Source organism: Pinus tabuliformis, chromosome 8 (genome assembly GCF_031772625.1).
Source record: "Pinus tabuliformis cultivar Carrire ecotype Pingquan chromosome 8, CPIR1, whole genome shotgun sequence".
NCBI classification, from domain to species: domain Eukaryota; kingdom Viridiplantae; phylum Streptophyta; class Pinopsida; order Pinales; family Pinaceae; genus Pinus; species Pinus tabuliformis.
In genome coordinates, this window is record NC_142294.1 from 717542107 (window position 1) to 717614195 (window position 72089).

The 72089-nt window shown below is 33.9% G+C and overlaps 2 protein-coding genes across 2 annotated transcripts; one reads left to right on the forward strand and one right to left on the reverse strand.

The window, feature by feature from the left end:
• The first annotated feature begins 28607 nt into the window (after positions 1–28607).
• Positions 28608–30956, forward strand: LOC149237603 (uncharacterized). The gene is made up of 2 exons (XM_089369331.1): positions 28608–28673; positions 30036–30956. The coding sequence occupies exons 1-2, from the start codon at positions 28608–28610 to the stop codon at positions 30954–30956; spliced, it is 987 nt and encodes a 328-aa protein (XP_089225457.1).
• Positions 30957–45213: 14257 nt separating this feature from the next.
• LOC149237604 (uncharacterized) lies at positions 45214–45981 on the reverse strand. Its single transcript, XM_089369332.1, has one exon. It carries the CDS (start codon positions 45979–45981, stop codon positions 45214–45216), a length of 768 nt encoding a protein of 255 aa, XP_089225458.1.
• Between the last annotated feature and the right edge of the window lie 26108 nt (positions 45982–72089).

Here is a 72089-nt window from a genome sequence, read left to right on the forward strand (position 1 = left end):
CTACTTTCTCCGATACAAATGTTTCTATCAAAGAGTTCCTATTATTCTTCTTGAATGTTTCTAGAAAATATTCTTGATATACTTCACCAATGATGGATGAATCATTGCTACTCGTTGACTACTTTGTCTCTTTACTTTACTACTTCTATTGATGCTCATTTATGTTTTTCGTACTTTACTTTTGTTGATAATAAACATAGTTGTGTTATTTGTCAATTTGTCATTTCTTCTACTACTATTTTTATTTTCTGAAGATATGTATAGTCTATATTTTATATACCATTAACGAAAAATGTTGACTAACTTGACTAATATAGATTAAGTTTTTTCCACTGTCAATATTTTTATATCATTTTTTGACTCAATATTTGACTGCTGTCAGAAAATAATTGATCTCATAAACTAGAAATTGACTTTGTTACAAATATGGAAAGGATCACTTGCCTTTATAGGCTCATATTTTACCCCCTTCCAAATTTAACTCAACTTGACATAATATGATTGAATGAGTCAGTCAAAAACTACTTTATTCTTTACATCCTTCATGTGACTCTCTTGTTATACAAGATTTCATTACATAGTGATCCATTTATAAAACATTAATTATGAAATCAACTAATATTGTTGAAAAAATAATAACAAGTATGACGCATTTAGAATGAAAAGGTCATTGTTAATTGGAAGTCAAATCTATCGACTTTCTTGTTTAGCCAAAGTTGAGTAGAAATTCATAGACGAATTTGTGATAGAAAATAGTCAATTCCTCTTTCTTCTCCATCAATGTTTCATTAATCAAGTAGAAGTCAACTCCACAAATTAGTGGATGTTTATCTGACCAGATTCCATCCAAGTTGATTAAATTAGCTATCCCATTCATGCATGACAAACAATGTTTTTCTATTTTTCTTCTTGTTGTATGCATATTAAATTAGTGAAGTTTCCCATTCTACTAGGGAAAAATTTCTAGGTCATCATGATGACAAGAAATATCATTAATTGGCCAATCATCCCCATAAAAACTTGCACTTTTCTAAAGTTATCTTCTTATCGATCCAATTGATTATCTTGGCATTAATTTTGTTGCTACTCATTTTTCAATACTCATGGAGGAGAAATATGGATTATATTCGAGGGAATTGTTTCATCCTTAGAGCTCTCATTCTCAAGTTGCTAGTATCCATTAAGTACAATAGAGTACCTTGTTAATTATATTTTCAATTGGATTAAAACAAGTGAAAAACATATGAAGCATGTAGTTATCCCTAGCTAATGTGCCATGAAATCCCACATAGCTATTGACTTCACACCATCTAGCAAAATCTTTCTAATGATGATCTTCTTTGGTATTACTGGTAAGAAACCACATATGGTTGACTTACCATCTCATTAGTTGAAAAAGCACATTGTATTATTTGATATAGTCCTTGTTATGTTTTTATAGTTAGCTATTGAGGCTTGGTTGATGAGCCCATATTGTACTACCATATATAAGGAAAATTAAATAAATGAACAACTCATTCAAATGGGTCCATTTTATTCGAATAGGAGGACTAGTCGAGAAGGTTGACCACAGGTCCATGTGACCAACCAACAAGTTAGTATATTCAACTAACTTGTAAATCAATCGATATTTTTTGCTTTCACAAATCACCACATCTATCACAAATCCATAAAGTAGCTTTGTTATGGTAATGGTTGTGGTGCATCATATTTTTCATTAAAACATTTCCCAAAAGACATCCAACTTCCTTCGTGATAAGTATTTTTTGCAACATTGTGTGTCCATTTCCTTAATATTTTTGCTTATGGACATTAATGTCAACATGACAATCTATTATTTTGTGGGATAAAGAAGCTTCTCACTCACAAAGATGCATGTTCAATGTGCAAATTATATTACATTCCAGAGGAGGACTCGCTCGTTAGGGGAATTTTGAGGTCTAAACTGGGTGTCCTAAGGAAAATAATAAAATAATAATTAAAATATTAAAATAAGAATACATTTTTTAAAATAAAAAGAAAAGAAACTACATTTTTTTTAATTGTATATGGGTCTCATCTCCTTATAGATTTACTCAAATGTAAAGCATAGACACTCATTAAATGCAAAACTAAATTTCACACTTAATGATTATCCACTCTCCATAATTCTGACCATACCCACATCGATAAAACATGAAAAACACATGTTTAGAAAATTCCAAAAAAACAATTTTTACTCTATTCCCTGTATTCTTAAATATTTGACTATTAGTTTAAGTATTCTTAAACATTTGACATCAGAATATCTTACACTTTACTTTTACTTTTTCTATTCTAAAGTAAAATTGAAAAGAAAATTCCTTATTTTATCCGAGATACATTTCAATACATTAACCATAAATAACCAAGAGATAAAATGCTTTATGGTACTCATTTATTCAAGCTAATACATGAAACCTGCGATTGTAATTTTGTTAATTAATCGAACCTTATAGTCATTATTCTTTAAGAGGAAACATGAATACCATAACTCTTTTCTCAAAAAGTGTTAAGCCTGACTATGTCCTTAATGCTGTTATTCACTAATAAAATATTGTGAAATGTATATTATTTTTAAATAATCTTAGTAATTTCAAATCTAAAAACTAGGATGAAAATCTTTAATTTTGGGAAGAGAAGATCTCTCTTTTATTCCATACTTTCAGAAATTTAAATATCTGAAAACGAATAGATCAATGTAAACGTTGGCCTTCTAAGTATGCACTTATATATGAAAAGTGAGGCTCTTTATGTATTTATATATATAATGATTGAGAAAACAACCTAAATCAAAACTTAGATAATAATAATCATTCCAATAAGCATGGTGAATAATGTGAATAATATTCCATAGGACTTTTTAATGATATAATTTATAAAAAATAATATTAATTCATAAAAATATATTACAAATAATAATAATTCACAAAAATACATTAAAAAACATTAATAATATAAATACTAAATATTTCATGGTATGTCGTAATAATAAAGCAGTTTAAAAATGAAAATATATTTGCAGAGCAATATATGACTCAAAATTCAAATAAATATAAAATAACTATGGCCAATTGAGTTTTTTAATGGAGTAATTGATTTATCAAAATCTAAAAATTACGTAAATTTATTTATCTTTTTTAATATAGGTTAATAAAATTAATAAAGATTCATAATTTTGGTCATTTATATTTATACTTTTTTAAATACAGGTTAATAAAATTAATAAAGGTTCATAATTTTGGTGATCTATAAAGTTTGAAAAGTTAATAATATTTTTATTGGTGTATTTTTACAAAATTTTAACAAAAATGTGTTTAGTTTTATTTTTTTTTCGGTATAATAAAGATAACATTTTTTTTTGTGTGAACTTAGGCATTACTTTCTTATATATTACGAAAACAAAATTTCTTACGGAAAGCGTCTGTTTCAAGTGGCTAGCCTGCCCACAGGAAACCAAGCCACCACCTATTAGCATTATACCCAGACCAAAATTTAAAAATGTTGTTCTCCTTGATACTGTCATATCTATTCTTTTGAATACTACTAACTATTCTATCTATGAGTCTATAACAAAACAAACAGAACAACCAGGAACAGTTCATATCCTTAAAAGTTTAAAAAACTATCCAAGAACCCAGCATCATCAATCCTCGTCTGAAGAATTAACGAGGCGGGTGCGATGGTACTTGACCCTGGGGTCACATTTTTCTACTCCAGAACCCATTTCATTTCCTGCATCATTTGTTCCAATTTTCCTAGCATCAGATTGTTGCTCGCTGCTTGTATCTGGACCACTGCAATTTCTTTCAGAAATATGGACTTTAAATTGTCCAATTCCTCCTGTGTCTGGCTCCTTAGCTGCTCCTCTCTCTACTTTCTTTCCTCTTCTTCTTCCTCCCAAACTGCCTGGTTCATTTCCATAGCACAGGCTACCACGTGCTTCATAATCCAATAATGTTGGATCGACTTGTTAAACAGTGAATTGTGACTCCTGGTATTTCTTGGGTCTGGAACCAAATCCTCCCACTCCCCCCGAGGAATCTCCTTGTTCGAGCTAATGGATCTCAGCTCCCGTTCCCACCCATTAATTTGTTCTCGAATTTCAGGGGAATTCTCGGCCATATACACATTGATCATGTACATTCTTTTCTCTGACTCTGGTTGCCTTCCTCGCCTCTTCGGGTTGCTGCTCGATCCTTCTTCCCGGGTCCGAACTTGTTTTTCTTTCTTCGGAGCCATCGTGTGTTTTACTTGGAACATTTTCCTGATTGTGTCTTTCCTACCACCTTTCCTCGCTAGAACCGGAGCTATGGGCTGATCGCTGTGCCTTGCTGCCACCTTTCGTCGTTCCTTCTTGCTTCGTGCTATGCTGCATGTAAACTCCTGCTGCCACCTCAGGCCCTTGTTTGTATAATCCCCTTCGTCCTTCCGTCCTTACCTCCACCTGTCCTTTTGATTTCCCTGCTCTCATCCCCACGTCCCTTCCTCAGGATTTCCTGCTACCTGTCTAACCTCCTTTACTCATCATAACTACTACATTCTCCTGGCTGCTCCTACCGTACCCTTTCTGTACCGCTGATGCTACTTGCCATACCTACGCGACCTCTTGTCCCGACTCCCCACACTCCCTCCAATTCCTTTCTTAATGACACCTCGATTCTCTCTTCTTCCCCATCAAGTGACCCTATCCTTCCCTGCCCCGTCAGCTGCCCTGCTCCATCACTTGTACCATCCCTATCCGTTCTCATGATTATACTGTCCATCCACACCTGCTGTGATATTTCCTCGCATCTACCACATACTAGCGTTTCCTGGCCATTCTCCTCGAAGTTTCCATGGCCACCCTTATCGACGTTGAGTAGATGTTGTAATTGTTTGCGCTCCTCTGGGAGTAACAGTTCCATTCCTTCACTGTTTATCAACTTTCCCCTGTTTTGACTGCCCCAGTTCACTAACCAGTCTACCGGTTGGTTGCCCGAGCATCTTACATGGGTGGGGATTAGATAATCGATTTTGGTAAGTAGCTTCCCTATTTCACCGATAAGCCACGTTGTTCTCCAACTCTTACTTATTTTTTCCACAGATTTTTTCTGTTGCAGCTACCTTACCATATCCACCACCAATTTTGAGTCGCCTTCAATTTGGAGGCTCTTAACCTTATCCTGAATCGCAATTTCAAGGCCGTGCTTCAGCACATGAAGTTCTGCTTCGTTATTGGTCGCCTCCCTGCAGTCCATCACGAAGATTCTTAAGGTTTTTCCTCTGTCATTCCTAAAGACCCCCCCCCCCCCCCCCCCCCCCCCGATTCTTGCTTCTCCCTGGTTGTTTTTGGCCGCCCCATTGAAATTTAATTTCACAAATCCCTGTGGGGGTGCCTGTACTGTTTAATTTCTTCCACCTCTCTGACTTGGTATTTTCTTCGGTCACTGCATATCATGCTCTGGGTTAATTCTAGCCTCTGCAAGATCTTCGCCTCTATTTGTAAAACCTTCCAGTCCTCTTCCTTCCAACGTTCCATTAAAATTGTTTCTCTCATGTTCATGATTGTTTGGTCCAATATGTCTGTCGGGTGTGGTTTTCTTCTTTGAAGATCACAATGTTCCGAGACTTCCATATGTTCCAGAGCAAGAACCCAACGGATAGCAGCCAAGCACAATTTACCACTGGGTTTTGGTAAGGTTTCCTCGGCTAGTTTTCTAAGGTATTATTTATGTTTTGGTAATTTCTATGATGACGCTCAAACATCTTATAATGGTTGTCCCACAGGGTATTGCTGATAATGCATCTGTTAATAAGATGTTCCATCGACTCCTCTTGTGCATTGCAGAGCGCACATCATGATGGTCCCTGCCTCCCTTTCCTTTGTAATTGATCCCAGGTAAGCGCCCTACCATGTAACAGAATCCATAAAAATAAAGTGACTTTCGGCCAATGCTTTATTTTCCATAAGTTTTTCCATTTCTTCGTCTCTGTCTGTTGATTATGTTTAGCTTTTAAGTAATACCCTTCTGCTATAGAAAAGGTTCCTTGTATTCGGGTTCCCCATCTTAGGATGTCTTGCCCTGTTTTTCTTGCCACTTTACGGGATGCCATTTCTTTGTGGTAATCATCCCATCTGGCAGAGTCAGGGGCCGCTTCCCAATCCTCCTTCTGTTTCCAATTACGCCAATAGTCTCCTATACCTGGTTTCCAAAATTTGTCAACGACTTCCCCCTCTACCTGGGAGGTGAAAGCTTGGATGACTTGAAGGCCTTCCTTATGGATGAGCCTTTCTCATTGTTGCCAGGATTCCTCCCAAAACTTAGCTTTGTCCCCTGCTCTTATCTCCCAAAAGCTATATTCTCTTATCAGTTCTTTGTTGCTCCTCGCCAAGTTCCAAATTGCGGAGCCTTTTACCTCTGTCTGACTTCTCATCCTGTCTTCTGGTCTCTCCACTACCTCATATTTCCTTTCCCAGATTGCCTTCCATAGGTCTTGGTTGCCCTGAGTCCATCTCCACCAAAGCTTCGCCCCCATCACTTGGTTGAGGACGTAGGGGTCCCTCAATCCTAAGCCTCCGTCTTTGGTTGGCTTGCTTAGCCACTCCCAAGATAGTAAGGCCCATTTTCTGGTTTTGTTGGTTCCCTGCCATAGAAATTTCTTGAACATTGCTACTAGATTTTGACTAATGGACTTGGGGACAGCTTGGCTCGATATCTGATAAATTGGGGTAGCTTGCAAAACTATTTTTAGGAGAATTAGCCGACTGGGAGTGTTCAATGACCGGAAGGTCCAATTGTCCATATTTTTCCTAATTTTATTTATTAGAGGTCCCCAGTTAGCGACCCTGTATTGGTGCTCATTAAGCATGATACCCAGGTACTTTGTTGGAAAGGTTCCAATTCTGAAACCCATTGTTCGCGCCAGAAATCTTTGGGCCGCTAGCTGTGTGTTGAAGAAAAATATTTCTGATTTTTCCTTATTGATCTCAGTCCCGGATGCTTGATTGAACTTAGATAAGGTTTTAACAATCTATTGGGCTTCCTTAAGCGTGGCCTGACCATAAATCATTACATCGTCTACGAATTGCTGGTGAGTAACAGGGAGGTCATTCCCACAGATTCTTAGCCCCTTTATCTGGTCCCTGGCTACTTGATCTTTTACCAACCTACCCAGTCCTTCTGCTGCTAGGATGAAGAGAAACGGAGACAGGGGATCCCCTTGTCTTAGCCCTCTCGAGGGGTTGAAAGCTTCGGTGGGGGTTCCATTCAACAGGACTGACATTACCGGTGAACTCACCATTGACAGGATCCATTTCACCCATCTCACATCAAAACCGTGGGCTTTGAGGATGCCTTCCAGGTACGCCCAACTCAGGCGGTCATAAGCCTTAGCCAGGTCTAGTTTGATTAGCATGCCTGTATTGCGAGAGTTTTTCAGGGAGTGGATTACTTCCTGGGCAACTATAATTCCGTCTATTATCTGTCGGCCTTTTACAAAACCTGTTTGTTCCTGAGCTATGAGATCAGGCAGAATTGGCTTGAGTCTATTCACCATAATAGTTGCTAAGATTTTGTACACTACATTACAGAGGGATATTGGTCTGAAACCCTGCGGTTCGTCTGAGTTTCCATTCTTTGGAATCAAAGCCAAGAAGGTAGCATTCAGACCCTGATGCATGCGCTTTGTACACCTTGATTCCTCCACTAGGTCCAACAGGTCGTTACCCATGAAACTCCAGGTTGCTTGGTAAAATTCAATGGTAAATCCATTAGGTCCCGGGGCCTTATTCTTTTCCATTCTGTTAACCACTTCCTCTACTTCTTCCTTTGTGATTACCCTGAGGAGAGCCAGGTTTTGTTCTCTAGTTACTTTTTTAGGGATGTGTTGACAGACTCTGTCGATTTCCTCCTTCCTGTTAATGTTTGGTTCTGTTAGGATCCCTTTGAAATAGTCCACCAGGAGCTGCTCCATTTCTTCCTATTGCAGCACTCTGTTTCCTTGACTATCTTTCAGTGAAAAAATTCTATTGTGATGTCTGTGGTTCAGCATCGCTTTATGGAAGAATTTGGAGTTCTTTTCCCCGTCTTTCAACCATTGGACACGTGATTTCTGTTTCCACAGAATTTCTTCCTGCTTTCGTCTTTCCTCCAATTGATTGATTATCCTGCCTTCCTCCTCTACCAACTCCTCGCTTCTTCCTTCCTCGATGATTTGTTGTTGTATTCCTTCCATTCTGGTCTGTAGTTTTCCTCTCTCCTGCTGTATGTTGCCAAATTCCTCCCTGTTCCATTTTTTAATTTTTCCCTTCATGTCTTTGAGTCTAAGTTGGAACGTGTGCATTTTGTTCCGACCTTCTGTTCCCATCTTGCTTTCCTGCCACCAATTTTTTACTTTGTCTAAGAATTCTGGATCTCTTAGCCAAAAGGACTCAAAACGAAAAGGTCTCTTTTTATTCTGATTATTCATAGCTATTTCCAGTTTGATTGGCCAATGATCTGACCCTATAGAGGGGAGGATAGAGGCTTCGTAGAAAATTTCCATTCCTATTATTTGTTCAGAGACTAGGAATCTATCTAATCTTGACGCTATTTGTTTGTTCCCTCCTCTCCTATTATTCTAGGTGAATTTCCCATTGATTGTTGGTATATCTACCATCCTTAAGTCTGTTTGGACATCTCTGAATCTTTCCATCTCCGGGTCTTCCCTGCTGATTCCTCCTTTCTTCTCTTCTTTAGAGGTTATCATGTTGAAGTCTCCTGCGATAATCCACCTTTGCTCCTGGTGCATATTTTTTATTTTTTCCAAATGACTAAGAAATAGGCCTCGATCTGCCGGGGTATGGGGCCCATATACTGCTGACACAGCCACCCATTCACTTTGCCCTATGAGTCTGAATCTGCTGGTCAGGATTCTGGGCATTCCTATCCACCAGTCTGATAGGACTTCTGTTGGATTCCAAATTACTGCTATCCCTCCCACACTTCCTTTAGCGTCTATGGTTACTTGCTCATATCTTGGGTTTATTTTATTGAGTATTTCCTCCATCTTCTGGCCGGAAATTTTAGTTTCCTGAATAAGCATTATCTGTGGTTTGTCTTTCCTCAGTCTTGCCGCTAAATGTCTCTACTTCCCTTTGTTGTTTAGGCCTCTAATATTCCATGATGTCAAAATCATTGAGGGGTTTGAGATAGGTTTTGAAACACCGCTGATAGCGGAACCACTCTCCCTATGTTCACCAGCATTTCTCCCATTAGTTGGATGGAATCTTTAAGATTTTTCCTTCCTCGTTTTTTTTCCCTCCCTTGCCTTGTCCTTGTTGATCTATTCTGCTTTCCTTCTGGCTCTCTTGATATTCTTCAGGCGTTGCTTTACCTTTTTCCTTCTTAGCTTTATACTGCTGAAAGGTTTCCGCATACAACCTCTTCTGGTCTTCTAAGATAAATCTCTCGTCCAAATTCCTCCATTCATTTAAAAATTTTCTTAGAACTTCTTCCTCTTTACTAAGGTCATCCCTTATTGTCTCCATGTCTGTCTCCATCTGTGCTGCCAGTTCTTCCTATTCTTTACCTTTGTCCGTGAACTCACTCGGGGCTTTCCTCTTTATGTGAGCTCTTTCACTACTGGAACTATTGTCTGACTCTTTGTCTTCTTGATTTTCCATGGTTTGATCCTCCTCTTCTCCCTCTTCCTGTAATATTTCAAAGCTATTTGATTTCCTTGGGAATGGTTGTTTTTCCTTTTTGTCTTCCTTGGAGTTTTCTTTGGTTGTTCTTCATTTACTTTTTACCTCTTGGAATCCTTCCTGGTCTATTGGCCCTCTCTTCTGCAGTTTACTTCTCCTTTCTTCCTCTTCCATTGTTATGGGGCATTCCTTAACCAGATGTCCATGTTCATGGCATCTACGACATCTAAATGGAATATGCTCATAGTCTAAGTTTTGCTGCCAGACTTCTTCATGATATTCTAGTTCCACAGAATCTGGGATAGGGTTCGCTAAGTTCATATACACGCATATCCTGGCATACGATGTATACCTTCCTTTCTTCATAGTTTCTGCTATTTTCACAAAGCTTCCTATTGTGTTTCCTATCCCTTCCAATATTTCCGGGTCCCAAAAGTCTGTAGGTAACCCAAATAATCGAACCCAAACTGGAGCTGCTAGAAATTTTTCCTTATCGGGGTTATAGCATTCTTCCCAATATCTCATAAAAAGACCAGCATTATAATAAAAATAAGGGCCATTTTCAAACACTTTTTCCTTATCTTGCAGGTTAGAGAAGATTACCGTAAAGAAGCCTTTCGCTCCCAACTTTAGCTCAATGTGTCCTTGGGGCTACCATTTTTGCTGAATCCACTTGGTAAGGTCTCTTTCAGACGGCCATACACTGAAAAACTTGCAGATAAGGGCATGATATTTCATGTAGCTTCTGTACCTTTCCAGTTTATTTGATGGAATCACAAACCTAGGTTTCTCCTCCGCACATGGCAGGCATCTTCCCCTTCTGCCCACCTGCCATGTCACTCCCAGAACTGGACCTGCGTTTTGTTTCTCCTTTTCCGACTGACTGTTCTGACCTTCACCTACCGCTGTGTCCTGATAGGAGGGGATCTCTCCCCTCCTGACTTCTTCTGTCATGACTCTGTCTCTCAGATATCTGCCTTGTCTGCTGTTGTAGCTCACTGTTGTCTGCACCCTAGCCTTTCTTGGTTCCTCCCCATTGAATTTACCACATGGCCGCCATTAGGTTTTCTATGATAAACCTTTTAAACAGATTATCCTTTTCTTAATTCGATAAGTGCAAGGGAAAGGTGTCACACTCTGAAAAATGACATAAGATAACAAATCTCAATATCTTGTGAGAATTTTTTAATCTCCAATTTCACCAAAAAGTTAAAGTCAGTTGTTTCATATTTTAGGGAAAGTTGATTTTCTTATGTATATTAGCCAAAACAAAAAAAAATTACTTTAGATTTTCTAGATAAAGATGGACCATTTTTTTTGTACTATTTTATCTTCCTTTTTTATTCAAACTCTTCGTTGCATAAAAAACTTTATTTAAAAATACATCTAATAATACTTCCAATATTGTAAGTGTATTGCAAGGTGACATCTTCATATATTCCCCAAATATTTAGTTATATCTTGGCATCTTTCTCAATCTTCGCTTAAGAAGCCACTGGATATAATTTGAGTTGAAAATATTTTTGTGAGAATTGTTTAATCTCCACTTTCACTAAAAAGTTGAAGGGAGTTGGTTCATATTTTAGGAAAGTTGATTTTCTTATTTATGTTGTTTATAAAAAAAAAAGCTAATTATAGTTTCAATTTTCTACCTGCTTGTAGTGTTTTATCCTCCTTTGATTTTCTAAATCTTTATTGCACCAAAAAATTTCTTTTAAAAACTCAATTTTATGAAAATAATACTATAAAATATATTTCTTTTAATATATCTCAAAAGATGATAATAAAAATAAATGTAATAACTAAATATTTTAGCATAACCATACAGTCAATTAAAAAAATTCAATTTATAAAATAATACTATAAAATATATTTCTTTTAATATATCTTAAACATTTATAATAAAAGTAAATTTAACGACCAACAATCTTATGATATTTATACTATAATCAAATATTTTAAAAGTTGTGTCTTCTCTCAACATTATATTAACAATAATAAGAGTAAACTTTTTTTAAATAAATTAATATTTAGAATATTAGTTTTTTAAAATACTAACAAATAATTAATTACATATATTTTTATCAATTTTTTAAATAATTTAATATTGCATTATTTAAAATCATTCATCCTTTTAAATAAATTAATATTGATTTTTTTTTAAATACTAAAAAATAATTAATTAAATATATTTTATCGACCTTTTAAAATAAAGTAATATTTGAATATTATATTTTTAAAATATTAAAAATAATTAATTAAATATATTTTGTTTTTCTTATGGTAAGAAATAATGATGCAATTTTTTTCATTAGTTTTATATATTTAATGTTTTTATAGATAGCGTGATTTAAGATGGAAAATTAATTTCAATTTTTATAATAATGATTATATTTTTCATAAATTTAGTTTTTTTTTAAATTATGATAATTTTTAACAAAATAATATAATTATTTATTTATATTAAGAATAGTTGTTTTGGTTTTGTTATTGTTGTTTTTTAAATTTGGGGATTACATTATTATGGTCTAATATTGGAGAATTGAATGTGTTACTTGACATCAAGAAATGGAAAAAAAATAGTAATATTTTATAATTATTTTTAAAAATTAGTTTTAATATTAACTTTTAAATAAAATAATATTTAGAATATTACATTTTTTAATGCTAATAAATAAATAATTAAATATATTTTATAAATTTTTTTAAATAAATTAATATTTAAATATTAGATTTTAAAAATATTTAAAAAATTAATTAAAATATTTTTTGCTTTTTACTCTTAAGTATATCTTTTAAAAAATTATTCTCTTGTAAAAAAAAAATTAATAAAATGATACAATTAAAAATTTATATTAAGAATAGTGATGTTTTTTTTTGTATGTTTGGTGGGATTACATTATTATCATGTCCAATATATTAGGGCAATATATAAGAAAAAGTGAACTCGTGCAGGGAATTGAACCTATGCCTTCACATCAAGGAGTGCCTTAACATAGCACGTGGCTTCACATCAAGGAGTGTCTTACATGAAGGAGTGGTGCCTTACATCAAGAAGTGTATTAACAGATTGGCCACATCAGTAATTTCACATCAAAAAATACCTTAACAAAGCATTATATATCCAAAACACTATAAACAAAAATAATGATGTTTTATAATTATTTTTTAATTTATATTTTAATAATATTTTAAATTTATTTATAATAATAATTTTAATAATATCTATATCTTTTATATACTATATTTTTTTAAACTAAAAAAATACTCATTTTTATATTAATATTTTGGATAAATTTTTACTGCAATTAGAAAAATATTTAAAAACTTCTTATCTTATAAGTCAATTGTAAAACTTGCCAATTGGTATATATAGATGAGTAAGGAAAGTTGTCAATTCGTATATATAGATGAGTAAGGAAAGTTGTCTAATAGGAAGTAAATTCATAATAACTCACCATCACAACGTGGATGAAAACAAAAAAATGATGTTCGAAATTTCCATAGGAATCTAAACTCTCAAATGACTTTAAAAATGAATTTTTATAGAAGTTGTTTTTATTGTGATTTTTTGGACTTTTCAGTGTGGCCAACAGAAAAATATGAGGTGAAATCTTGATTTGGATTATTTAAACTGGTATTTTTTACCTATCAAACTTGTGATTTCATAAATTTTTGGCAAATTTTGCAGAAATTAAACCAGAAAAATCCACCAAAAAACTTCCAAAAAATCACACTAAAAACAACTCACTTTTTATAACCCTAACTGCACATTACCCACATTGAAAGCAAGCTCACTCAAACAAGAATCTCATATTTAATGGCTTTTATATCTTGCTTGAGGACATTGCTTGTCGTTTAGTGCTTTATCTAGAAAAATTCAACATAAATCGTAAAAAGCCCTAAGAATTGAAAAATTTAATCTTATCCAAAAAAAACAGATTTTTTAATTAATATATAATATTTATCTACTTCAAATAAATAAATTTCATTACAAATATTAAATAATTTTTTTTACTCGAATGCATAGACTTTGATATTCATACAAACAATTAATTTTGCATTAATGGATTCACTCACACCAGCTACGGGATTCACTCACATAGATAAATCATTGTAATGTTGTTGAAGATGTACATATTTTAGTATGATTGCATATCACTTAAAAAGTTATTTTCCATATTATTTTATTTTTTTGTGAAATTCAGTAGGTACATCTTCTAGTATGATTGCATGTGACTTGAAAAGTTAATTTCCAGTTTATGTTTTCCGAAATTTAATAAAGTTTTGCTTTATATTTAATTTGACTATTTAGCCGCCCACGGGGCTTTGGATTGACGGTGAATGGGTGCGTTGTTAAGACACTCCTTGCGATAGGTCACTGGTTCAATTCCCCGTGGGTACTTAGTTTAGTCTTAGCCTAGAAAAAAAAAAATTGACTATTTAGCCTACGACTAGCATTGTTTTTGTTTTTTACTTGGGTGAGTTCCACAACTTTTTCATCTTCAATGGCCTTTTTTTTCTTTGAAGTGCTTTAGTTGTTGTAATATAATATTTGAAAGAATCAATACTATTACTTGAGAGTCTCAACAGAAATGTGATGACTTTAGTATATGATATCTATTTAATTGAAATTTTCTTTGTGCGATTTTTATCCTTCTTTATTATAATGGAATTTCACTAATGATGTTGAAGATTTGCATATCTTAGTATGTTTGCGTGACTTAAAAAAATCAATTTCTAACTTACTATTTTGTGAAATTGAAAAAAGCTTTTCTTTCTTTTTTGATTGTTCATAAAGTGGCATTGTTTTCAACTTGGTGAGTCCTATATGTTCTTGAACTTGAATGGCCTTTCTCTATTTGAAATGATTTGTTACCACTATGATCAATATGCTTTAAATGACTATTTCGATGTCACATTAATAATAGAAAATTGTTTGCATAATTTCATATTTGAAGTGTAGGTCTTCTAACTAAAGTAATTGGTACAATGATGATGTTTTTGTCACTTGAATGCATGTAGATATCTATGGACACGGTGTGTTTGGTCTGTATAAATTTAACCCTATGACCCTTTGCATCACTTTTTTAACAACTTTTTGGTTAATCTTAATGTTGAATGCAATCTAAATTCAATCAATGCTAAAATTACAAAAACTACTTCAGTTTTGTCGGATTCACTCACATAAGCAGGTCAAAAACGCGTTCACAATGCATGCATTTCTTGGGTGGAGGTTAATCTCTTGAATCCAGCTTTGGTTGCTACTCTGTGTTCACCAACACCCATTGAGACTTCAAACAGATGGTTGCTCCATGTTCAATGAGAGTTTGCATGGATGATAGACTATCCTTTCATATCCCAAGAACTCTCTGTTCCAATTCGACACCCACACTCGTGTTAAATAGAGAGAAAGGAATCACATACAGTTGCTAGGCTATGAAAAAATATCTGGAATTGATGCTTAGCCTTTCTCGACATCGATATCATTATTATATTAGTGAAAAGATAGGTTACAAAAATGTAGTTTTCATTCACCTAACTATATGAATCTGAAGGTTGTAGAAGAATAACTAGTTATGACAGTTTAAATGGTTTAAGAGGGACCTGATGGTGGAATAACTCTCAATCCTCTAATAATAAATATGACAGTAGTACAAAGTAACAATGGAGAGAATTTTTTCTAAAAAATAACACTTAGCGCAATTAAAATTAAAATTTTTATTCAATTTTTTCAATTAAGAAAAACCAATTTAAATATTTATAACCATTAAATTTAAAAAAAAACCTAAAAGAATAACTCTTTAATTAAAAAAATTATAATTAAAGTATATTTTAGTATTATGAAATATGTTTTGGGTACCTTATTTTTCAAATTACCTACTTTTATAATCTTGATAATTATCACCTCAAAATTTTGTTGGTGATTTAATTTTATAATTTTTTTAAAGTTGACTATGAACATTATAAATATTTTCATTAAACTTTCATATTTATATATAAATGTGTATTAACATATTTTATTAAATAAATTTACAAATTTTATATAAAAATATCATTAAATATTTCACTAATCATTCAAATTATTTTTAAAATTCATATCTTCAATAAAAATAAGAAACAACATAGATTAAAATATTAAAAAAAACAATAATTTGAAAATACATGTAAATGATAAAAAAAATAAAATATAAAATATTACTTCATACAAATTAAAATATAAAATATTATTTCATACCAGTTATAATAATGAAATTTGATATTTTTAATATTTATAAATATTTTTTTAAATATGAAAATTAAAAAATTACATGCTAGTAATTTTAAAATTGAAAATATCTTTTAATGTTAGATCTAAAACTTTTGTAATCTATAATGTAAATAAATGTCTTTCAAATTAATCACATTATCAGGATTTGGTGGACACTTCGAACTAACTAGTGTGGTCCATCCTAAGAACTAACTAGTGTGGTCCGTCCTAAGGACAAGGTGAAGGATCAATCGACCTTCAGGAATAAATAGTATGGATACATCATTGCCCAGAATTAGCTTTTGAAAACTAGTCATTGATAAATTAGTTAATAAAGTAGGTAAAATATTATTAATTATTAAAGGAGATGAGTTATTTATTAGATTTTAGTTACTATCTTGTTTCCCCTCTTAACATTCATTTTTATGAATTTTTTATAAAATTTGAGTATTCCTCTAAATCTCTTTGTCATTTTTGTATCTTTTAAAATTTTAAATTTATAAAACTATTTCTTTAGCTTGAATTCTACTCCTTGATTATAGATATACATTTTATATTTTTAGATTAAATTAGCTCTGTGATGAATTTTTATGAATTGATAATATCTAATTATTTATTGTAACATTTAATAGAATATTTACTCAAATATAAATTTAAAGACTTTGACATAATATTTCACTTGTTTTAATGAATATTGAATAAAATATTTTGTGACAGTTATTTTTAAATAAATATATATTATTTTAACACCTTAATTAATTATTAGAATTACTATAATATGTATTTATTCCTAGGTGCTAGTTTCCAAATAAATATATAATATTTTAATTATTTTATATTTAATTTTTATATTTTATATTCATGTCTATTCCCAAGAGCTAGTTTTTAACCTAATAAATAACTCAAATCCTCTAATAATCAATAATATTTTACTTACTTTATTAACTAATTTAACTAATTTGCCAATGGCTTATTTTGAACAGTGAATTTTTGACAATAATGCATCCATACTATTTATTTTTTAAGCTCTTTTGATTCTTCACCTTAACCTAAGAATGGACCACATTAATTATTGGAAAAATTGGCCAAATCTTAATAATATGATTAATCTAAATATCTTTATATATATATATATATATATATATATATATATATATATATATATATATATATATATATATATATATATATAAAAAATATGTATAATTAATAATTTAAACCAAATATTTTATAAATATATAATTTCAATTATAATAAAATTATATATATATAAAATAAAAATATAGAAAAAAAACATCCAAAATAAACTTGCTATTATGAATAAAAAATAAATCTTTCAACAATATTAACAATCATTTTAAAATAAAATAAAAATGATAATAATCACTTTCCAAAACCACCCAAAATAATTCTTATTAAATAAATATTACAATTTATCTATAAGAATTAAATAAATATTACAATTTACCTATTAAAAATATAACTAATAAATCAATTATAAAAAGTTGAACAAAATAATATTTAAATTTTCGATAAAAATAAAATCTTTCTACTTTAGAAATGTATTAAAAAAATTAATAATAATAGTATTGAGCAAACATCACTTATAATAATAGAGAACGATAATCGATATCCACGTGAAATTATAAAGAAAAAAAGAAATAAAAACAAAAATATTATTCTATTAACATAGAAGAACATCTAACAACTCAATGAAGCGCGTAATGTAAACTTTATATATTGTAAAGGCTCTTTGCAATTTCCCACACTAGTTTCTTTACAAAATTTAAACATCAAAATTCATACGTATTTATATGACAGACCATAATTAGTTAGTACAATTAAGTGGTTTAACTCATTTTTATTAAAAATAAAAGTTTAATTATTATTATTATTTTATTTAAAAGTTAAGTTAGACATTAAATTGGTATATGAGATTTTTTTGTTTGTGGGGTTAAGGATTTGTATGAGATTGCTTTGTTTGTGAGATTAGGGACTTATCTTTACATAGTGATTTGACTATTAAATTTATGAAAATATATATATTCTACCTTTGGTTTTGAACATATGAATTCTACCCATAATTTTAAACATATGACTTATACTGATAATTTTAAACCTATGACTTAAACAAAATACATATTCTTAATCCTTAAACCCACTCAAATTTACATTATTATTATTGAGGTCCAAATCCTTTCCAACTTTAAGATTTAAAGAATAAAAAATAAATTTCAATTCGCACTAACCCAATTTCATATCTAAATTCAATTGCACTTATTCCTCTACGACCAGGTATCGCGTTTATGTGGGTGCGCAGAAGACTGTTTAATACCACTTCTTCAATAAATTCCAACTCGACTGTATAGAATTTGATATTCATGCAAACAATTAATTTTACATTAATGGATTCACTCACACCAACGATTACCATAATGCTACCTGATTGACTCACATAGATAAACCATTGTAATGTTGTTGAAGGTGTACATATTTTAGTATGATTGCATATGACTTAAATGGTTATTTTTTATATTTTTTTATTTTTTGTGAAATTCAGTAGGCACATCTTCAAGTATGATTGCATGTGACTTAAAAAGTTAATTTTCAGCTTATTGTTTTCTGAAATTCAATAAAGTTTTTCTTTATATTTAATTTGACTATTTAGCCTACGACTAGCATTGTTTTTCAGGTGAGTCCCACAACTTTTTGATCTTCAATGGCCTTTCTCTCTTTGAAATGCTTTGTTAGCAACTTCAATGGCCTTTCTCTCTTTGAAATGCTTTGTTAGCAACTTCAATGGCCTTTCTCTCTTTGAAATGCTTTGTTAGCAACTTCAATGGCCTTTCTCTCTTTGAAATGCTTTGTTACCACGAGTTGCTGTAATATAATATTTGAAAGAATCAATACTATTACTCGAGAGTCTCAACAGAAAAGTGGTGACTTTAGTGTGCGATTTTTATCACTTTCTTCACTATAATGGAATTTCATTTGTTACCTCGAGTTGTTGTAATATAATATTTGAAAGACTCAATACTATTACTAGAGAGTCTCAATAGAAAAGTGATGACTTTAGTGTATGACATCTATTCAATTGAAGTTTTTTTTTTCGATTTTTATCCCTTTCTTTATTATAATGGAATTTCACTAATGATTTTGAAGATTTACATATTTTAGTATGTTTGCGTCACTTAAAAAAATCAATTTCTAGCTTACTGTTTTGTGAAATTGAACAAAGCTTTTCCTTCTTTTTTATTTGACTGTTCATAAAGTGGCATTATTTTCAACTTGGTGAGTCCTATATGTTCTTGAACTTGAATGGCCTTTCTCTGTTTGAAATGATTTGTTACCACTATGATCGATATGCTTTAAATGACTATTTCGATGTCACATTAATAATAGAAAATTGTTTGCATAATTTCATATTTGAGTGTAGGTCTTGTAATTAAAGTAATGGGTACAATGATAATATTTTTGTCACTTGAATGCATGTAGAAATATGTGGACATGGTGTGTGGTATGTATAAAGTTAACTCTATGACCCTTTGCATCACGTTTTTAACAACTTTTTGGTTAATCTTAATGTTGAATGCAATCTAAATTCAATCGATGCTAAAATTACAAAAACTACTTTAGTTTTGTCGGATTCACTCACATAGGCAGGTCAAAAACGCGTTCACAATGCATGCATTTCTTGGGTGGAGGTTAATCTCTTGAATCCAGCTTTGGTTGCTACTCTGCCTTCACCAACACCCATTGAGACTTCAAACAGATGGTTGCTCCATGTTCAATGAGAGTTTGCATGGATGATAGACTATCTTTTTTTATCCCAAGAACTCTCTGTTCCAATTTGGCACCCATACTCATGTTAAACATAGATAAAGGAATCACATAGAGTTGCTAGGACCACAAATATCCATATCTATGAAAAAATATCTGGAACTGATGCTTAGACTTTCTTGACATCGATATCACTATTATATTAGTGAAAATATAGGTTACAACAATGTAATTGTCATTCACCTAACTATATGAATCTGAAGGTTATAGAAGAATAACTAGTTATGATAGTTAAAATAGTTTAAGAGGGATCTGATAGTGGAAGAACTCTCAATCGTCTAACAATAAATATAACAGTACAAAAGAGTGAAAAGTAACAATTGAGAAAGTTTTTCTAAAAAATAACACTCACTATAATTAGAATTCCTATTCAATTTTTTCAATTAATAAAAACTAATTTAAATATTTATAGCTATTAAATTTAAGAAAAAACTAAAAAAATAACTCTTTAATTAAAAAAATTATAATTAATTTATATTTTAATATTATAATATTATACCAATAACTATATGCAAACTACACAAATGATTATGAAATATGTCTTATGTACCTTATTTTTCAAATTATCTATTTTTATAATCTTGTTAATTATCACCTCGAAGTTTTTCTTGTGATTTAATTTTATAATTATTCTAAAGTTGACTCTCAACATTATAAGGATTTTCATTAAACTTTAATATTTATATATACATGTTTATTTATATAACATATTTTATTAAATAAATTTACAAAGTTAATATAAAAATACCATTAAATATTTGATTAATCAATCAAATTATTTTTTAAATTTATATCTTCATTTAAGAAACACCATCAATTGAAATATTAAAAAAAAAAAAAATTGAAAATACATGTAAATGATAAAAAAATAAAAAATACAATATTACTTCATACAAATTCAAATATAAAATATTACATTATACGAGTTATAATAATACAATTTCAAATTCTTAATATTTATAAATTAAAAAATTACATGTTAAAAATTTCAATATTGAAAATATTTTTTAATGTAAGATCTAAGACTTTTGTGATCTATAATGTAAATAGATGTCTTTGAGATTAATCACATTATCAGGATTTGGTTGACATTTCGAGCTAACTAGTGTGGTCCATCCTCAGAACAAGGTGAAGAATTAATTGAAGCAACTTGGTCCATCGTCATGACAAGGTGAAGAATCAATCGACCTTAAGGAATAAATAGTATGGTTGCATCATTGCCCAGAATTAGTTGTTGAAAAAAACAAGCTGGTAGTCCCGGTTTTGGGATCCGCGGGAAAATCTCTGTGTATATGTGTTTTATGTGTTATCCTCTCGCATTGTTTATTTTTCTGTGATTTAGAATTCGTATGCAGGTAATTTCTATACGGGGTTGAAACCTACACTAGTCTCATTTACCGGCATCCTCCAGAAGGGAGTTCCAACCCCATAATTTGATTTACTAGCTACAACTGGAAGGAAGATTCAACTCCCTCATTGAGGCTCCAACCCTCAACACCTCCATGCACACGTTTTATAAATTTTCATACTGGATCCACCTGCTACAAAACATCATAACTTGTAGGCCATGTTTCGTGAAATTTTCAGACTGGACCCACTACCAACATTTAAGCCCAAAACCAAATATGAAAGCTAAAACTGATTACCGCAACAAACCACTCAATCATCATCTAAAACAACCAATCTCTGACTCGATTGAATCAACTATCAACTCAAACCAAATCACTAAGTCAACTGAATCAACTAATAAATTGAAACCCAAAATTAATGAACTCATTCTCAACCAATTAGAACAGTTAGATCACTATAACCAGAGCACTGAGACTGAACCCAACCACTGCATAAACTCACATAACCAACTGAAAACCCTTTACAATAAATATAAGAATATATAAACACTACATTACAGTAGCAAACTCACATTTGTACACGCTTTCCATGAGGCATACCCATGTACAGATATTAAACCACTGAATCCTGAAAATTGAACTACTATCACTCTGAAATATATATTGAATCATACACAGATCCACTGCATCATTCTGAAATAATCACAGAACCTTCTATGAACTTCAATCACAAACAACAAGTATCTTCATCATTCTTCAATCAATCAATTCATATTTTAAACATTATTGTTAAGCCCAAATCATCAAGAAGACTTGATTGACAGATAGAAGAAACATAACAAGACTGATTAAATTGATCAGATATCCTTTTCATCGAAACCCTAGTTTATGTACGTTCTTTCCTAAAAAAAAACCAGCATGCATACGTGCTTTTCTGGAAATAAACTCATGTACAAATCATAATATATATGTGACTTACCATTATCAAACCCACATTTGTATGCACCTTTCATGCAATAAAACCTGTGTATATATCTAAAATTACTGGCACAAAAACTTTGTTGCATCAGAAAACTTCAGACATACCCAGATCTCGACATACATAGAAAAATCACGCATCAAGACATTATCAACACTAATCATATCAACTCATAATCAAGATTGTCATATTAGATCTATTTTATCTTATCCATCATCAAATTTTTGGGTGCATACTTAGTTTTATATCAAGCAAAACATTAACATACCATTACATGCATATTTTCTTTAAATGTAATTATTCATAAAATATTCATCACTTCCACACCTACCACTTTTATATTCATCTCCTTATATAACTTAACCCTTATCTAATACCACAGGTCAAACCATACTCCAACTGATGGTTTTCTTAGACTAGATCAAAACATCTGTTGTTGGGCTCAGTACAAGAGGGAAATACCATGGTAAGGACCCTTGGTATTTAGAATACCATGGTACAGAAATTGTACACCTCTTCTTCTTCTCATAAAAAGACCAGCACTATAATAAAAATAAGGGCCATTTTCAAACACTTTTTCCTTATTTTGTAGGTTAGAGAAGATTACCGTAAAGAAGCCTTTCGCTCCCAACTTTAGCTCAATGTGTCCTTGGGGCTACCATTTTCGCTGAATCCACTTGGTAAGATCTCTTTCAAACGGCCATACACTGAAAAACTTGCAGATAAGGGCATGATATTTCATGTAGCTTCTGTACCTTTCCATTTTATTTGATGGAATCACAAACCTAGGTTTCTCCTCCGCACATGGCAGGCATCTTCCCCTTCTGCCCACCTGCCATGTCACTCCCAGAACTCGACCTGCGTTTTGTTTCTCCTTTTCCGACTGACTGTTCTGACCTTCACCTACCACTGTGTCCTGATAGGAGGGGATCTCTCCCCTCCTGACTTCTTGTGTCATGACTGTCTCTCATATATCTACCTTGTCTGCTGCTGTAGCTCACTGTTGTCTGCACCCTAGCCTTTCTTGGTTCCTCCCCATTGAATTTACCGCATGGCCTCCATTAGGTTTTCTATGATAAACCTTTTAAATAGATTATCCTTTTCTTAATTCGATAAGTGCAAGGGAAAGGTGTCATACTCTGAAAAATGACATAAGATAACAAATCTCAATATCTTGTGAGAATTTTTTAATCTCCAATTTCACCAAAAAGTTAAAGTTAGTAGTTTCATATTTTAGGGAAAGTTGATTTTCTTATGTATATTAGCCAAAACAAAAAAAATTACTTTAGATTTTCTAGATAAAGATGGACCATTTTTTTTGTACTATTTTATCTTCTTTTTTATTCAAACTCTTCGTTGCATAAAAAACTTTATTTAAAAATACATCTAATAATACTTCCAATATTGTAAGTGTATTGCAGGGTGACATCTTCATATATTCCCCAAATATTTAGTTATATCTTGGCATCTTTCTCAATCTTCGCTTAAGAAGCCACTGGTTATAATTTGAGTTGAAAATATTTTTGTGAGAATTGTTTAATCTCCACTTTCGCTAAAAAGTTGAAGGGAGTTGGTTCATATTTTAGGAAAGTTGATTTTCTTATTTATGCTGGTTATAACAAAAAAAAGCTAATTATAGTTTCAATTTTCTACCATTTGCTTGTAGTGTTTTATCCTCCTTTAATTTTCTAAATCTTTATTGCACCAAAAAAATTCTTTTAAAAACTCAATTTTATAAAAATAATACTATAAAATATATTTCTTTTAATATATCTCAAAAAGTTATAATAAAAATAAATGTAATAACTAAATATTTTAGCATAACCATACAGTCAATTAAAAAAATTCAATTTATAAAATAATACTATAAAATATATTTCTTTTAATATATTTTAAACATTTATAATAAAAGTAAATTTAACGACCAACAATCTTATGATATTTATACTATAATCAAATATTTTAAAAGTTGTGTCTTCTCTCAACATTATATTAACAATTAACAATAATAAGAGTAAACTTTTTTAAATAAATTAATATTTAGAATATTAGTTTTTTAAAATACTAACAAATAATTAATTACATATATTTTATCAATTTTTTAAATAATTTAATATTGCATTATAGTAACAATTTAAGCCCAATTTAATATTGCATTATTTAAAATCATTCATCCTTTTAAATAAATTAATATTGATTTTTTTTAAATACTTAAAAATAATTAATTGAATATATTTTATCAACTCTTTTAAAATAAAGTAATATTTGAATATTATATTTTTAAAATATTAAAAATAATTAATTAAATATATTTTGTTTTTCTTATGTAAGAAATAATGAAGATGTAATTTTTTTCATTAGTTTTATATATTTAATGTTTTTATAGATAGCGTGATTTAAGATGGAAAATTAATTTCAATTTTTATAATAATGATGATTATATTTTTTATAAATTTAGTTTTTTTTTTTTTATATTATGATAATTTTAACAAAATAATATAATTAATTATTTATATTAAGAATAGTTGTTTTGGTTTTGTTGTTGTTGTTTTTTAAATTTGGGGATTACATTATTATGGTCTAATATTGGAGAATTGAATGTGTTACTTGACATCAAGAAATGGAAAAAAAAATAGTAATATTTTATAATTATTTTTAAAAATTAGTTTTAATATTAACTTTTAAATAAAATAATATTTAGAATATTATTTTTTTTAATGCTAATAAATAAATAATTAAATATATTTTATCAATTTTTTTAAATAAATTAATATTTAAATATTAGATTTTAAAAATATTAAAAAAATTAATTAAAATATTTTTTGCTTTTTACTCTTAAGTATATTTTTTAAAAAATTATTCTCTTGTTAAAAAAAATTAATAAAATGATACAATTAATAATTTATATTAAGAATAGTGATGTTTTTTTTATGTTTGGTGGGATTACATTATCATCATGTCCAATATATTAGGGCAATATATAAGAAAAAGTGAACTCGTGCAGGGAATCGAATCTATGCCTTCACATCAAGGAGTGCCTTAACATAGCACGTGGCTTCACATCAAGGAGTGTCTTACATGAAGGAGTGGTGCCTTACATCAAGAAGTGTATTAGCAGATCGGCCACATCAGTAATTTCACATCAAAAAATACCTTAACAAAGCATTGTATATCCAAAACACTGTAGACAAAAATAATGATGTTTTATAATTATTTTTAAATTTATATTTTAATAATATTTTAAATTTATTTATAATATCCCAGATGCGGGTGTTTAATAGGCCGCACAGCCCACAGCTGGTGTGTCACATGGGCATGTGTCAGCCCGGACGTGCCACGCAGCACCCTGCAGCCTGCCTCATAAGGGCGCATGCAGATGATCATATGCGGGAGTTAATACCAGTCCTGTCTGCCTTTATTGTCCTCCTGCAACTCTCAGCGATGGCGCTTCATATCTGAGGAGCCTCTGTCACATTCTCGCATTCATTCGAAGCTGTTGGGCACTCCGCTGCAGCGTTGGAACATTCTCTGGTCAGGTGGGGGATTGCGCAGGGACATTCTTGTTCTGTGGCAAACTCAGCAATGCAGAGGGAGCGCCTCAGGATGAGCAGCCGTCGAGGAGGCTCTCCGGGTCGGGCTTCAGCTCGGAGGACCGCAATTTCTCCTTCTTCCTCTGTCGAGGTAACATCTGAACAGCATGGCTTTCATGGTAGAGCAACGGGGCGTGGCAGCGCGCCTTGGAGAGGAGATATACCAGAATGCGGACATGCAGCGCATCCCACAGTCAGGTATAGAATACCTTGCACACTGGCAAACTCCACATTCATTATATCTGTTTCTGTCGAGCATTGTGGCGCTCTCAGAGGTCAAGCTGAAGCAACTCAAGGCAACCCTCCACCGGCTCAAGGGACTGTGCCCATAATTGATATGCAGGTGCCCGCAATTGATATGCAACGCCCTACCAGGGAAAGTTCCTCTCCGGCTACTCAAGCGGCCATTGCAGGCCCAAGCGAACCAGCTCAGAGGATCCTTACCAGACCGGTGGTCCCTCTCTCGGACTTGGATGACTCACAGCAATTTAGGGGAAAGGTGGAGGACGAGCCATATACCACAGACGAGGATTAATTCAGCCACTTAGTTCGCCCTCAGCAGCCTGGAAAGGAGAGCCACGCACTGTTTTCGTACCTTGTTATCTGTATGTGTTCGGTTTCCGTCTATGTGTCGGCTACAAGGGTTCATATGTTTATCATTCTTAGATTAAGTAATGTCATGTGTCGTTATGTTAGTCTGTCACAGCATGTCCATGCTCAGCATCCAATTTTTGTACCTGTTCAATTTTGGGTATGTATAATTTGGGCAAACTGTCAATCTTTCGGCAGAAGTTACAGGGCCATGGCCCTGTTGTAACACTTATGTAATTTTTGACTTTTTGTATTACTAATAGAATAGCTTGATTCAAAAAAAAAAAAAATTTAATAATAATTTTAATAATATCTATATCTTTTATATATACTATATTTTTTTTAAACTAAAAAAATACTCATTGTTATATTAATATTTTGAATCAATTTTTACTACAATTAGAAAAATATTTAAAAACTTCTTATCTTATAAGTCAATTATAAAACTTGCCAATTGGTATATATAGATGAGTAAGGAAAGTTGTCAATTCATATATATAGATGAGTAAGGAAAGTTATCTAATAGGAAGTAAATTCATAATAACTCACCATCACAACGTGGATGAAAACAAAAAAATGATGTTCGAAATTTCCATAGGAATCTAAACTCTCAAATGACTTTAAAAATGAATTTTTATAGAAGTTGTTTTTATTGTGATTTTTTGGACTTTTCAGTGTGGCCAACAGAAAAATATGAGGTGAAATCTTGATTTGGGTTATTTAAACTGATTTTTTTACCTATCAAACTTGTGATTTCATAATTTTTTGGCAAATTTTGTAGAAATTAAACCAGAAAAATCCACCAAAAAACTTCCAAAAAATCACACTAAAAACAACTCACTTTTTATAACCCTACCTGCACATTACCCACATTGAAAGCAAGCTCACTCAAACAAGAATCTCATATTTAATGGCTTTTATATCTTGCTTGAGGACATTGCTTGTCGTTTAGTGCTTTATCTAGAAAAATTCAACATAGATCGTAAAAAGCCCTAAGAATTGAGAAATTTAATCTTATCCAAAAAACAGATTTTTGTAACTAATATATAATATTTATCTACTTCAAATAAATAAATTTCATTACAAATATTAAATAATTTTTTTTACTCGAATGCATAGACTTCGATATTCATACAAACAATTAATTTTGCATTAATGGATTCACTCACACACCAGCTACAGGATTCACTCACATAGATAAATCATTGTAATGTTGTTGAAGATGTACATATTTTAGTATGATTGCATATCACTTAAAAAGTTATTTTCCATATTATTTTATTTTTTTGTGAAATTCAGTAGGTACATCTTCTAGTATGATTGCATGTGACTTGAAAAGTTAATTTCCAGTTTATGTTTTCTGAAATTTAATAAAGTTTTGCTTTATATTTAATTTGACTATTTAGCCTACGACTAGCATTGTTTTTGTTTTTTACTTGGGTGAGTTCCACAACTTTTTCATCTTCAATGGCCTTTTTTTCTTTGAAGTGCTTTAGTTGTTGTAATATAATATTTGAAAGAACCAATACTATTACTTGAGAGTCTCAACAGAAAAGTGATGACTTTAGTGTATGATATCTATTCAATTGAAATTTTCTTTGTGCGATTTTTATCCTTCTTTATTATAATGGAATTTCACTAATGATGTTGAAGATTTGCATATTTTAGTATGTTTGCGTGACTTAAAAAAATCAATTTCTAACTTACTATTTTGTGAAATTGTACAAAGCTTTTCCTTCTTTTTTGACTGTTCATAAAGTGGTATTGTTTTCAACTTGGTGAGTCCTATATGTTCTTGAACTTGAATGGCCTTTCTCTATTTGAAATGATTTGTTACCACTATGATCAATATGCTTTAAATGACTATTTCGATGTCACATTAATAATAGAAAATTGTTTGCATTTTGAGCACGCGGGAATGGCTGCCCGCGATCTCTGATCGCCCCTCTGCTTTTCTGCCTCCGCCCCCAGGCTAAGCCTGGCTGGGCCGCTGCCTGCCCCCTCCGCCCTGCGTGGATCCCTCCTGCGGGGTTCTGTCCACCCGTTGGCCTTGGCCTTCTGCTGTGCTCTGCACGCCTGCAATGGCAGGTTCCGCCTCCCCCCTCCCTGCCTCTGACCCCGAGTCTGTCTTCGCCTCCCTCCTGTCAGAGATCTCAGACGCCAGACCTCGCCCCTCCTTCTCAAAGTTCATTAGAAAGTTGGATGAAATCCCTGAGGTGATTCTACCTCCTTCTCTCCCTCGGAAATCGGCAATAGCTCTATCAAAAAGAGGTCTTGTTGGTCAGTTCACAGGCCTCTGGCCTTCTCCTCGAACTGTCCAAAAATGGGTGGAGCGCAACTGGAGCTCTATGATCCAGGGAAAGATCGCCATCAGATTCTGCGGGCGAGGGTACTTTACCTTTCTGTTCGAGACCAAAGAAGACAAGCATCTCATCTTCCGTAATGGACCCTACTTCATGGACACAAGAGGCCTTTACCTGAACAAATGGACACCGGATTTTGATTTGGAAATGGACATCCCCAACGCGGTCCCGGTTTGGGTGCGCCTCCCTCACCTGCCTCTGCATTGCTGGGGAGATGAATCAGTAAAATCAATCGGCAATGCAGTTGGAAAATACATAGACAGATCAGAACCGAGGGAGAACATGCATGCATGTGCAAGGATCTGTGTCGAAGTTGATCTTGGGAAAGGACTGCCAGAAGCCATCAAGATAAAGGTGGACCAATGGATGCACATCCAGCAGCTGGACTACGAACAGCTGCCCTTCAAATGCAAGGTATGTCATGAGTATGGTCATTTTGCCAATAGATGTAGCAAGTTAAAAGTTAATGAAGCAGAACAAAACGAGGAAAATGCAGAAGCACCATGGGAAGCAGTAAAAAGGAAAAAGTCATCCTCTAATCTGGGTACTAGCTCCGCAACCCCTCCGGTATCAAATCTCCCAACCCCTCCTCCCCCTCTCTCTTCAGCGTTTCCCTCCTCCTCCAACCCCTTCGAATCTCTAGCTGAAGAAGTCCCACCTTCCCCTCCTCAATCCCCCCGCCCAACCCCTCTGTGCTCTAACCCTCCTCCCTCCCCCCCTTCTACCATCGAAAGAATTCTCACTAGAAACAAAGCCAAAGAAGCCAACCAGCCCTCAGAACCTCTGAGAAAACCTGGACGAAAATCGAATAAAGAGCTAAGGGATGAAACAGCAGCCAAAGAGATGGCAACTGGCACCCAACAACCCTTGGATTCATTCCTAGGCAAGCCAAAAGGAAGTGGCGAAAAGGCCAAGGAGAAATCAGGATCCCACCCCACAACCGGTAAATAATGAAATTGGTCTCTTGGAACTGTAGGGGGATCGGCTCTTCTTTAAAGATGAAAGCAATCAAAGATCTAATAACTCAGGAACAGCCAGACATTCTCCTAATCCAGGAGACCAAAACTACCGAGCAGGAATTTCTACTTGAAACCCAAAGATTCAAAAATTTCTCAGGTATCTCAAAAGGTTCAGACGGGGCTTCAGGATGAATAGGAACACTATGGAACAAAAATAAGTGGGAAATCACCAACTCCTTGCTATGCAACTAGTGGATCATAACAGATCTAAGGAACAAAAGTAATCAAGAAGCTTACCACATCTACAATATATACGCCCCTAACCATTACAGAGATAAAGTCAGCTGTTGGAACTCGATAGAAGCAGATCTCTCCTCCATCCACAGCAGCAATTTAATTTTGGGGGGAGATCTGAATCTTATTAGATAGGTGGAGGAAAAATATGGCGGGAACTTCCATGCAGACCCATCGAGAGACAAGCTAGAAGCCATCATTCAGCTCTTCAACTTGATCGACACCCCACTGTCAAACGGCAAATATACATGGACTAATAAGAGAACAGGATCGCATAACATAAAAGAAAGGCTAGACAGGATCCTAATCCAGGAAGGGGTAGCTGAACATTTCCAAGCAATCAGGAGCTACATTATTCACGGCACAGCATCGGACCACAAGGCAGTGGTTCTCACCTTGGATAAAGGAATCAACTTCGGCCCTCTCCCGTTCAAATACAACAAAGCTTGGGACTCCAATGAGGAATTCCGCTCCCTGGTAAGAACACAGTGGGCAATCGAAGTTATAGGCTCACCCCATTTTGTATGGGAAACAAAGGTAAAACATCTCAGGACTGCAATAAAGCAATGGGCACGGGAGAAAGCAATCCAGGACAGAAAAAAGAAAACAGAACTGATAGCAGAAATGGATAGATGGCATAAAGAAAAAGAGCAGATGCAACATACAGCAGAAGATCTAGAGAAGGAGAAGAACATGTATCAAGAGCTTTACAGGCAAAATCGTATAGAAGAGGAGGAACAAAGGATGAAGTCTCGCTGCTTATGGCTGAAAGCAGGGGACAAAAACACCTCATTCTTCCACAATAATGTTAAAATTAGAAGGGCAAGCAATCAGATAGATAAAATAGAAGTCGAAGGGAGGGAGCTGAAGGAGCAAGAAGACATAAAAAACGCAGCACATCATCACTTCAAGGCTCTTCTCTCGGCAAATCCCCAACAACATAGCAGCGATGCATTCTTAAGTGTAATAGAGAGTAAAATCACAGAGGAGCACAACCGCAAGTTGGAGCAAGAGCCTACAGTAGAAGAAATCAAAGAAGCCACCTTCAACATGTAGCAAGATAAGGCCCCAGGGCCGGATGGCTTTACAGTGGCATTTTATAGGCAGCATTGGGAAACCATAAGGAAAGATTTTGTGAGAATGGTAAAAAATGTATTCAAAAAACATAAGTTGGGGGACAACACAAAATCTTCGCATATAGCACTGATTCCCAAGGAGGCAAATCCCAAATCATTCGATAGGTTCCGGCCTATCTCGCTTTGCAATGTTTCATACAAAATTATTACAAAAATAATTGCTAATAGGCTGAAGAACTTCCTTCCTCTTCTGATTTCAGAGAACCAGGGGGGCTTTGTTCCTAAGAGGCAGATTATAGATAATGTCATTTTAATTCAGGAAGCCATTCACAGCAGCTACAATAGAGGAGAACGTGGAATGATCATCAAACTGGACATGGCTAACGCATTCGACCGAGTGGACCACTCTTTCTTACATGCAGTCCTAAAAAAATTTGGCTTCTCCTCCAACTTTATTAGCACCATCAGCGGATGCATCTCCAACCCATGGACTGCCCCGCTGATCAATGGCCGCCCTAGCAATTTCTTCAGAAGCTCCAGGGGCTTGAGGCAAGGCTGCCCCCTCTCTCCCTTCCTTTACATCATCATGGCGGAAGATCTGAGTATTCATCTAGAGAACCTTCGCAATAAAAAAGAAATCACAGGAATCCGCATTGAAAGAGGAATCAAGGAGATCAACCATTCGCTATTTGCGGATGACACTCTACTAATCGGGGGAGGATCTAGTCTGATGGCTAGGAGGTTTAAAAGAGTTCTGGATGCTTTCCTTCAAGCTTCTGGAGGCAAACTGAACAACAGAAAATGTAAATTGTACACTTGGAATGTGCCCGACCAGATACAGCAGAGGATAGCCCAAATTCTAGACATACCTCTCCAAAAAAATTGGAGCTCTTTTCCCTACTTGGGCCTGCCCCTGGCCAAGGAACACATTAAAGCAGAGGTTTGGACAAACCACATGGAAAATATGAAAGGCCTCCTCTTGAGCTGGGGCGCCTCTTGGCTAAACTTAGCCGGCAAAACCATCCTCATAAAGTCTATTCTTTCAGGTCTCCCAATTTACCAATATGCGATCATTATGGCTCCAGCTAGCATCCACAAACATATGGAACTCATCATGAGAAGTTTCCTCTGGCAGGGAGGTAAACAGGACACGAAGAAATTCAGCCTCGTCAAATGGGAACAAGTCACTCTTCCTTATGAAAAAGGAGGTCTATCCATAAAAATCCCAAGTCTATCCAATCAGGCTTTAGGGCTCAAATTGATCTGGAGGATCCTCACAGGAAACGGCTTGTGGTGAGTGGAGACAATCAAAAGGAAATATCTCAGAGGTCCAAACTCCAACATCCTTATTGATACAATAGCTGACAGGCCTTGCACTCTGGTGTGGCGCCTCATCAAGAAAGTCTTGGAACATTTCAGAGAAAACGTCTCCAAACTCCCAGGCAATGGAAAGAACACTAGAATCTGGTCTGATAGAATAATGAACTCCAAGCCAAGGTACCTCCTTCAAGATCTTAGGCCCTTGCAAGAGTGGATGGAGGAAAGACGGATTCTCACACTCTTTGACATATCTCTATGGAACCAAAACAGGTGGCTTACATGGAAAAACCTTCAACTTCCGCAGGACCTCAAAAACCTCTGGCTTACCCTGAAGCTCTCTCTCTCTGGATCAGCACCAATCAACAAGGAGAATGAAGACAGGTACATCTGGGACACTGGTGGAGGGCCCTTCTCAGTAAAAGAAGGATACAAATCTCTGCAAAACTCAATCCCCATACCAAAATGGAATCTTCACACAGCTGCATGGAAGAACAAATGCCTCCCAAAAGTAAAACACTTCAACTGGACCCTCCTAAAAGGGAAAATTCTCACAGCCGAGAATCTGAGGAAGAGAGGTATACAAGGCCCGTCGATCTGCTGTTTCTGCCGTTTAGAGGAAGAGTCTATCCAGCACTCATTCCTTCTCTGCCCCTTCGCCAAAAGATGTTGGAATCAGATAACAAGGCCTTTGGATATCAGGGGACTCCCTGATCAGATACAAAACTTGCAGAAGAACTGGAAGAAAGATTTCCCCTACTCAAGAAAGGGTAAGAATAACTTAATTAGGGTCTGGAAGTGCATCCCTCCCACATTATGCTGGAACCTCTGGCTGGCTAGGAACAAGTACGTTTTCAAAAACAAAATGCCCAAATTAGACAATGTCATAGCAAAGACATTTGCAAACATTGCTGAAGCAGTCAGCGCCAATTTCATAGCTTCCCCAGACCAGACGGATTGGACACAAGAGGAAAGAGATTGGTACAGTAATTTCAACATTAATCATTCGCAGAGCCCTCCTCCTCAGAACAAAACTCAACAGAAGACCTCCACCTGGAAACTCAGGGGAACTAAAGAAGAGGTAAGACAGTGGATTTCTAACCAAAACAGGCCCCTTCTCTTCTTTGATGGCGCATCAAAAAATAATCCCGGTGAAGCAGGCGCAGGAGGCACAATTAAAGACCAAAAGGGGATTCCCATCTGCAGTTATGAATGGGGACTTGGTAAGGCCTCGAACAACACAGCGGAAGCCTACAGTCTATTTCTAGGCTCCGAAATTCTCTCCAGATTGGGCCTAAAGAACGCCATCATTATCGGGGATTCGGCCATTCTCATCTCAGCCATGGTCACAGGTAAGGAATTCAACAAGGCAGGCCTCAACAACATAAGAAGGAGAATCATGGAAAATATCAGAAATCTGGGTGTTGTAACCTTCCGGCACGTCTTGAGAGAGAACAATTCGGAGGCCGACTCCTTAGCCAGCAAGGCGGTTACTAGGCAACAAGGCCAGGTCCGCGAGAATGAAGAAACTTATGACAGGGCGATTCCATAAGATTCCTAGCTGTCATACAGCTTGCAAGATCAGTGTCTCTGGAATCTATCGCATCAACAATCATCCCATAGGCTTCGTCCTTCCCTCTGCTCCCAGATCATTGCTTCCTCACCCCTCTCGTGATTTTCCCTCTGACTCATCAGTCAATCCCCGCCGCCGCCATCCTGGAGTTCGCATCTCGATCCTGAAACAAGATTTGATCTTTGCTCTCAGATCCCGCCTTGCCCGAGATCGATTTCCTCCTGTCCCCTCTCCCCTCATGTCTTATCCCCTCGAAAGTCCAAATCGGTTCTTCTCTTCTAAGAGCAGGCCCTTAACTCCGCTCCTTGCATCATCAGTCTTCTCCCCTCACGAGCCTCAGATCCTCTCAGCAGATATCCTCTGCATCGTTTTTCTGTCCCTCTGCCTCGACTTGCATCCTGTGTGCAGCAAGATCACTCCTGAAGATCCCAATCATTTCATGAGCAGGCCTTCTCAGACTCAGTACACGAAAGGAGGGACTCCTCTTCAAATTATAAATAGCAGCTCGGCTCAAAGCTACCATTCCCACTTCATCGTTACTGGGCTGCGCGAAATCCTCAGGTGGTGACTCTCTTTTGCAGCGGATCGCCCCCTCCAGAAAGGCAACAAGTGCTCCTCGACAGCGGTAACTGTTATTTGCTTATTTCGTGTGCTTAGTTTCGCTAACAGCTGGTTCAACAGGTGCAGCAGAGATCACCAGGCCCTTTTGGCACTCCTCGGCCCACTCTGCGCAATTCCGTTCTCAGCTTCCTTATCTCATCTTCTCCCCACGTCTGCTCCTCCCTCTCTTGGCCCGCCTTATCATCGTCAACCAGCAAGGATGGCCGATCATCAGGGTCAGACTTCCGCCAAGGCTCAGGCCAGCAATCCCCTTGATCAGATTTTCAACAATAAGGACTGCACTATGTGTAAAACTCACACTTTCACGATCAACCACCTGACCAAGAGTCTCAATGAGCTGAAGGAGGATTACCAGGCAGATAGGAACTCAAAGCGAAAACAGCTGGAGAAAAGAAAGGCCGAGATCGAAACGCTGAGAGAAAGATGCAGTCACTTGGAGGAGGCAATAGAACACATTCGTTCCCTTACTCAGAGTCCCCACGCCGAGGCTTCAACAAAAGCCAGCATCAGGAGAGGCCCGCTTCCTGAAGATTCTGCCACTCAAAATCTCCCTTAATTATCATGTATTGCAAATTTTGCTGGTTAGGTGGATCCTTTGTAAGGCAATTCAGCCGTTTTTATTTTTCTTTCTGTTTAACTAAGAGAAGCAACGAGGAAACAGGGTCTGCGCACCCGCCTTTGGACCTCAACTCTCACACCTATTATCCTTATGTACTAGAACAGTGTTCTGTTGGCTTTTATAATATATAAGTACCCGATTCTGTAAAAAAAAAAATAATAGAAAATTGTTTGCATAATTTCATATTTGAAGTGTAGGTCTTGTAACTAAAGTAATTGGTACAATGATGATGTTTTTGTCACTTGAATGCATGTAGATATCTGTGGACACGGTGTGTGGTATGTATAAAGTTAACCCTATGACCCTTTGCATCACTTTTTTAACAACTTTTTGGTTAATCTTAATGTTGAATGCAATCTAAATTCAATCAATGCTAAAATTACAAAAACTACTTCAGTTTTGTCGGATTCACTCACATAAGCAGGTCAAAAACGTGTTCACAATGCATGCATTTCTTGGGTGGAGGTTAATCTCTTGAATCCAGCTTTGGTTGCTACTATGTGTTCACCAACACCCATTGAGACTTCAAACAGATGGTTGCTCCATGTTCAATGAGAGATTGCATGGATGATAGACTATCCTTTTTTATCCCAAGAACTCTCTATTCCAATTCGACACCCACACTCGTGTTAAATAGAGAGAAAGGAATCACATACGGTTGCTAGGCTATGAAAAAATATCTGGAATTGATGCTTAGCCTTTCTCGACATCGATATCACTATTATATTAGTGAAAAGATAGGTTACAAAAATGTAGTTTTCATTCACCTAACTATATGAATCTGAAGGTTGTAGAAGAATAACTAGTTATGACAGTTTAAATGGTTTAAGAGGGACCTCATGGTGGAAGAACTCTCAATCCTCTAATAATAAATATGACAGTAGTGCAAAGTAACAATTGAGAGAATTTTTTCTAAAAAATAACACTTAGCGCAATTAAAATTAAAATTTCTATTCAATTTTTTCAATTAAGAAAAACCAATTTAAATATTTATAACCATTAAATTTAAGAAAAAACCTAAAAGAATAACTCTTTAATTAAAAAAATTATAATTAAATTATATTTTAATATTATGAAATATGTTTTGGGTACCTTATTTTTCAAATTACCTACTTTTATAATCTTGATAATTATCACCTCAAAGTTTTTTTGGTGATTTAATTTTATAATTTTTTTAAAATTGAATATGAACCTTATAAATATTTTCATTAAACTTTCATATTTATATATAAATGTGTATTAACATATTTTATTAAATAAATTTACAAATTTTATATAAAAATATCATTAAATATTTCACTAATCATTCAAATTATTTTTAAAATTCATATCTTCATTAAAAATAAGAAACAACATAAATTAAAATATTAAAAAAAAATAATAATTTGAAAATACATGTAAATGATAAAAAAAAAAAAATATAAAATATTACTTCATACAAATTAAAATATAAAATATTATTTCATACCAGTTATAATAATGAAATTTGATATTTTTAATATTTATAAATATTTTTTTAAAGATGAAAATTAAAAAATTACATGCTAATAATTTTAAAATTGAAAATATCTTTTAATGTTACATCTAAAACTTTTGTAATCTATAATGTAAATAAATGTCTTTCAAATTAATCACATTATCAGGATTTGGTGGACACTTTGAACTAACTAGTGTGGTCCATCCTAAGAACTAACTAGTGTGGTCCATCCTAAGGACAAGGTGAAGGATCAATCGACATTCAGGAATAAATAGTATGGATACATCATTGCCCAGAATTAGCTTTTGAAAACTAGTCATTGATAAATTAGTTAATAAAGTAGGTAAAATATTATTAATTATTAAAGGAGATGAGTTATTTATTAGATTTTAGTTACTATCTTGTTTCCCCTCTTAACATTCATTTTTATGAATTTTTTATAAAATTTGAGTATTCCTCTAAATCTCTTTGTCATTTTTATATCTTTTAAAATTTTAAATTTATAAAACTATTTCTTTAGCTTGAATTCTACTCCTTGATTATAGATATACATTTTATATTTTTAGATTAAATTAGCTCTGTGATGAATTTTTATGAATTGATAATATCTAATTATTTATTGTAACATTTAGTAGAATATTTACTCAAATATAGATTTAAAGACTTTGACATAATATTTCACTTGTTTTAATGAATATTGAATAAAATATTTTGTGACAGTTATTTTTAAATAAATATATATTATTTTAACACCTTAATTAATTATTAGAATTACTATAATATGTATTTATTCCTAGGTGCTAGTTTCCAAATAAATATATAATATTTTAATTATTTTATATTTAATTTTTATATTTTATATTCATGTCTATTCCGAGAGCTAGTTTTTAACCTAATAAATAACTCAAATCCTCTAATAATCAATAATATTTTACTTACTTTATTAACTAATTTAACTAATTTGCTGATGGCTTATTTTCAACAGCGAATTTTTGGCAATAATGCATCCATACTATTTATTTTTTAAACTCTTTTGATTCTTCACCTTAACCTAAGGATAGACCACATTAGTTATTGGAAAAATTGGCCAAATCCTAATAATATGATTAATCTGAATATCTTTTTATATATATATATATATATATATATATATATATATATATATTTCTTATAATCATTATTAAAAATATGAATAATTAATAATTTAAACCAAATATTTTATAAATATATAATAAAATTATAATAAAATTATATATATATATATATAAAATAAAAATATAGAAAAAAAACATCCAAAATAAACTTGCTATTATGAATACAAAAATAAATCTTTCAACAATATTAACAATCAATTTAAAATAAAATAAAAAATGATAATAATCACTTTCCAAAACCACCCAAAATAATTCTTATTAAATAAATATTACAATTTACCTATTAAAAATATAACTAATAAATCAATTATAAAAATTTGAACAAAATAATATTTAAATTTTCGATAAAAATAAAATCTTTCTACTTTAGAAATGTATTAAAAAAAATTAATAATAATAGTATTGAGCAAACATCACTTATAATAATAGAGATCGATAATCGATATCCACGTGAAATTATAAAGAAAAAAGAAATAAAAACAAAAATATTATTCTATTAACATAGAAGAACATCTAACAACTCAATGAAGCGCGTAATGTAAACTTTATATATTGTAAAGGCTCTTTGCAATTTCCCACACTAGTTTCTTTACAAAATTTAAACATCAAAATTCATACGTATTTATATGAGAGACCATAATTAGTTAGTACAATTAAGTGGTTTAAGTCATTTTTATTAAAAATAAAAGTTTAATTATTATTATTATTTTATTTAAAAGTTAGGTTAGACATTAAATTGTATATGAGATTTTTTTGTTTGTGGAGTTAAGGATTTGTATGAGATTGCTTTGTTTGTGAGATTAGGGACTTATCTTTACATAGTGATTTGACTACTAAATTTACGAAAATATACATATTCTACCTTTAGTTTTGAACATATAAATTCTACCCATAATTTTAAACATATGATTTGTACAGATAATTTTAAACCTATGACTTAAACAAAATGCATATTCTTAATCCTTAAACCCACTCAAATTTACATTATTATTGAGGTCCAAATCCTTTCCAACTTTAAAATTTAAAGAATAAAAAATAAATTTCAATAAATTCCAACTCGACTGTATAGAATTTGATATTCATGCAAACAATTAATTTTACATTAATGGATTCACTCACACCAACGATTACCATAATGCTACCTGATTGACTCACATAGATAAATCATTGTAATGTTGTTGAAGGTGTACATATTTTAGTATGATTGCATATGACTTAAATGGTTATTTTTTATATTTTTTATTTTTTGTGAAATTCAGTAGGCACATCTTCAAGTATGATTGCATGTGACTTAAAAAGTTAATTTCCAGCTTATTGTTTTCTGAAATTCAATAAAGTTTTTCTTTATATTTAATTTGACTATTTAGCCTACGACTAGCATTGTTTTCAGGTGAGTCCCACAACTTTTTGATCTTCAATGGCCTTTCTCTCTTTGAAATGCTTTGTTAGGAACTTCAATGGCCTTTCTCTCTTTGAAATGCTTTGTTAGCAACTTCAATGGCCTTTCTCTCTTTGAAATGCTTTGTTACCACGAGTTGTTGTAGTATAATATTTGAAAGAATCAATACTATTACTCGAGAGTCTCAACAGAAAAGTGGTGACTTTAGTGTGCGATTTTTATCACTTTCTTCACTATAATGGAATTTCATTTGTTTTTTTTTTACTTTAACGGTTAGTTTTTTGAAGGGCGGCAAAACAGCTACCGCATGCTTTTTACAATGGAATAAATTCCTCATTTTTCTTTTCTCTCTGAGTTCTTGTTACACAGTGAGTCCATGGGCATTCTTTGTCACAGAGTCGCCTTTTGTGGAGAAGGTTCGTAGAGTCTCTGCCTATAGGATCTGAATTTCATTAACGAATCTTTTGTCCATACAATCCTTGGTTGTTACCTGTTGCCTCTGGAAGAGATCTGAGATTGACTTGCTTCAACCTGGAAAAAGAAATGCCGTCCTCTATCTCCAGTGGGACATTCCAGATCTGAGCTTTGAAATGGCGTCTTCCATCTCTGATCTTCAATCTCAACCTATCCTCCACTAAAGTTCCTGCAGTGGATGTAAATGCAGAGAGATATTGAACGTTGTATGGGCATTGATCACTAAGTTGGAGCATTCATTTTTTAAATGACAGAGAGAATTACTACAAGCAACTGACTTGCTTGTCTGCGCGGCTGATGGACTGTAAGTCTGTAAATTGATACCCTGTTTTGCGCTAATGCTAATTTCATATTTCCCTTTGTAGGAGGCGAGTCGATGGAACCGATGGAAGAGGAGTAGCCTGACACAAGATCATCTTTCTGCAGTTAATCGAAAAGCCTAGAAAGGGTTATGCTGCTACCAGTCTCAACAAGCTTAAGAGTTAAAAGACGGAAAAGGTCCAGACTTATTGCTGCCCTTCTTGGTTTTCTTCAGAAATGTGATTGGGGAACCAGTGAAAACTCTTTTATTTCTACCTGGAGCACACCTGAACAGTGCAATCATCCAATCAAACCCACAATGCTCAAGTCGGATCCTGTTTGGAACAGAGTGTATAGGGCCAGCCAGAAACAGAGAATCCAATGCACCTAACTTTTCTTGGTTGCCTGCCCTTGGAGCTTGGTGTAACTGATTCCTGGAAGAACAGCTAAAGCCTGAAGGGTATCCGAGATAGCTGGTTCAGTAGCTGATCCCCAATACATCTTAAATAACAGATTTCCTGGTTAAGCCTATTAAGGGATTATGCAGAGGGATTCCTCAAAGTTGACTGAGAGGGTTCTTTGGCTTCTAGCTGAGCCAAGATTGGCTTCCGAATCAGCTTGAGAATTTAGCTGCCTCATTATATGGAAAAAGGAGATTTTCCGAAACTTAGCCAGCATGGGTCTAATTTTCTTGAGAATTCGGCCTAAGTGGATCTGCAACGGATTCGAGGAAGAGTTCATTGCTTGAATGATGAGCCTAGAGTCTCCGAAGACCGTCAGTGATTGAATATTCCGTTTAAGAGCCAGAGTCAGCCCCTGCCACAAAGCTAGAGCCTCAGCTCTATTGTTTGATTCGATTCCCAGACCCCAATGATACCTGAGTAAAGTAGAACCATCGGGATTCAGCAGAACTCCACCTCCACCCGCAGCTCCTGGATTGCCTTTAGAGGCCCCGTCGAAGAATAGACAATGGTCATCTAGTGCCGATCTCCACTTTATAAATTCCTGTTCTTCCAGGCGAATTTCCCACATAGCATGGCAAGTGGCTGGAGTAGAAGGGATGGATTGATTATTCGGAACAATATCTTTCAGCCACAGCTCCTCCTCATTGTCCAGCTTTGCTTCATTCCTTAAGGCTGGCTTAGCTTCCAATGTCTCTCCCAAGATAGCTTTAATTTTGGATATAACGTTGTTTGAAGTGCAGATTTCTCCTCTGAAAATTCTGTTATTCCTTTCCAGCCATAACTTCCAGCAGATGTATTTAGGGGTCCACATCCAAGCAGTCTTAAGAAGGTTTTTTTTATTGAGGCAGAATGATGATAGCTTGGCCCATTCGTGAAGCAGGGTTGGCACATTTCTTGGTAGCTCAATCTTGTCCTCCCTTGAACTCAGAACCCCCTTCCAGACTGCCTTGGCAAAGGGGCACAGCAACAACAGGTGATCAGCTGTTTCTTCCTCTGATATACATAATGGGCATCTGGAAGGCCCTTCCATTCCCCGTTTTCTCAGGTTGTCTCCTGTGAGAATACTGTTATGAGCGAGCGTCCAGCAGAAGAAGTCTATTTTTGGGAGAGAAGGAAAGCTCCATATGAATTTCCATTGTGTTGGGTCTGGAGGAACATTCGGGACAGCAATTAAACTTTTGTATCCTTCAGCAACCGAGAAGGAACCAGTATGGGAGCCCCACCCTCTTTTGTCCTTGGCTGTTGCTGACAATGGGGATTTTCCTTGCAGTTTGTCTAAAAGTAAAGAAGCTTCAGATTGCAAATGGTGTGGTACCTCTCCAAGATTCCAGCTGTCCCATCTTCTGTTAGCATCCTCCGTCCAGTTGGATATGTCCCAAAGTGTTTCCTTATTGTTGGAATGCAGCCATAGTTTAATATTTGCCAGGTCTTTTATATGATGTAGTGGCTGGTCTCCAAGAATCTGATCTTTCCAGATTCTTATTTTTTTTCCATTACCTGGGATCCAGTAGAGGTTGGGGCTGAAGTTGTCCAGAGCCGCAATACAAAGCTTGGATATTGGGGAACCTTTGGAGTTTTTTGGAGGAAGGTCCAGACATCTCAAACGTTGACCTTGAAAGTATTTCTTCCACAGTACTTTCTTGCTCCAACTTATTTTCCCTGCCACAATATTCCACAAAATTTTTGAGCCTAGAGCGAGATTTTGGGCAGCCAAGTCTCTCATTTGCAGACCTCCTTCTATGAATGGTCTCTTAATGGTATCCCAATTTACTAAATGAAACCTTATTTCATTGTTTTTCCCCCCTTCCCACAGGAATCTCCTCAGCATACCATCCATTTTACTGAGAAAGGTTTTGGGGGCAAGGAGAATGGAGTGCTGAAAAAGAGGCATGCTTGTTAAGACAGATTTTATAAGGATAATTTTCCCAGCAGTGTTCAGCCAGGAGGCTCCCCAGGCATGTATTCTGAGCTTAAGCTTGTCCAAAAGGGGCATCCAATGGGAAACTTTAGGGATGGATCTGAAAATTGGGATCCCAAGATATTTGAATGATTCCCAGTCTTGACAGATTTTCATTTCAAGTAGCCTAGCTATGTCAGCAAGATTTTTAGCTGAGCAATTCCAGCCATAGATTGTACTTTTTGAATAGTTAATCTTGCTGTCGGAAGCTTCCTTATAGATGTCCAGTTCCTTTTTGAAAGAACTGGCCGAATTAATGCTCGCTCCACCTAGAAGCAGTGTGTCGTCGGCAAATTGGGCATGGTTTATTTCTTTGACATTTTGCACCATTCTAAGGCCTGGTAGAGTTTGGATTTGCTGACAGAAGTCGAGCTGGAAACTAAGCACAGAGGCTTGTATAGCATAGAGAAGCGGGGACAGCGGACAGCCTTGTCTTAATCCCCTGGAGGCTGTAAAAAATTCAGTCGATCTTCCATTTACCAACGGTGCAATCCAAGGAGAGGCAATGCAGGCTTTCACCCAATTTGTGAAGTTTGTTGAGAAGCCCATTTTTGTCATAACAGCAAACAGGAAGTCATGCCTCACCCTATCAAAGGCATTAGCCAAATCGAGTTTTATTACCATTCCTTTCTCTTTTCTCTGGCCACTTGAATGAACTGCCTCTTGAACCAGCACAATATTATCCAGTATCTTTCTCTCTTTGATGAAGCCTCCTTGGTTCTCCGGTATGATGTCCGGAAAAATATTCTTGAGGCGAATGGATATTATTTTGGTAATCAATTTATAGCTAGTATTGCACAACGAAATGGGACGAAATCTACTGAAATCTGAAGCTCCTTTTTCTTTTGGAAGCAATGCCAGGAAGGCTGAATTGGTGCTACCTCCTATCTTTGCGCATAATTGGGACTTCCTTACCATTCTCAGAAGGTCTTTGTTGATAATTGACCAGCAAGACTGAAAGAACCTAGCAGTGAACCCATCAGGCCCTAGCGCTTTATCCGGTTCCATGCAATCCAAGGCTTTCTTGAGCTCGTCCATGCTGATCGGGGCAGTCAGCATATTATTGACAAGGTCATGAACACAAGAGGGGATTAGATTATACGGATATGCTTGAGGATCTATAGGCTGGTCATCAGGTGCTGAATAGAGATCTTTAAAAAAGGAAAATGCTGCTCTCTTGATGCCTTCAAAATCATTAACCACTGTATCTTGGAATTGGATTTCTGAAACATTTTTGAATTGCTTTCGAGCTTCGGCATGCTTGTGGAAAAAACTAGTATTTTTGTCGCCGGCCTGTAACCATAAATTTCTAGATTTTTGTCTCCAATACTCCTCTTCGTCCCTACTAGCTTTATGAAGGGCTTTTTGCAACTCAACTTCTTCTTGGAGCAGACTTTGGGTAATAACTGAATTCTCCATTGAAGATTGGAGGGCAGCAAGGTTTTCTATAGACTCTTTTCTCTTGGCAGCAGGTGTTTTCAAAGCTTTAGCCCACTCCTTGAGCCTTCTCTTAAGAGCTCGCAACTTTTCTTCCCACACGAAGAAAGGGGATCCCTGAATTTTCCGGTTCCAGACTTCAGCAACCATCTCATTGAACCCCTCTTGCTGAATCCATAATGGACTAAATCTAAATGGAATGGGCCCAAGAAAACCATCCATGGAGAGCTCGAGACTTATGGGTTTATGATCGGAGGTGCAGTTGGGCAGAATTTTGGATGATGCCATTAGCCCGCTAGTAAGGAAGGAGGTTTGGACAAGGAATCTGTCCAAGCGAGCAGCTATATGGCTGGGGCCTAATCTTTTATTAGACCAAGTGTATTTCCCAGCTGAAGGTTTGATGTCCTCCAAATCCCAGCCGATCATGATGTCTTCTACCCATTCTCTGGCAGGGTCCCTTACAGGCGATCCACCTTTTTTCTCTTCAGCAGCTAGAGTTACGTTCAGATCCCCTGCAATAATGATATTTTCTGGATTGTGCAAAACAAGAAAGGACTGGAGTGAGTCCCAGCAAATTTTTTTCTCTGATGGTAAGACCGAAGCATACAGGTTAAATATACTTACTTGTTGACCAGAGTCTTTGTGAAGGAGCTGAGTGAAAATCCAGTGCTGGCAACTTTCTTCTTGAATCAAGTCGTATTTGGAGCTGTCCCAGAAGGAGGCGATCCCACCAGAGGCACCTCTAGCACTGACAGCTCTACCAGGGCCTTTGCGCCAGAATGTTTTGCTGGTTTGGAGGAGAAGAGTGTCCTCCATCTTTGTCTCCTGGATGAGAAAGATTTCAGGCATATGCAACCTTACAATGTCTTTCAGGGCCTCTTCTTTCAGCCTGCTACCTAATCCTCTGCAATTCTAGGAGACGTATTTCATTATTTACTAGAGTGGGGGGGAGTGGCTCCTTTTGGAGCCTTGTTATTCTTGCGCCCGGATCTGGTATTCATCATTCCCTTGAGAGTTTTCTGGGAACCTTGGAGAACATCCATGTAGGTTTTCTCCTCTCTCTGTTTCTTCTTGGATTTTCGGCCCCTGGTCGATTTGATAGGGGAGATTTGTGAGCTGTCTGATTCGGTTTCTCTTTCTTCTGATTCTTCTCCTGAGTCAGAGGCAAGGCTAATGTGCTCGTCGTTGCCTGCTTTTTCCCCTTGATCTGCCTTGGCTAGTTGAGCATTTGCTTCTTCTTCGGAATCTTTCCTTTTCTTCGGCTGACCTTCAGTTTCTTCATTTTTCTCTGAGGCCTCCCCCTTTTCAGCTGTGGATGGGCCTTCATTTGAGACTGGTTTGGTCTTGTCATTGGGCTGGGGATTCCCCTTTGGTCCTGTCTGCTTCTTCTCGTTTGGCTTTGAGATTACCTTTCCCTTTTTTATTTCCTTCCATCCTTCTTCTTCCTATTTGTCCCCTGATGGTGCTTTGGGGCAGTTTCGTTGAAAATGGCCGTGTTCATGGCAGATTCTGCATTTAAATGGAAGTTGCTCGTAGTCCAGCTTCTGGAAGTGGTGCCAATCTCCCACTGACAGCTTGATGGCTTCCGGTAGTCCAGCTTCTAGATCAACTTCCACGCATATTCTGGCGCAGGTGTATTGGCCCTTGTTATCAGCTTTGTCGATGAATCTGCCCAGTCCATTTCCTATCTTTTGCAGTGCTTGATAGCTCCAGCAGTGTATTGGCAGATTGGGGAGCCGAACCCAAACAGGGACCTCCTTTGGGACATCGACTGAGGGGTCAAAGTCGGGTGTCCATTTATTCAGAAATAGACCTTGGTTTCCCATGAAGTATGGGCCATTTCTGAACACCAGATCTCTGTCTTCCTTGGTAGTAAATTCGAAGATGAAAAAGCCCCTTCCAACCGCGTAGCTGATCACATTGTTTGGAAGCAGGGGTCTCCAGTTTCGTTGCACCCATTCATCAGTCGATTTTGTTGTTGGCCACCGACCCATAAACTGCCCTACTAAACCTCTGTCAGCCAAGGCAAGGGCGATTTTGATTGTTTGGTCTTCTGGCAGAGCAATTTCTGGGATTTCTTCTAGTTTTTTGACAAACTTCGGGACTTCAGGATGCATTCGTTTTTTTCCTCTCTGCGATAGTATGTTCCTGAAGGCTTCTGCTGGAGAAAGCGGAGGGGTGGGAGAGGGCTCCGCACCCCCTGGAGCAGCCATGGCGGCGGCAGCTGAACGCAGACCTAGCAGATCGCATAACAGAGCGCGCGCAAAAAAATAATGGAATTTCATTTGTTACCTCGAGTTGCTGTAATATAATATTTGAAAGACTCAATACTATTAGTAGAGAGTCTCAATAGAAAAGTGATGACTTTAGTGTATGACATCTATTCAATTGAAGTTTTTTTTTTCGATTTTTATCCCTTTCTTTATTATAATGGAATTTCACTAATGATTTTGAAGATTTACATATTTTAGTATGTTTGCGTCACTTAAAAAAATCAATTTCTAGCTTACTGTTTTGTGAAATTGAACAAAGCTTTTCCTTCTTTTTTATTTGACTGTTCATAAAGTGGCATTATTTTCAACTTGGTGAGTCCTATATGTTCTTGAACTTGAATGGCCTTTCTCTGTTTGAAATGATTTGTTACCACTATGATCGATATGCTTTAAATGACTATTTCGATGTCACATTAATAATAGAAAATTGTTTGCATAATTTCATATTTGAGTGTAGGTCTTGTAATTAAAGTAATGGGTACAATGATAATATTTTTGTCACTTGAATGCATGTAGAAATATGTGGACATGGTGTGTGGTATGTATAAAGTTAACTCTATGACCCTTTGCATCACGTTTTTAACAACTTTTTGGTTAATCTTAATGTTGAATGCAATCTAAATTCAATCGATGCTAAAATTACAAAAACTACTTTAGTTTTGTCGGATTCACTCACATAGGCAGGTCAAAAACGCGTTCACAATGCATGCATTTCTTGGGTGGAGGTTAATCTCTTGAATCCAGCTTTGGTTGCTACTCTGCCTTCACCAACACCCATTGAGACTTCAAACAGATGGTTGCTCCATGTTCAATGAGAGTTTGCATGGATGATAGACTATCTTTTTTTATCCCAAGAACTCTCTGTTCCAATTTGGCACCCATACTCATGTTAAACATAGATAAAGGAATCACATAGAGTTGCTAGGACCACAAATATCCATATCTATGAAAAAATATCTGGAACTGATGCTTAGACTTTCTTGACATCGATATCACTATTATATTAGTGAAAATATAGGTTACAACAATGTAATTGTCATTCACCTAACTATATGAATCTGAAGGTTATAGAAGAATAACTAGTTATGATAGTTAAAATAGTTTAAGAGGGATCTGATAGTGGAAGAACTCTCAATCGTCTAACAATAAATATAACAGTACAAAAGAGTGAAAAGTAACAATTGAGAAAGTTTTTCTAAAAAATAACACTCACTATAATTAGAATTCCTATTCAATTTTTTCAATTAATAAAAACTAATTTAAATATTTATAGCTATTAAATTTAAGAAAAAACTAAAAAAATAACTCTTTAATTAAAAAAATTATAATTAATTTATATTTTAATATTATAATATTATACCAATAACTATATGCAAACTACACAAATGATTATGAAATATGTCTTATTGTACCTTATTTTTCAAATTATCTATTTTTATAATCTTGTTAATTATCACCTCGAAGTTTTTCTTGTGATTTAATTTTATAATTATTCTAAAGTTGACTCTCAACATTATAAGGATTTTCATTAAACTTTAATATTTATATATACATGTTTATTTATATAACATATTTTATTAAATAAATTTACAAAGTTAATATAAAAATACCATTAAATATTTGATTAATCAATCAAATTATTTTTTAAATTTATATCTTCATTTAAGAAACACCATCCATTGAAATATTAAAAAAAAAAAAATTGAAAATACATGTAAATGATAAAAAAATAAAAAATAAAATATTACTTCATACAAATTCAAATATAAAATATTACATTATACAAGTTATAATAATACAATTTCAAATTCTTAATATTTATAAATTAAAAAATTACATGTTAAAAATTTCAATATTGAAAATATTTTTTAATGTAAGATCTAAGACTTTTCTGATCTATAATGTAAATAGATGTCTTTGAGATTAATCACATTATCAGGATTTGGTCGACATTTCGAGCTAACTAGTGTGGTCATCCTCAGAACAAGGTGAAGAATTAATAGAAGCAACTTGGTCCATCGTCATGACAAGGTGAAGAATCGATCGACCTTAAGGAATAAATAGTATGGTTGCATCATTACCCATAATTAGTTGTTGAAAACTAGTCATTGGTAAATTAGTTAAATTAGTTAATAAGGTAAGTAAAATATTATTAATTATTAGAGGAGATGAATTATTTATTAGATTTTAGTTACTATCTTGTTTGCCCTCTTAACCTTCATTTTTATGAATTTTTTATAAAATATGAGTCTTCCTCTAAATCTCTTTGTCATTTTTATATTTTTTAAATTTGTAAATTATAAAAAAATTTCTTTAACTTGAATTCTACTCCTTGATCATAGATATACATTTTATATTTTTGGATTAAGTTAGCTCTGTAATGAATTTTTATAAATTGATAATATCTAATTATTTATTGAAACATTAAATAGAATATTTACTCAAATATAGATTTAAAGGCTTTGATATAATATTTCACTTATTGTATTCATTATAATATTGAATAAAATATTTTATGGCATTTATTTTTAAATAAATATATATTACTTTAACACTTTAATTAATTATTAAAATTAATATAATATGTATTTATTTCGAGCTGCTAGTTTCTAAATCAATATATAATATTTTAATTACTTTACATTTATTTTTAATATTTTATATTTATTTATATTCCTAAGAGCTAGTTTTTAACCTAATAAATAACTCAAATCCTCTAATAATTAATAATATTGTCCTTATCTTATTAACTAATTTAACTGATTTACCGACAGCTAGTTTTCAACAATTAATTCTAGGCAATAATGCATCCATACTATTTATTCTTTAAGATTCTTTGATTCTTCACCTTAACCTGAGGATAGACCACACTAATTATTTGAAACGTTAACCAAATCTTGATAATATAATTAATCTGAATATCTTTAAATTTTAAAGAAATATATATCTTATAATCATTATTAAAAAAATGTATAATTAATAATTTAAACCAAATATTTTATAAATATATAATTTCAATTATAATAAAATAAGAAATTATAAAAAAATAAATTATAAAAATATAAAAATAAGGCATCCAAAGTAAACTTGCAAATATGAATACAAAATAAATCTTTCAACGACATAAGTAATATAGAAATAAAGCATCCAAAGTAATCATATGAATACAAAATAAATCTTTCAACAATACAAAATAAATCTTTCAACAATATTAACAATTACTTTAAAATAAAAAAGAAATGATAATAATCACTTTCCAAAACCACCCAAAACAATCCTTATTAAATAAATATTACAATTTACATATTAAAAATATAACTAATAAATTAATTATAAAAAGCTGAATAAAATAATATTTACATTTTCGATAAAAATTAATTCTTTTTACTTTAGAAATTTATTAAAAAAATTAATAATAATACTATTGAGAAAATTAATAATAATACTATTGAGAAAACACCACTTAGAATAATAGAGATCGATAATCGATATGCACAGTGAAATCATAAAGATAAAAATTAAAAACAAAATTATAATTAAATATTAACATAGAAGAACATCTCTGATATAGAACAACTCAATGAAGCGCGTAATTTAAAATTTCTATATTGAAACATAAATCATTGGTGTAAAGGCTCTTTGCAATTTCCACAATAGTTTTTTTTTCAAAATTTAAACATCAAAATTGAAATGTATTTATATGAAAGACTATAATTAGTTGGTAAATTAAGTGGTTTAGGCGATTTTTATTAAACAATAAAAGTTTTATTATTATTATTATCTTATTGAAAAGTTAGGGTTACGCCATTTTTACTAAACAATAAAAGTTTAATTATTATTTTATTTAAAAGTTAAGTTAGACATTGGTATATGAGATTTTTTGTTTCTGGGATTAGGGTTAGAGATTTGTATAAGATTTTTTGTTTGTGAGACTAAAGACTTACTTTTACTTAATGATTTGACTGCTAAATCTACGAAAATATACATACTCTGCTCCTAATTTTGAACATATGATTTCTACCCATAATTTTAAACATGTAACTTCTTAAAAAAAATACATACTCTTAACCCTTAAACCCAATCAAATTATAATGCATTATTATTTAGCTACACACCCTTTTCCAACTTTAAAGAAGAAATTTCAATTGGCGCTAACCCAATTTCATATCTCAATTCAATTGCACTTATTCCTCCATGACCAGGTACCGCGTTTACGTGGGTGGGCAGAGGACGGTTTAATACCACTTCTTCAATAAATTCCATTAGGTTCACTGCCTTCCCAATAACGTGCAACAGCGTTATATGCATAGGCTGGTCTTTATATGCATACGCTGGTCTTTAGGAAACCCGGTGTTGAACGAGTCGATATTGCAAAATTACGAATGATAGTTGCAGACTTCTTCAGCCCACCGGATTCCTATTAATAAAATATAGAGCTATATAGTTTGACGAGAAGGTTTCCCCTCTGTCCCATTTCTCTACCTGTAAGTCATTTAGGTGTGCCTCTCTAGCTTCGCTAGCTTGTCTATCTTATGCCTCTGAGCGCTTCGCTTGATGCGTAAAAGGTGGTTGGCGTAGCTTTCCACACCAGTAAGTCAAAAGCAACACTCCTTTTCAAGGAAGCGTGTGATATCCAATGCTGGTTAAAATATTGTCCAAATCCTTATTTTTTTCTACTAATTCCTATTATTTATTACAAGTGAAATAGATTCGTTTTTTCTTTTTTAATTATATTACGGAGAAGGAAAGTTCTAGTTTTTTTTATCTTATAAATTGTAATATCTAACGAAGTGTGTCACCTACTTTAATCTAATTTTATACACTATTTTATTGCTCTATACTTATGTATATATATTTTGAAATCAAAATAAGTATATATATTTTGAAATCAAAATATTTATATTATTTTCAAAAAGATTAGTATACATATTGTTTTCGCTACCGGTTTGGGAACCAATAACATAAACCCAAAAATGTATTTATATTTTGAAATCAATTTATATTATTTTCAAAAAGATTGGTATATATATATATATATATTAGCTACCGGTTTGTTATTTAATAAAAATATTGTCAACGTTATTTTTTGATAAATAGAATTTAAAATTATTTTTAAAGTATAATTTTAGCTATTGCTGTCTTATTTGGGAACCAATACCATAAATTCAAAAAAAATACTATGAATGTTATTTTCTATTAATGTGATCAATAAAATTTGAAATTATATATGCTTCTCTCATTAATTCATGTGGCACTCATCCCAATTTTGAGTGACTTTCCAACTCTTCCTAGCACAATTTTGGGTGAGTTTCCAACCCTTCATACTCTCAATGGTAAATTCTATTACTACTTATTATCATTAAATTAAATTTTTAAAATTATAAAAAATAAATAAATTTTAAAATTAAATTTTATAAATTGTAATTATTTTTGAGTAAAATTATTTCCCTTCTCTAAAAAGGGATATGTCTAGGGGAATTGAACATATATTTGATTGCCAAGTGAGCTACCTCATGAAGTTATTCCAAATAAATTGTTTTTTCTTCTTCTTCTTTTCTTATGATTAAGCATTTTATATTAATGTTTTAGAAGAATAAAAAGATTGCATGATTGTTTTTCTTTTGCTACTAGTATTTCACTTGGGAAACCAAATAAATAGTAAAGATTCAAGAAGTTTGCATTGTTTACCATTGAAGTAACCAGTCTATCACTTAAACTATAAACACATATAATCCATTTGTATAATCTATAATCAATTTTCATAGACACAACATAGATGATACTAGAATTATAAAAAAATATATGAATTAGGAAGTTGGATTATTAATCATGTCATGTAGTGGGAAATTTCACTTGGATTAGTGGAGGAGAGTCAATCTTGTGACCAAAGGGAGTAAAAATGATGGTTTCTTCTTTTTTGGTTAGGACAAATATTTTCACATCTATCCTTTCTGTTCTCTCTAGTATTTTCTTCCATGTAGACTAAGATCTATTGTGTGTCAGATCATTTTATAAAAAGTCAGTCAATGAGTGTTTTAATATGCCATTAAATATTAGGAACTTAAATGTAAGGTGTTTGTCAAGATTTGGTAGAGGATGCTACTTCATAAATCTAGTTCCTAGTATCCCTTTCAATGTGTTGATCAAGGATGAACCTTCACTCTTGTCAAACTTTTTCTTCCACTTCTACAATTGTGCACTTGACTACAATAGGGATGACATTGGCAAAATGAGGCATATCTGATCTTGCAAATGTTTGGGCTAAAGTATTCAAGAAAGTTGGTGGAGAAGAGTTAGGTCTTGAACAAGAGCTTACTATGCTCCTTCTTCCTTGTATACACTTATTGAAAGTCCTCGTCTAGTTGTTTGAAATTAATGAGGAGTTGATGGAGTAAAAGAGGAGAATAGAAAAAAAATAAGAAAGGAGAAGCTTGGGAGAGCTAGAGAGATTTAAGAGGGAAATAAAAAAAAGGCTTAGTGAAGGACAAATATATACCAGAGAAGGGGACCAAAGACATATTTGCAAGGCGGGGGTAGATAGTAGAAGACGAAAAGTGATAGATGGCTAAAATTTGGGTATGGGAAGAACTAGAAATGCCAAAAAGAACAAAAAAATGATGGCGAGTTTAAGAGTTTGTATGCTAGCCAAATTCATATGAAACACAACTTGAAATTTATCACTAAAAAGAAAAATTCACTATAAAACTAACAAATATCAGGGTTAACTTAAGACCATAGCTGCAAATACTTTTCCATCTAGGCCTTGCCTTGGAGGTGTTTAACCCACATGAATTTGTTATAATTCGACCAATTTGAAATATGCTTATTTTTATGAATATCACTATTAATAGAGAGTCTTCAAACTAGTTTCCTAAAATGCAATTATTGCAATCCAAACCCTATAATTTGTAGCTTCGAAAATCATTACTATGAAAAGAAATAAGAAAGAAAAAAAAACAATCCACAATGATTTTAAATGTTAACCATTAATCTCTCCTATCACACTTTCCACCAATAATGAATCCAATTTAAACTATTATCTCTTCTCCTTACAATTTTCACCATATACCTTATCATAATTTATCCACTCGCCCATGGATTCCAAATGTGTAATAGTCAAACTAGGCTTGAAATTTGTGGAAACATACATCCCTGGCTGGAAAATCATTTCAAATCAGCACACAAATTCAATTGCATGATTAAACCTTTCCTTTCACCATCCAAATGTGTTCCCAAATGCATGCAACAATCCGTTTGTATCCAATGTCCTCCATTAATAAGACTAGCCCTCATTTCCATGCACGAATGCATTATTTCCTTCTCAATGTCCTCTTGAGTGATTTCAAATAAAATTATTAAATAAGAAAAAGCCAATTAATATTATTAAATAACAAATAAAAAAACATTATAAAATATTTTCAATAAACCATACTGTCAAATTTATAATTTTTTAACATTTCTCACATACATGTTTTTAAATTCTCTTTAAAACTTTCGGTTATAATAGATACAAATTTAATTAATTCGTACTACTTTTCGAGACATATTAAATGTTCTCGAGTTGATTCAATGTTCCCACCTCCTCTAACTCACACAAGCATGTTTTTGAATTCTCTCTAAAACTTTGGATTATAATACATGCAATTTTAATTACCTCTTTCTTCTTGCCAAAACCTATCACATGTTGAATTGATTCAACCTGCCCCACTATGAATTTTTTTCAAGTTGAAATTACAGAATCTAAATCATAATTTTTTTCTATTAACAAAAGGTATGCAATTAAAAAGTTTTGAAATTAGGTAATCGATAAGCCTTAAAGATCCTCCCTAATAATATAACGATTTTCACGGTTGATTATGAACTCATTTTTTAGTAAGGAAATTGGAAATTTTTAAATTTTCAATTTTTCATAAAATATTTATTTTATATATTTTATTAGGTTATATAATTAATAAATTTCATTTACAAATATGTTGTTAATTGATTATGTTTGGGGATCCGTTTAAAAAAAAATATTGATTATGTTTGGGAACCATATAAAAAAAATATATTTATTGTATTTAATGATATAATTCAAAAATTAAGGTATAAATTTAAGGTATTGTATAGTATAAGGTTATTAATTTGAAATTTTGTGGGAAAAAATTCATATATACTAAGGGATAGTGTAATTTAGTCTAGGTGCAATCAAAAAGTGATTTTGACAATTTATATACCCCTATTTTATTACAACTCAAGCTACAAGTTGAGAGTACCAATCATGTGACGACTTACATAACTTATGTATATATATATATATATATATATATATATATATATATATATATATATATATATATATATATATATATATATCAATTAAACATCATATCTAAAATAAAAATAAAAAAATTACATTTAAAACATGATTTCGAATTTCATTCGTCACACTAAATTCTACATTTCCATGAAAGCAATTCATAATTATCCCCCATATTCTTAGGAATATTGTGAACAAAAAGTTATATAGGACTTTTAATTTGTTAAATGAGTCATTTATAAACAATGGAACATTTGGAAATTTGGTTTATGACACGTGCTTAATACTTGAATTGGTAATGAATGATGTATATATAGAACAATATGGTCCATAAAAATGCTTTATATTTTGTTTTAGTGATTTCAGGAATTGGAAAGTGGACCGATTTCTTATTCACCTGACACGGAGTTGATTTCAACCATTACCACTATAACCTCTAGGTACCTACATATGTGTTGCACATAATGTTCACATTGATGAAAAAAATGGCATTAATGTCAAAGGAGATGACCAAGAAAGTAGTAGTATCAGTCATGAGTCAAAGGAGGAAGTATGATAATTGTGTATCTTATATTCCCTCAACAAGTAAAGTCAAAGGATGCTCGAAGTGTATTGAGTTTTTTTATAGGTTTTTTATGTCTTGATTATATTATGAATAACATGGTTTTATAGGCCTCATTGATACCTTTCCAATAGTATATCCAACTCTAAAAAGCTCCTCCCTTAATTGAATTTCATCACAAATTGAGGGACCAAAACTATAGGGCAAAAGGCCCCAAACATTAATTCCTTAAAGAGTGTGCAACTTCTAGAGGATCTATCGTGGATGATTTTCAAGCTAGCATGTAACAAAGTTAATTATTATGCAACTTTCTTAGATCTGATGGTGGATACATACCATCATGTGCATTAGATAACAATGTGGTCTTTCCATACTAGTCAATCACATTTTGACACGTGGCATAGTTTTATGAGGTAGCATAGAGCCAATCACATTATGACATGTGGTGCTAATTAGTTGACAGGAGATTATGATGTTAGCGAGTGGTGTGGCTTTTACACAAACTTCCACATGGGATATTCACACAACATTTTTTGGATGCTCAGATAGCCAAAATAAGGTGACACATGTCACAGAACATATGCTGCCACATGGAATGATGATTTCATGTTGATTTCATCATGGGGAGGACCAATGGACCTAGGAACTTGGTTACTTAAATGGTCACATGGGAGTTAAAGGGTTGACCACCTAAAGGGCCATGGAGAAAAGGCTTAGTCCTTGGTTTTGAGCATTGTCATATGAGAATCTAGAAGCTAAGCACAAAGGGCCATGCACAAAGAAAAAGGAAAGTGGTTGCATAAATGGGAATATGGTAAAGCTAAGCTTGAACAGATACAACACAAAATACGGTAAATGATAATATGAATGGGCATATGTTAAAGACAATTTGGAAGGGCCACAAAAAAAATAAGACAATAGTTACATGGTTGGGTATATGGTATGACCATAGCATTGACATTAAAATTTTGAATATAAACCAGTCATAGGCCATCCTATGTGAACCTGAGACCACATCAACAATATATATGTGAAATGTCTTCATATCAATTAAGCATTGAACCATTGATTAAATATCATACAAAGTATATATAAAAGAACTCAAGCTCTATTTATTATTGTTGGTTTCATTAAACCATAGGCAAGTTTTGTTTTTTGTTTCACATTGAGTCGATTACATTGATCTATCAATGGAGATCATTGCTAAGAAAGCCAATGAATTATGGTAGCTTTGATAAACATTGTAGAATAGTTGATCGTAAAAATTACATATTAGTAGCCCAAAAGGGCCATAAAAATGGTCTATTTGAGTAGTAGCTACTCTTGAGAGCCATGAGTGTGGTATGATTATACAGTATCAGCTCGAGGAGCCATGATAGTGGTTTGGTCATGACGATGGTAGATTATGAGACACAACTTGAGAATCATAGACCAGAAGAGCCATGAATATGGTTTGATTATATAATGGTAGCTTAGAGGATTCATGGCAACCATAGCTCAAGAGCCATGACAGTGATTTCCTAAGAGTTGTGACAGTGGTCTAATATTTAAATGATAGCTCAAGAGAGCCATAAAAATTGTCTAATCATGTAGTAGAACCTTAGAGAGCCATGACAATGATCTAGTCATGACAATGATGGCTTGTGAGTTATATCTCAAGAAACGTAGCCCGTAATATCCATGACTATGGTTTGATTATATAGTGGTATCCTGGAAGAGTTGTGACAATGGTGACTCAGAGAGTTGTAGTATGAGATCCATGATAGTCATAGCTCAAAAGTTGTGAAAATGGTCTAATAGTCAAATAATAGTTGGGGAGAATTATGGAAGTGGTATGATTATTAATTCGTAACTTGGAGAGCCATGGAAATTGTTTGATTATGTAATGGTATATCCATAACTCAAGATTTTTGGCAGTGGCAGCGTGAGTTCCATGATAGTGGGACCTCAGTGAGCTAGTGGTAGTGATATGATTATAAAGCTTGTAGAGCGATGAAATTCGTAGCTTGGGAAGGAAATGGAAATGGTATGATTAGAAGGCTAGAGAGTTGTAACAATGGTAGCTTAGTGAGCCAATGGCAATGGTATTATTGTGAAGATCACTCATATGTTGGTTGGAGGATCAGTCCTCATCAGTACACGTTTTTTTCTACATGGAAGTAAATATTTTTTTTGTTTGATATAATGTCACGGTGTGTGTGTGTGTGTGTGTGTGTGTGTGTGTATATATCAGTCCACTATTCAAATAATTACATAGCTCAGTCAGATATGTGTGTTGATTTGGTTTGTGGAGGCTTCAGATTTGAGTTTGACTTGGATCAATCAAACCATTTTGTTGAAGGGTTTATTAGTGCACTCTATATGTTTACTTTGTCAAGTAATTAATATTTTCCAGTGACCAAAAAATGACTATTTTGTAGAATGTTCCCAGAATATTTCACTTTGTACCATGGTTAATTTTTTATGGTTTTTATATAGTTGAAAATGGTTTTTTATGATTTCTAGGCACAATATTTATCCAAATTTGATTTAGAGAAAAGTGTGACGATCACAGTTTAATGGTGAAAAAACCTAGAAACTTGAAGAGTCTAGTTAATGCATTTTTTATTATCGTAATTCATTTTTTTTTTTGAGAGATATTGATTTGATTGAAATTTGTGCTAAAGAACAAGTTCCCAGAAAGCCTTTATGTAAGAAAATTGTTGAACATGTTGTAGTATGAATTTGATAGAGAAATGGCAGTAGTATGAAATCAAATTTGAAGAATTATATTCTATGAAGAGAAAGTGGATCTAATTTTAAATATTTTGAAATGATGTCCACAAGAAGAAGGAAGTAGGTGCCTCCACTCAGGTCAGTGCCTTAATTAGGTTGGAACCTAAACTACGTAAAATCTTGCTCATTATCAAGGTTTGTGCCTCAACCAGGTTGGATCCTAGAGTAGTTCAAAGCTTTCTAATCATGAAGGTTGGTGCCTCAATTAGGTTGAATCCCAGAGCAGTTCGTAGCTTTCTCATGATCAAGGTTGGTGCCTTAATCAGGTTAGATCCTAAAGTAGTTCAAAGCTTGGTCATCATCAAAGTTGGTGTTTGTTGGGTGAAAATATTGTCGTTTAATTCTGTTGTAGTATTTGCCCAACTATTTAATTTGTCAATCCGAGGTCTGTAGAATTATGAGACACATGCACTATATATGCAGGATTGAAGTGGAACTAATTTAATCTAATCTAAATTACTGAAATCAAATTAATCTAGAAAAGCATTGAAACACTAACTAGAAAAGCGGGAAATTGGAAAAGCAATACAACATGTGAAGAATTGAATGACAAACAACATATGTGAGCTCACAACAATAAAACTATCTCAAATTATATTACAAGAATCAAATTACAAATCATGAAAGCATAACAATAAAAGATGAAAAACTAAGAATTTCCATTATTCATTAATATTCAAATGAAGAGAGAGCACGCTCTTATATACATGAGGAAGATAACCATCTCATAATTACATATCCAATATTCTCTCAAGCACTCTCAACTAATTTCCCATTATTACAAGATATGATCCCTTTGAATCCTCCACAAATCTCTCAAGCATTTTCAACTACTTTCCCATTATTACAAAATATGATCCCTTTGAATCCTCCACAAATCTCTCACATATCTTCGATAAGATATGCTAACCAAATCCCCATGATTTTCTCCTTAGGAATAGGCTTGCATAATTATCTCCTTAATATGGTGGAGGAGATATGGATAAGATATGCCAACCAAATCCTCCATGATTTTCTCCTTAGGAATAGGCTTGCATAATTATCTCCTTAATATGGTGGAGGAGATATTTGAGAAGTCTCTTGGAATTAGTTCTCCACATATTTCCTACACATCACAAAACTCACATATTCTTGAGATATATATAAAAATATGTATATTTTCTAATGTTTAATCATAAATTCACTTGTAATAGAAAAATAAATAAAATGGAAAATAAGAAGGTGAAACCCAAATGTATTTATGAAAATGATATGATAAAAGGTTAATGGAATGATGAAATGTAAGGAATAGTGAAGAAAAAGGTGGATGAAAATATGCCATTTCTGAGTCCCAACATCCTCCCCAACTGAACTTGTTGCATGTCCTCATGCAACCATGCATGGGTCTCTTTAAGAACATTTGGCATCTTGAACTTTGGCTTTACATGATGATGTCTTTTAATAATGAATGTTTCCAGGATATGTGAAAGACATGAGTAACAACTTACATTTTCTTATTGTTGGTTCTTGTGTGACAACCATGAATACAAAGAATGTTGGTTCTTGTGTTAACAACATTCATTTCGTTTTCTGTTCTCTTTTCTTCAATACTAATGTAAACACTCACTGGAAATCATAATGTGCATAAGAAAGCCCTTTTGTAATATTAATGAAGCATGCCAATATTGCGTGTGAAGAAAAGTGCAACAAAGTATCATTGGAAAATAAATGTTGGTGAATGAGAAAAATGGAGTGATAGTGGTGAAGAAATGGAATCATGGTAGTGAATATGTAGTGAATATAGTTCCCCCCCCCCCAACTGAATTGGTTGCATGTCCTCATGCAACTTGAGATGGCTCATGAAAGGAAATGTAGCATGGTGAGGGACTTTTCCAAAATATTCAAGTTAGCATATAAGGAATTGCATGATTAAAGATTAGAAAACAGCATACCTCTACTTACCCAAGAATGATGAACTATGCAATAGGAATGTAGCTACTGATGCTGCTGGATCAGGAAAATGTGACTGATGTTGTTGTAACTAGATCCTGGGAAATGAAGGAATCTGAACTGCTGATGCTGAATCATGGAAAAGATAAATGCTGAAAGTGGAACTGTGGTACTCTCATAGATCAGAATTCATGCTGCTATAACTGCTGAGGGAGTCGTGAAAAAATGTATAGTCTTCATCTGCTACTAAAATTCTTGGTACAATTCTAATCATGTGAAAGAATGTGTTGATGTTGAGCATGAAAAGAAATCATTGGACTACCAGCCATTGATGCATGCCGTTAACCAATGCGAGGCAACTCACCGTTGATGTCAATGAGTGCCAAGGTACCCGAGTACATCTTGCGAAATGTGAATAGAGGGGTTGACGTCGAGCCATTTGTAAGATCTAACAATCAAGGGACATTGATGTATGCCCATGATTGTCAGCGAGAGAACTTGCCATTGAGGCATGCAAGTCTCAAGGTACCCAAAAGGAACTCTAGTCTATTTCCCAGATAAGGTGCTGATGTCGATGGGGCAAGACTTGTTGAAAGGTGGGCCTTAAGGAATCCCACATCAGTCAACGTGAGTTTGTACAAAAATATTTGGTAGGACTATAAATGGAAAGAACTCACGGACAAGCAGTGGGGATCAGCATGGCGAGGAAAACAAGGCAATGTAATCATGTAAAGGGAATGAGTTTTATTCAAAAGGAAAACTAGAAGGCAAAAATAAACTGAAAACAATAAAGGAATGTATGCGATTCAGAAAAATAGGTGTGCATGAAGTCGTGAAAGATAAGGTAATGGAAGATTGCTACAACATAAGGATGGTCTAGGCATGAGTAGTCATGACGGAAAAGGATTTTTGTGTAGTGGAAAATGTCATGATATGTGCAGTGAGGAATTAGTTCCTTCAAGCGTCCAATGATGCATGTTTCATTATGATTTCAAAAAATCACTTTTGCATTAGATTGTCTTCACTCTGAAAAACTTAGCACCATTCCTGCATAAAAAATTTCACCTTTGTGTGCCATCTCCATTGATCATTCCTGTATGAAGTGAATCAAAAACAAATTAGCTCATTTTCAAGAATTTATGAAATGTCCATTTTTTTTAATTATTTTTCGAAGTTACAATAATTGTGGGTGAAAAGGGTGTCGCATTATAATGTTGAGCTTTCTGCATAGGCTTCTCGTTGATCTACACATAACACCAATCTCATTTCACTTGTTAGTATATGCATCCTAACTCTTGCCCACAAAATAAATGATAAATTCCAACATACTTTTATTTCCCCCCAAATGGAAATATTGCATGTCCCCATGCAATGTACTTATTGATTGTGCAATACTTTTTCAAAATGTTTTTTATTGGTTTGCAGGAAAATTGGAAACAAATTTTATTTTTAACACCAAACTAATAGAGAAAGGTCTTTTAATTTTTTTTTTATGTAAAAATCCATACCTCATTTAATGATCAAAAGATTCATCCCTTCATAGCATTTGAGGTACGAACGTACGTTCCTGATTATCCATTGACATTTCTCCATTGTAGTCATTCTTCCACGAAGACACCTGGCCTACAAACAAGTTTACATTTCAAGACTTCTTCATCAGCTCCCGCAAAATTGAATTCTTGTGATAGCAGAGATTGTTTGCTCTAGGAGAAAATTACATCAAGACGACCACCAAACATACCTGAGTTTCCAGGCAAGAAAGCAGGCATGCAGACCAGGTCTAGCAAGCTATCTCTCAGCGTGATTCTTGAGGGGCTGAGAGCAAATTTTCCGACACACTTTTCTAGGCATAAAATTTGTGGAACAACAACGTGAGAATCGATGTCTGAGGCATGAATTTTAATACTGCTACAAAGCAGAAATAGAGGCTGAGTAGGCAGTCTGTCAAGCATGTAGTTCAAGGAGGAATCGCTGAAGTATGATAGTGTTGAAATCAAGCGCTGAGTCTACTGAAGGTGGCCCAAAATTCAAGGAATTAATTGTTGGTTCTATGGCACAAATTTGGGTTTCAACGATACGCTGGCCAGGGATAGAGGATGCGGCCAAAATCTCAAAAAATATTGCAAAATTGGATCCTGGTGGGATGTGTCATGTGCATATATCAGTTAGATGACGTTCTGGCCATTTTTTCCAGCAAATATTACAACTTCAACGCCTTCATTTATGATTGCACTCCTCAGATGTTTATTCGATTTGCAGGTTCGATTTGGATAGAAGCTTGAAGCAGTAGAGCAAGAAACACCGGATCTCCACTTTATTAACTTTTGTTGTTGTCAAACCCTCGTTTTTCTGCCACACCTGTCAAACAATTAAGGAAGAGTTGTTGCGCATTCACAGTTAATTTGCAGGTCGAACCGGATTAAACTTGGAGGCGAAGTAAAAAGCCATATTTCGAATCAGGTTTCAGCTCTGATTGGTTCATACTCGGGCTTTAACAATACGTTGGTGTTTTTCAATGCTCCGTTGTTCTTTTTTTCATTTTAATATGTATTTTTTTATTATATTGTGTGAGTTTTGTTTTTTTTTTTTTGTTGTATTATGTGTTTGTTGGGTTTTTTTTTTTAAATGAAATTGAATCCTATCTAAAAAATGTTAGTTGTTTTGTTTTTTTGTTTTTGATTTTTTTTAACTAAAATCTAAAAAGAAACTAAATTTTATTAAATTCCTAATCTCAGAAGATTTTTTTGAAAATGGACATAAAGTGAAAAGATGTCTTTGATAAATCGCAATTTATTCATTCTTGAAAATGTTTATTGACAACTTATTTTCTGATCCTCGCGATCGCACTAAGCGTGGAGGAGAGCATACTTATTCTAGGTAAAAGAAAAACTAAAAATGAAAAAAAAAAACTAAAAATGAAAGCCTACCTACTCTATACTAATTAGGAAAAAAAAATAGTTACGTGTAATTAAACTTCCAATGAAGCCATTCACGTAGCAGTAACAACAATATATCCAGTAACAATTTTTTAAATAATGGATGAAAATATTCGAGAGTGAATGAGTCTAGTTGTTGTAACTACAAATCAACTAAAAAATAAAAAGATAAATCTAATCTAGTACTTCCCTGGAACCATTGTTCGATAAAGCTTTGATAGGGACAGTTTCTCTCGCCTAGATCATGTTGTAACTCCTCTTCTTCTTCTCTGATCTGCTGTTCTTCTTCCTCGATCTCCTGTTCGAATGATTTTTCACCATCAGATACACAGGATTCTTCAGATGTATCTTCGTTTATTTCTTGGGGAGTAGTTGAACTTTCAATTCTTGTCAAGATCTCCTTTTCCAGGGAAGAGGAGATTCTGACTTCTGCAAGGATCTGAGTGAGTAGTTCTAAGCTGACACTCATTATAAAACCATGTTGAAAGAGATTCTAAAAACAAAGTGCTAATAATTGTCTGAGTTTTTAAAATTTTTACAAGGTTTTAGTTCACAAAAACTCTTCCAAATCAGCACAATAAAAATTGAATTAAAAAAAAAGGACCACAGAAATAATCTTGAATTCAATGCTCAATTAAACCCTCTTACAAGGACTGCTCATTAATTTAGTAATTGAATTCTTCAATTATAACCATGGACCATGAATTCATCAAACAATCTTCACAACTGCGAAAATCAAACACACTTGCAGAAATTGAAATTCACACTTGCATGAAAAATCAAACTAAACTTCAATCCATCGTGCCTCCCCATCAATGGCGCCAAAATGTTGGGTGAAAATATTATCGTTTAATTCTGTTGTAGTATTTTCCCAACTATTTAATTTGTCAACCCGAGGTCCATAGACTTATGAGACACATGCACTATATATGAAGGACTGAAGTGGAACTAGTCTAATCTAATCTAAGTTACTGAAATCAAATTAATCTAGAAAAGCATTGAAACACTAACTAGGAAAGCAGGAAATTGGAAAAGCAATACAACATGTGAAGAATTGAATGACAAACAACATATGTGAGCTCACAACAATAAAACTATCTCAAATTCTATTACAAGAATCAAATTACAAATCATGAAAGCATAACAATAAAAGATGAAAAACTAAGAATTTCCATTATTCATTATTATTCAAATGAAGAGAGAGCACTCTCTTATATACATGAGGAAGATAACCATCTCATAATTACATATCCAATATTCTCTCAAGCACTCTCAACTAATTTCCCATTATTACAAGATATGATCCCTTTGAAGCCTCCACAAATCTCTCAAGCATTTTCAACTACTTTCCCATTATTACAAAATATGATCCCTTTGAATCCTCCACAAATCTCTCACATATCTTCGATAAGATATGCTAACCAAATCCTCCATGATTTTCTCCTTAGGAATAGGCTTGCATAATTATCTCCTTAATATGGTGGAGGAGATATGGATAAGATATGCCAAACAAATCCTCCATGATTTTCTCCTTAGGAATAGACTTGCATAATTATCTCCTTGATATGGTGGAGGAGATATTTGAGAAGTCTCGTAGATTTAATTCTCCACATATTTCCTACACATCACAAAACTCACATATTCTTGAGATATATATATATATATGTATATTTTCTAATATTTAATCATAAATTCACTTGTAATACAAAAATGAATGAAATGGAAAATAAGAAGGTGAAACCCAAATGTATTTATGAAAATGATATGATAAAAGGTTAATGGTATGATGAAATGTAAGGAATAGTGAAGAAAAAGGTGGATTAAAATATGCCATTTCTGAGTCCCAACAGTGTTGTAATTAGGTTGGATCCTAGAGCATGTCATATATTTCTTATCATAGAGGTTGGTGCATAAATAAGGTTGTAGCTTATAGTTATTTGTTACTTGCACACTTTTGATTTTGGTGCCACAATCAAGTTGTAACCTATCACAAGTAGTAGCTTGCATATTTTGGGGGTGGGTGCCTCCAGAACATTGGGCTTGTAAATCCATGTAATAAATTGAAGATAAGAATAAGAAAGAATATATGATTTCTCCCGTATGGGTTCCCATGTAAAATATTATGTCTCCTTATGTTGATTTGATGGCTTTATGATGCATTCCTTTACTTATTGATATGTTACAATAGATTATTATTCATAAGTACATTGATGAGAATCCTGGAAATGGTTATATTGCTTTAATAATGATTCATTCCCCCTCTGAGTATGATCTTTGGTCCAATAAGTGGAATCGGAGCAGGCTACCTTCAGGAATAGATAACTACTAAAAGGTGGAATTCAAGGTAAGATGGTGACAATTAGAGCATCAGAAAAGGCTCCAGTATCTTAGGGATCCAAATATTCTTTTTCGAAGATAAGAATTCAAACCATTCTTTCTTAAGCAGTTTGGAAGATGTATAATTTATTAAGGTAATGCAGTGTAGGTTATCTCATGAGGTATGGAATAACTCAAAAATATTTATGAAGGAGATACAAAAGTAAGAGAGGATAGGCTATAATCCCTCAGGGCCAATTCAAAATTTCTAAGATGGAAGAAGATGAGGACATTCCTTCATACTTTCTTCAAGTAGACAATATTGTCAACTACGTTGCAGTTATAGCAGAAGAATTCAAGGATGGTTCTATTGCTAAAAATGTATTGAGATCTCTTCCATCAAGCTTCAATTAAAATGTAGTATCCCTTGAACAATTGATAGAAGTGGAAATAATGACCACAGATATGCTTCAGGAAACCCTCGTCGTTGGGTTGTGTTATATTATTTCCATGACTAGCCCACGTAGTTAACTGAGGGGTTAGGAGGGGGGCAGAGCCCCCTCTTCATTGCGTTGATTGCATAGTGGGGGGGGGGTCATAGGGGGTTTGAGGGGTGCAGGTAACCCCACAGAAAATTTTGTTTTTGGACCCTATGTTAGGCTGGGCAGACCTACCTATGTTTTTGTGCATGATTTTCGCACATGGTTTTGGACGTGATGGTTTTCGGTCCATGGTTTTGGATGCGATGGTTTTCAGTCCATGGTATTAGATGTTTTGACATGTATAAATATTTATTGTAACATTGAAAGGAACATAATGAAAAATCAATATGGTAATCCTAGTTTTGTGATCTGGGGAAAATCTCTATGTATATGTGTTTTACGTGTTATGCTCTCGCATTGTTTATTTTTTATGTTTTAGAATTCGTATGCAGTTTATTTCTGTATGGGGTCAAAACCTACATTTGGTATCAGAGATTTTTTGGCTTCAAGGGGACACCTTTGTTACTGAGGGGTTTCACTCGGGCATGTGGTAGACCCTATTCAGTGGGAGATCTATGAGATAGATTTTGGTGGTGAAAGAAGATGGCGACGAGTGGAAAGATAGAGATCAAGAAATTTAATGGCCAGAGTTTTGAGTTGTGGAAACTCAAGATGCAGGATCTGTTGGTGGATAAATATTAGTGGATTGTGGTAGATCTGGGTACTAAACCAATGGGAGTGTCAGATGAAGAGTGGAAGAAGTTAGATCGGAAGGCAAAGAGCACAATACAATTGTGTGTCTCAAATTCATTATTGTTGAATGTATCAGGGGAAGCTACGGCTAAGGCTTTGTGGGACAAGTTAGGGACTTTTACCAATCTATGTCTCTAGTGAATAAATTGTTCCTACGAAAAAAGTTGTATAACCTGAGGATGAAAGATGGAGACTCAGTGATAGAGCATCTGAATGCATTTAATATTGTGGTAAGTCAGTTATGGTCTGTTGATATCAAAATTTCAAATGAAGATAAGTGCATTAGTTTTTTGTGTTCTCTACCAGATTCGTGGGATAGTCTAGTTATTGCACTAGGTAGCAATGCAACTACCTTGCAGTTTGATGAAATAATATCATCCTTTCTAATGGAGGAGATGAGACAGAAAAATATGGAGAGCCAGAATGGTGATGTATTGTCTGTATGAGGATGGTCCCAAAACAGAAACAAAAATAAGTCATCGAGTGGGAGTGGAGAAAAGGGCCTTTGAATACTTCATGGTAAAGATATGGTAGAAGGTATGAGTAATATCTCTTCGGATTTTGATTTCTGTGAAAATTGTGTATATGGGAAGCAGAATCAGGTGAGTTTCCCCTCTGGTAGTAAGAGGGTGAAACAGATATTAGAGGTTGTGCACAGTGATGTGTTTGGACCTGTGAAGGTTCCATCACTCGGTAAGTCTGTGTAATATGTATAATTTATAGATGAATTATCAAGGTATACATGGATATATTTCCTTAAGAAGAAATTTGAAGTCTTTGACAGTTTAAAGAATTTAAGGCTCTGGTGGAAAACCAGACAGAGAAGAAGATAAAGGTGTTGAGGACAGATAACGATGGAGAGTTTTGCAGTAAGGAATTTGAATAATTCTGTAAGAAGTGTGGTATAGCACGAGAAAAGACTACTCCATATGCACCTCAACAAAAGGGAGTTGCAGAAAGAATGAGCAAGACATTGTTAGAAAGGGCAAGAAGCATGCTCAATGGTGCTAGGTTAAGACAGGAATTTTGGGCAGAGGCAGTGGAGACAACATGTTACCTGGTTAATAGATCACCTTCATCAGCATTGGAGGATAAGACTCCACAAGAGGTATGGACTGGTAAGAAACCCTCTCTTTCACATCTGAGGGTATTTGGATGTGATGCATATGTACATGTTCCAAAGGAGAAACGAACCAAGTTGGATAGTAAATCTAAAAAGTGCATATTTATTGGGTATAAGGATGGTTTAAAGGGTTATAAGCTTTGGAATCCAGTAACAAGGAAGGTTGTGTACAAACGAGATGTGGTGTTCAGAGAGGTGAAAGATGTTACTAAACATGAAGTCCAACCGAAGGAACCTGAGAAGATAGAGTTTGAGCTAAAGGAGGAAGAGTTAGACTCTACAGCAGAGGAGGAATCAGAAGATGAAGAGCCACAAACTCTGGGTTTTAGAAGATCAGTTCGAGAAGGAAGGCAGCTAGAAATGTATGGTACATCTGCTTTCTTTTCAATTTTTTCTTTATCTATTACTGATGATGATCCTAGAACTGTGAAGGAAGCAGTAGATTCAGAGGATGGAAAACTGTGGAAAGAAGCCATGGTTGATGAAATGGCATCTTTGCAAAAAATTGAGGCTTGGTATCTGGTGGAGTTGCCAGCTAGAAGGAAACCCATTGGAAACAAATGGTTGTTCAAGAAGAAGACAAATATAGAAGGAAATGTGGAGAAATACAAAGCCTGGTTGGTAGCAAAAGGTTATTCCTAGGTGTCAGGAATTGATTTTGTTGATATTTTTTCTCCTGTTACCAAGGTAGCTTCTATTAGATTACTTTTATTTGTTACTGTTGCTTTTGAATTTGAGGTAGAATAGATGGATGTGAAGATAACATTTCTTCATGGGGATCTGGAAGAGGAGATCTACATGAAGCAACCTAAAGGCTTTGCGGTGAAGGGTAAGAAAGAATTGGTATGCAAGTTAAAGAAGTCTCTGTATGGGTTAAAACAGTCACCAAGGATGTGGTATCAAAAATTTGATACATTTATATGGGGACTTGGCTTCACCAGAAGCAAAGCAGATCACTATGTGTATTTTAAATTAATTGGTGACCGTGTTATTTATCTGGTCTTATATGTTGATGATATGTTGCTAGTTGGAAATGACAAAGAAATTATCCAAGATTTGAAGACCCAATTGTCGTCCAAATTCGACATGAAGGATCTTGGTGCTACAAACTATATTTTGGGCATGGAAATTTAAAGAGATCGGGAAAAGAGGAAGTTGTGGTTAAACTAGAGTAAGTATGTCAAGACAATATTACAGAGGTTTAATATGTAGGATAGTAAATTGTTGAAGGTTCCTATTCCTGTAGGTGTAAAGTTATCTGCTAAACAGTGTCCAAAGACACAAGAAGAGGAAGAGGATATGTCCTGTGTTCCATATGCAAGTGTAGTTGGTAACCTAATGTATGCGATGGTCTGGACTAGACCAGACATTGCACATGCAGTGGGAGTAATGAGTAGGTTTATGTCAAAAACAGGGAAGGAGCATTGGACCATAGTGAAGCAGTTTTTTCATGTATTTATGCGGCACTAGTGATTATTGTTTGTGCTACCAAGGAAGACTAGGATTGGACAGAGTTTTGGATATCCATGGCTTTGGTTATGCGGACTGGGCTGGACATCTAGATAAAAGAAGATCTACAAGTGGGTATGTGTTGCACCTATTTGGAGGTGCAGTCAGTTAGATGAGTAAGAAATAGTCTGTAGTTGCATTATCAACTACAGAGGTAGAATAATTGGTAACCACTCATGCAAGCAAGGAAGCAGTTTGGTTGTAGAGATTGTGTTCAAGTATGGGGTTAGTATAGGTAGCTATAAGGATAGACTGTGACAACCAAAGTGAAATTTTCTTGGAAAAGAACCCTATTTACCATTCAAAGACAAAGCACATTGATGTTCAATATCACTTTGTGAGGGATATGATAGAAGAAAAAAAGGCATTGATGGTAAAGGTTGACACTTTGAAGAATATTGCAGATGCATTGACAAAATCTATGACCTCTGAGAAGTCCTCTTGGTGTAGAGATACAATGGGCATTGTAGGGCTGGATAAATGACTAAGCTCTCTTGTGGCCCCCTATGGAAAGAAAACAACAAGTGGGAGAATGTTGGGTTGTGTTATATTATTTCCACGACTAGCCAACGTAGTTAACTAGGGGTTTAGGAGGGGGGCGGAGCCCTCCCTTCGTTGCGCCGATTGCGTAGCAGGGGGAGTCACAGGGCATTTGAGGTGTGCACGTAACCCCACTTTATGGGGTCAAGGGCAGCGCCCCAGAAAATTTGGTTTATGGACCCTATGTTAGGTTGGGCGGACCTACCTATGGTTTTGTGCATGATTTTCACACATGGTTTTGGATGTGATGGTTTTCGGTCCATGGTTTTGGACGCGATGGTTTTCGGTCCATGGTATTGGATGCTTCGACATGTATAAATATGCATTGTAACATTGAAAGGAACATAATGAAAAATCAAGCTCGTAGTCCCGATTTTGGGATCCAGGGGAAAATATCTGTGTATATGAGTTTTACATGTTATGCTCTCGTAGTGTTTATTTTCTATGTTTTAGAATTCGTATGCAAGTAATTTCTGTACAGGGTTAAAACCTACACTCTTAACATATGAGATAAGATTAAAGGAGGACAAATTGGGAGTCAAGAAAGCAAATTTCAAAGCATCCAAAGAGGATAAAAAGCATGAATATTCAGTAGAGTCTAATGTTGATGAAAAAAGAATTCAATTTCATCTCAAAGCTCAAAAGAGGAACCAACAAGTTCAGAGGTAAGCTTCCCTTCAAGTGTTTGGAATGTGGAAGGATAGGTCATTATGAATCCATGTTTCGATATGCTAAGATGAGTAATAGAAATGATTAATCAAGGTTCAAGACAAAATATCAAAATAATAATTAGGCCAAGAAAAAGAAGAAAGTATATTCAAAATAACACAATGACAACGAAAGCAATGAAAATGTGAACGATGAGAAAAAGGGGGAAATATTATCGATCATTGAAATAGAAGAACCTGAATCATAAATAGAATATGAGCAAGACTTAGAGGTGCATTAAAAGAAATAATTGTTCTAAAAAATAAGAAATTTCAATTGTTGCAACAACTTCAAGAAAAAAAATCTAAATTAAGAAACCATTGTTTCTCTCAAAGACGAACCAGAAGAAGAAAAAATGTTAAAGGATTTTTTGTCTAAACCATTAAATGAGAAGGAAATAAGTTGTGAAATATTAGAGGAGGAATTTGTCCTCTTGAGAGAAGAATTGGAGTAGCTCAAATAAAATTTTCACAAAGGGACTAAATCCCTACACTGCATTCCTAGAATGAAAATGTCTCGTCACATTAAAATAGGTCTCATTTACGAAGATGGTTGTGAGGCACCAAAGAATAATGGTCCCCTAAGCACATCAAATGTAAATAATTCCAAGAATATTGTTCAGATCATCATTGAATCTAATAGAAACCCCCTTAAATATCCCAAGTAACTGATGAATCAACCCATGCATGCTCATTTGAATTACTCTTAGAATAGTTCCAATAAGTAGCAAAGTTCACAAAATGAATGAAGCCAAAACGAAGGAAGAGAATCTCCCATGACAAGGAATGCTCATAAAGGATCTACAAGAAGCAATGAAATAGGGGTTGGAAATTAGAAAATAAATATGTCTCCTCCAAATAATAACTTCAAAATTTCAATTTCTCCCCCACATCCAAGTATCAAAATAAATTATTTGGTTACTATTTTTTATGTATAAAATTTTGGCACAAAGAACAAGATTGCAGGACCTTTGTGTTCTGTTGGGTCCTTCATTTTTGGGAGAATTTTGATCAATATTGATAGAAAAGGATCCATGGAGACAAGTAGCACAAGTAAAGAAGTAAATGTATAAATAAATTGGAAATCAACAAATACAAGGAAGAAAGTGGCAAGTGGTGAAAAAATAGTCACATTGGGACTCACCCAGGCTATAGAGGATGGATCAAGAAGCTAAATTTGAAAGAATCAAGCAAAAGCAGACCAAGTAGTTAGATTCATTCAAGAGGATTAAGTTGGACTTGATAAGGCTAGAACAACAAGATCAAGGGAATATATTTATATATATATATATATATATATATTATATATATATATTTATATATATATTATATATATATATATATATATATATATATATATATATATATATTATATATATATATATATATATATATTTATATATATTTATATATATATAGAACAAGTTGTAGAGTGAGAGATAGAGAAGTAGGCCGACACTTGTTAGAATGAGGATTGAAGTTTCCTTGTATTTGAAGGAATTATGAGCTGATCTTGCATATGTTTGTAGATCCATATTGTAATGGCACCTTTCTCTGGGTTATAATATAAAGAAGGGTGTTGGGGGTTTTATCTATATGTGTCCATGATTGATAGTGTGTAATATAGTACTTTTACAAATTTCTGAAGTCCATTGTTTATTCTCTATTATATTCTTATTTCTTCTTTTTTAAGAGATAAGTGAATATGTCAATGATTATGGAGTTGATGCATGACTTAATTAAATGAATCTTATCACTGTCTAAATTCCCCACACACCATTTGAAAGTCTCAACATGCCTCGGGTGAGGCCTTCCTCCCCTACATAGGATTGAAAATGTTGGCACCTTGCAGTCAAACCTTAAGTCCATATAGTAAAATTTTCCACCAAAAAATGGTTATGTTACTAGGACCTGAAGATTAATTGGGGTTCTATATAATAGTGACAAGGATTCTTAATAGTAGCATCTAGGAATTATTATAAGAGAATAGGGATTCATTTATTCTATAGCAAGCTCATATGAGATGGAAGAATCCAAATTAGGTCAGAGATGGGATCCTATTTGCAGAACCTGCACGTGAGCAGTATGAAATTTTAACGTGAAAATTCCTTGACAAA

Bases quoted from the DNA above. Each gene is read 5' to 3' on its own strand.
- LOC149237603 (XM_089369331.1), top strand. From the start codon at position 28,608: ATGGGTGGAGCGCAACTGGAGCTCTATGATCCAGGGAAAGATCGCCAT. The intron at 28,674-30,035 runs GTACTTTACCTT...CTTATTAGATAG, and splicing joins ATCAGATTCTGCGGGCGAGG to GTGGAGGAAAAATATGGCGG.
- LOC149237604 (XM_089369332.1), bottom strand. From the start codon at position 45,981: ATGGCTGCTCCAGGGGGTGCGGAGCCCTCTCCCACCCCTCCGCTTTCT.